A 72,089-nucleotide genomic window follows, 5' to 3' on the forward strand; every position below is an offset into this window, starting at 1 on the left:
ATTTTTTTACTTCTTTGGCCACATGTTGGTCGAAGGCCAAATTACTGTATACATAAGTTTCCAGATCCCTGACTATCAGGTCAACACTTTAGGGTGTCTTATCAATGGAGTATTTAGCTTGGGTAGCAGGTTCCCCAAAAAACACTATAATGCATTTCTTGCCATTGAGTTTTAGTCTCTGACTTTAGAAAGAACCACTCATCTGTCTTAGACCCTGTTGTAAGATGTTTGTGACATTGGGGGAATCTTTGTTCCCAATTTGCAGCCATCTGTGAACCTGGTCAAAAAAGGCCCGTGACAATAGCCTTTACCTCTGAGAAGTAGATGCCAGATAGGCATGATCTCAGCACAGAGACCTGAGGTACGCCACTGATAATTGGTTTCTTAGTGGAGGTGGCATCACCCAATCCTGACAATCTGGTTTCTGTTTGTGAGGCAACTGGCAATCCAACAAGTTATGTATGGGTGTATGCCCAGCTTGTCAACTATACCCAAGTAGGGTATTGTGAGGAATGCCTTAGGCAGGTCCATGAAGGAGGTATGCACTGTTCCTCCCTCATTCATTGACTTGGTGACCTTCTCAAAGACATCCACCAGGTTTAGTAGGCATGACCTTACCTTAACAAAACCAAACTGAGTTGGGTTTAGTGTTTGAGGTTTGCCTATGTTTTTGTTAATCACTTCCGTGATCAGTTCCATTGCTTTGCACATTAGACTAGTCACTTTAATAGGCCTATAGATTCTTAGGTCGGTTGATGTCCACCCTTGTGAAGTGAGTTAACCATTCCAGTCAGTTCTAAGATAATGTCAGGGCCCATTGAGGCTGTGTTCTTGTCCTTAGTGATCACCACCAGGACCTGCGACCTTATAACAGTTGGGGGAGTTATGCTAGAAGAGATTTCATGGGGGAAGGCATGGGGAGAATCAGGGGTGAAGTGTGAAGTGAATTTGTAATGCATGGGGAGAATCAGGGTTGAAGTGTCAGCTGAATTTGTAAGCTAGCAAATTCGCTATGTCACTCTGCTCAGTGAAGGTAGCACCATTAACCTCCAGTTTGGCACACTGATGTCTGCTGCCTTTCCGGTTTCGGACACAGCTGTAGAAGGCTGTAGATCAGTGTGTATATTGAACCAAGTCAGTCACTATAGCTAGATAGCACGTGCATATAAGTTACTGAGCACGTGCGAGATCACTACCATTTTGCATAGTCATTCAGTGTGAGTGGAAGCTTGAATGAAGATGCATGTGTGCATGTGTGTGTGTGTGTGTGTGTGCGTGCGCAAGTGTGTGTGTGTGTGTTTGTGTGTGTGTGTGTGTGTGTGTGTGTGTGTGTGTGTGTGTGTGTGTGTGTGTGTGTGTGTGTGTGTGTGTGTGTGTGTGTGCGTGTGTGTGTGTGTGTGTGTGTTAGAAGTAACAAGGCAGTCAGTATGCTTATGAAGTTTGAAGTATATGTTCCAGTTACAGCTCCTGATGTGTTTATGTACAATAAACAACTTGAATGCATTCCGTGCCTCAGTGTCTCATTTGAATACACGAGACATGTGACGTGGTGTCAGAATGGGATCCGAAGTTGAAGCAACTTGCAAACCATGAGGCAAGCAGTTAGAAGTGGTGTGATATACTGGAGTGAACTCGCAAACAGGTCAGCAGTTATTTGAAGTTACTTAAATTTGTTTCTAATGATTTTCAGTCGCCATATATGTGACATAACATTCAAAGCATTCAAAATAATTTCCAAGGTATTCAAAATGTCTGAAATAGAGACAAAATGATTAACTGCATTACTAGCTGAGTTAAGTACAGACTTGCAGTGTTAAAGATTGTACTGCATTTTATTTTTCTGTCTATTTAATTGTGTCATTGAATATTGTGGTCTGTGTCTCTCTCTGCAGTTATTTATTTTTTCTATTTATTTGTTTCATAGAATACTATGGTCTCTGTCTCTCTTTCTCTCTCTCTCTCTCTCTGCAGTTAGTTTCCCACCCTCCTTCCTTGTTTTTGTTGTGGTATTAATCTTGCTGGCATTGGAAGTGCCCGCCCCTTCTGTAAATTTGTGTTTGAACACTCCTCCTGGGTCTATCTCATTTGCTCACTCAACCGAGTACAGTGAGATCATAGTTTGACTTCAGACACTCCTACCAGTCCCATCTGTTCAGCTTTATCCCAGCTCTATCCTAGTCTAGTGTCACTAGCTCATTCTACCTAACACAGAGAGAACATTTGAGAAGGGCAAGCCACATAGGTCCTTAATCTTGATTTATCTTCTGTTTCTCCTTTCTCCCTTTCCACTACGTAAAAAAAAAAAAAAAAAAAAAAAAAAAAAAAATCTAAGTAAGCTTGTTTCCTGCCTTTCCTGTAACTAGTCTAGTCCAGATACAGATTTGCTGTATCCAGGACTGTTTGTAAGTTTCTGAGACCCCCGAAGCTTTCTGTGTTGGAGGGAAGTCTTCTAGCTTATCAGTGGGAGTGGTAAGCACTAGATAGTCCATCTACCACAAGAGTGGTTTCTGGCCCAGAAATTGTAGTTTATTGGCCGTTTGGGCAGTTTTTCCATCTCTTTCAACTTCTGGTTTAAAAGCCTGCATTTGCACTTGTTTCCCACCTTTCCTGTAACTAGTCTAGCCCAGATATAGATTTGCTGTATCCAGGACTGTTTGTAAGTGTCTGAGCCCCCCACCCCCACCCCTGTCTGTGTTGGAAGAAAGCCTTCTAGCTTATCAGTGGAAGAAGTAAGCACTAGTTAGCCTATTTACCACAAGAGTGGTTTCTGGCCAGAAATTGTAGTTTATTGGTTATTTGGGCAATTTTTTCCATCTCTTTCTACTTTCTTGTTTAAAAGCCCACATTTGCGCTTGTTTCTTGCCTTTCCTGTAACTAGTCTAGTTCAGACACAGATTTGCATTTGTAAGCTTCTGAGTCCCCAAGTTTTTCTGTGTTGGAGGGAAGTCTTCTTGCTTATCAGTGGGAGTGGTAAGAACTAGGTAGCCTATCTACCACAAGAGGAGTGGTTTCTGGCCCAGAAATTGTAGTTCATTTGGCTGTTTGGGCATTTTTTTCCGTATATTTCAACTTTCTGATTTAAAATCCCACATTTGTGCTTGTTTTCCACATTTCCTATAACTAGTCTAGTCCAGATACAGATTTGCTGTATCTAGGACTGTTTGTAAGCTTCTGAGCCCCCCCAAGCTTTTCTGGGTCAGCGGGAAGGCTTATAGCATGTCAGTGGGAGTGGTGAGCACAAGGCAGACTATCTACCACAAGAGGAGTGGTTTCTGGCCCAGAAATTGTAGTTTATTGGCTGTTTGGGCAGTCTTTCCATCTCTTTCATTTTTCTGGTTTAAAAGCCCGTGTTTGTGCTTGCTTCCCACGTTTCATGTAACTAGTCTAGTCCAGATACAGATTTGCTGTATCCAGGACTGTTTGTAAGCTTCTGAGTAGCGCCAAATTCTGCTCTTCAACTTTTCCATTAGATCTGTTAGGTCACTCCTCTACTGCACTTTTACTAGCTTATTAGTCTAGCACTTTACCAGACTTCTTGTAGCAATTGTTGTAGCACACAAACGTGCTACCAGCACTAAACATTCTACAAGGAAACAGCTCCAGTACTTATTAATGCCCATCCCTCCGGGCATGTCTAAAGGTCAGTACCCTGTGCTTTCTCCTATTAACCTAGTGTACTTGCGCATCCTGAGGCAATGTAGCAACTGCCTCATGTACACAGACAACCCTCTCCTCTTACCTCCCAACACTCAGACTTGCAAGTGATGCACTTATATGTCCAAATTGGAAGACACACACTCTCCAGCTGAGACAGGAATAGCTGGTCAAGAGGAGAAGGTCAATACTTGCACCACACCACATGGAACACATAGCCCTCCAGAACACACATCAATACTGCCTTTGCATAAAAACACAAACCACACACCCACCTTCATGGTGGCTCTCAATAAAAATCTATCCAAACAGCAGAGACCTCCAAGACAGAAATGCACTCGACCACCACAACACAACACTAATCACAAGACACTTAACTTTCGTAAACAGTCTGCCACTCAACCAAAGCCCCTATGACAAAACAGCATGCCCAACACGCTAGTCATAGGTGACTCGATAGTGACGCACACTGATGTCCCACTCACAAGGTTGAATAAGGAGAAAGTAACAGTCAGCTGCCTGTCAGGTGTCAGGATCCATCACATACCACATGCACTCAGGTCCCTCAACATGTACAAATATGACTCTGTCATTGTACATGTGGGTGTGAATAACCTGAGATGTACCTCCCTGGACTACATGAAAAGAGACATGTAGGAGGTTTCTGATTATGTAGCACAGGCAGGTATGACCCTAGCCCTGAGCAGCATCCTACCATCACCCAGAATGATACCACAGTACAAGCAGAAAATGATTGATTTAAACAACTGGTTAAGTTTCTGATGTCATTCTAAGGAGATCTAGTATCTGTCTGCCTGGGATGACATGATTGACAGACCTCAAAGCTTTGTCAGAAATGGCCTGCTTCTGTCATCCCTGGGCTTCCAGATACTGGCTAGGCTCTTGCCACCCCTATAGTGCCTTTTTAGGTGGTGTTCAAAATAACAAATTGCTACCGTAACAGCTACAAACAAATGCAATCTGAAGGTCAAGCTGCTCAGCGCTAGAAGTCTAAATTTCAAAATGCACTCCCTCAAAGCACTCCTTAAAATGGAGAACATCGACATTTGTGCTGTAACAGAGACCAAGTTCAAAGCAACAGAAAGTACCCCTGCACTATCAGGCTATAACTCATTCCACACCTTTCAGCCTCAGAAGTTACACCGAAGCTCCAAAGGCAGTGGTGTTTTCATATTCATAAAGGATGCACACACCCCCAGAGTGGTAGCCCAACATAACATATCAGAGATACTTCAGGTGCAGCTAACATTGGGTAAGACAGCGATTCAGTTTGTAGCCTGCTATAAGTCCCCAACCATGTCCCAAGAATCACACTCCATGTCCCTAAGCACCCTGGAGAATATTAGGGTCCAACCTAAAAATTTCATACTGGGTGACTTCAACTACCCCTCCATTAACTGGGAAAACTACTTGTGTACCAATACACTTGCCCAGCGTTTCCTGGAATTCATTAATTCCAATGCCTAGACCAGCTCAGTCTTACCCCCACTAGAGGTAGCAACATCCTTGACCTGGTCATTACTAACATGGGCGACTGTTGCTCTACACCAATAGTCAACTCCTCCCTGGTTAGATCCAACCACAAACTAATCACCTTATAAATCCACATCCGAACCCCCCCCCCCCCCCGCAAAGGTAACCACCATGATAAACTTCTCCAAAGCTAACTTTGGGCTCCTAAAAACAGAGGTGGCTAACTTCATGGCACCCATGCAAATGAAGAATAGTTGCATGACTGCTGAATCATACACCAATGCACTGTACAAACACGTACACAAATGCATGGATATCACCATACCCAATAGAACCAAGATGCTCTCATCCAAAAATAGGAAGCCAATCTGGTGGTTCCCTGCCATAAACAGACTCTACAACAGAAGGAGGAATCTGAAGCAAAATAAGGTGAAGTCCCAAGACTGGAAAAACTCCCTTATCAGCCTCAAAAAAAAAGTTTAGAGCCCTCATCAAATCCTCTAAAGCTAGCTATGAAAACAGAATTGTGGCAGATAGTACAGACAACCACAAGGCCTTCTATAGTTATTTAAAGAATTTCCATGGCAATACCCAGATTTGCTCTTAGCTACTGCATAATAGTACCTCCAACAAATATTGCCAATATACTTGCCGACAGATTCGGTGCCAAACTTTACACCTCTCTCCCCTCCCAAAGGATCTATCACATTAACAGTAGATTGCCAGGCACCCAGTATTAATGCTGCACAAGCCAAAAATACAGCTTCTATGGGACCTGACAATATCCCTGGCTGTGTTCTACATGAACTAGAGAGTGAACTGGCACCTCACCTGTTCAATCACAAGCTCACCTCAGGCTTTGTCCCTACTGAATGGTACACTGCTACAGTCATCCCTCTCCACAAAGGAGGAGTGACTACAGACCCTGGGAACTATCGCCCCATTAGCCTAATGAGTCTGATATGCAAAGCTATGGAATGCATCATCACTGACCTAATAAACAAGGATACAGGGAATCTCCAAACTCTGGATCCTACAGTGTTTGGTTTTGTGAAGGGTTGATTATGCCTGCTCAACTTGGTCAACTTCTTTAAGTCAGTCACCAGAGCTGTGAATGAAGGCAAGGTAGTTCACACAGCCTACCTTGATCTGGTCAAGGCCTTTGATACCATTCCCCACTCAGGAATCAAAGAAAAACTCTGTAAGCTAGGCATCAACTCCTATATCACTAGGTGGGTTGCAAACTAGCTCACAGATAGAACCCACAGTGTGAAAGTAGCTGACTCCAAGTCAGATTGCCGTCCAGTCACAAGTTCAGTCCTGGGTCTTCTCCTGTTTTTTATCTACTTCTCTGAAGTCCAGGACAACACAAAGGGACTCTGGCTGACAAAGTTCACAGAGGATTGCAAGTTGGGAGCTATTATTAACTCCCTAAGTGATGTTGACCTTCTACTGAAAGGCTTCACTGAGACCAATGACTGGTGTCAGAACCATGGCCTTAAGCTCAATGCCAAAAAATGTGTCATCATCCCCTTTGGGAAAAACCCAATTCCCATGAAATACCAAATTGATGGTAGTCCACTGAACACAGAAGGCGTTATAAGAGATCTGGGAACACAGGGTTGACAGCGACCTCTCTTTCAAACACCACATTGCCACTGTGGTCAGAGAGTCCTTCTATGTGGCACATCTCATTACTAAGGGGTTTTGCATCCAGGAAGAAGGAGGTTATTGTCTCCCTCTACTCTTCCCTCATTAGGCCAATTATCGAGTACAATGCCCCATTGGGCATGTACCTTACTAGACACCTGCGACAACTGGAGAGGCTGCAAAATTACCTCACAAAGAGGATTCTAGGCCTTAAACACTTGTCCTATATGGACAGACTCAAAAAACTCCAACTATTCTCTGTCTCATATCGCTTACTTAGAGGCTATCTCTGCTTGACTTACAAAGCCATTTCTGACCCAGCTCTGTTAGAACTGCTACATCTAAAGAAATCCCAATCCCTCTGCACCACACGCTCCAGAGACCTCAAACTCATTACCACAATCAACAGAACGTGCTGGAGGGACAGGTTCATAACCCAGAGACTGCCCATGCTATGGAATAGACTTACCATACATGTCAAGCAAAGCACCTCACTGGCCCTTTTCAACAGAAATCTTGATGAGTGGATGGGAAATAGAAAATTCACCCTGGGGATCACTCCAGTGGCTCTACTTGACAGAGGCACTGGGAGCTAAGGTCGGGTGGCATGATGCAAGGGGAATCCTATGGGCTAGGCTTGTAAAGGCTCCAGGGCCATTAGTCTAGTACACACCTATGAACTTATAAAGTGCTTGAAATAATCTCCAAAGTGTTTAAAATGTTCAAAAAGGCTAAAATGTCCAGGTATTTTCACAATGTCCAACTTTTTTGCAGTAATTAAGACTACTCAAAGTATCCAAAGTGTCTAAAGTGTTTGAGGTATTTGCAGTGTTAGAATAAAGCATTTTCAGAGAGATTAATATTCACTTGAGCAAAATTACAAGTACCAGGTCTATACTTATGTTTAAAAGAGTTTTGTTGCTATGGCAGAGAGATTTTGTAGGTTGATGATAATATTGCAGAGAATTGGTGAGTGTTTAAGCAATAATATGATATTTTCTGGTCTATATTAAGTGATCAAATGCTTAGGTGAGCAAACACCTGAACATCGACTACATAATATTGAACCCGACAACAGCGAACATCGCCAGTAAATGGAACTGTCGGCCAGCAAAAAAAAAAAAAAAGAAAGTTTAAAGCCATAGTAAGTGGGTGGCTTTGCCCCCCGAACTAAATATATCAACTCCGAGAGCAGTCTACAGTGGAGAAAACAGCAAAACACAGTGATCAGCCAAGAAAAATCTTTCCCTGCATTAATATGGCTGTTCGCTGTTTTTTCCCTTCGATATTATGTGGTCGATGTTTAGGTGTTCGCTCACCTAAGCATTTGACCACATAATATAGACCCATGTTTTCAATGGTCTGCATTTTCTGATAAAGATGCATGTACAAGAACATTTATACTTCTCAATTTTGCTGGCTCAGATGCCATTGAGGAGAATGTTCATTTGTTTATTCTCCTGCTGTGTATGTAGGGGAGGAGGGAATTGCCATATTGTAATACAAGCTGAAATGTGGGAAGACCCTGATTGCTTAATACATACATTTAGATAAATGTGTAACCTTCAAATGAATATTGCAAAAGAAAGGCACAAATTTTACACAAGCAATCAAAAGCCTGGTGAAACTACTGCAGCATATATTACCGACTTAAGAAATAAAGCTAAACATGTAGATTTGGTGATCTAAGAGACGAGTTGATAAAATACAGTCTTGTATGCGGTGTTAATAATGACGCAGTTTGAAAGATTTTGCTTTGAGATAGAGAATTAACATTGAACAAAGCCATTGAGATTTGTCAAATACATGATATTACATAGCTTACAAATGAGAAAAGCATGTTTGTAATATCTGCTAGTGTGAATGTTGATAGTGTACACCAGAAAGTTAGGATGAAAAAGAAATACAAACTGAAGGGAGTGGTACCCAGCCTCATTGCATACGGTTGCATTTGTGGAGGCAGTCATGAACCTACATGGAAAAAGTGTTTAGCTTTTGCTCAGCAATGCCACAAATTTAAAAAGTGGAATCATTTCAAAAATGTTTGCAAGTCTAACGTGTTGCATACTTATGTTAAAAGAGAGTATTCAAAGAAGCATGTAGATTAGATAGAGATTGCAGCAACCTCTGAGAGCTGTGATGAAACTTTCTATGTTTATGGTATCTCTGTGATCGATGAAACAGTTAACATAGACTCAGTTGTCAGGAAAGAGTGAAATATTTTGTGCTGTGCAAATTAATGGGAAACCTTTAGAGATTAAAATAGACACTGGATTAAGTGCAATGTTATATCAGCACAAATGTTTGCTAAAGTAAAAGGTGGTGAGAAAGTCGATTCAGCAAAGTGTACAAAACTAGTTGCTTATGGTGGTGAAGATATTCAAACTAATGACTCAGTAGTTCTTTCATTCTATTCTGCTGGAAACAACTATGACTTGTAGATTTACATAGTCAAAAGACATGTGCAGCCACTGTTAGGCCTCAAAGACAGTTTGAGAGTGGGACTGATTTCATATAATAAAGAAGTTCACCGTGTAAGTATGAATAACAACGACAGCTTTACACAGAATATTTTAGTGAATATGCTTATATTTTCAAAGACAAGCTTGGTAAATTTCCACTCACAAATTCCCTGAAGTTAAACCATGAAGTAAGTCCAATTATTAGACCAGCACAGACGATTCCAGTAGAACCATGAAGTAAGTCCAGTTATTAGACCAGCACAGAAGATTCCAGTAGAATGCAGAGTAAAATAAAAGCAGAAGTAGGAAAAATGGTGAATTTAGGTGTGCTTACTCCAGTAGAAGAACTGACTGAACGGGTATCCTCCATGGTCGTAGCTCCTAAGAAAGGCTCAGATGATACTCAACTATGTATTGATCCAACAGACTTAAACAAAGCACTTACGTGTCCTTGTCATCCAATGTGTACATTAGAAAAGGTATCTGCTGTCATGCCAAATGCCACTATTTTTTCAGTCTTAGATGCAAAAAGCTCTTTTTAGCAAATTTCACTGGATTACAAATCTTCATTGCTAATCACATTCAGACCACCATTTGGTAGACAGATTTTTAAGAATCTCATTTGGAATCAATTCAGCTAGTGAAGTCTTTCAACGTGCCATGGAACAAATATTTGTTGGTTATCCATGTGCTATTATGGCAGGCGACATTACTGTTGGAGGCAATGGCGAAGACAAACATAATAGAAATCTCAGGAAAATTCTAGACCATACATGTGAAGTAAATCTTAAACCAAATCCTCAGAAATGTAAATTCAAACTGAAAGAAGTTACTCATGTGGGACATTTGTTTACTAGGTCTGGCTTGCAACCAGATCCATCTAAGCAAACAGCAATTCTTGAAACGCCAGCTCCAGAGATTGTTACAACTTTACATCATTTTCTAGGTACTGTCAACTATTTATGAAAGTTCATCCCAGACTTGAGTGAGCTTTCTACACCATTATGTGAGTTGACACGCAAAAATGTAAACTGGTCATGGTTGGAACAACACAAAAGAGCATTTGATATTCTGCTAGTCCACTCACACTGAGATATTATGATGTTCACAAACCTGTAACTCTTTCTTATCAGTTGCTTATGCATCAAGAACTTTAATTCAGAGATGCATTATGCATTAATAGAGAAAGAACTTTTGGCAGTAGTGTTTGCATGCTTGAAGTTCAGTAATTATATTTATGGCAGAACTATCCAAACAGAGACTGACCACCAACCACTGTTGACAATTTTGAAAAAGCCAATGCATACAGCTCCAGCATGATTGCAATGCAAGATGTTAAAACTGCAAAACTACAATTTCAATATTATTTACAAAAAGGGCAAACACTCGTACCTTGCTGAAGCTTTGTCACGCACACCCAAACAAATGACAGAGCAGCACGAAAATTAAACAGCAAACTTTGAAGTCATGGAAGTCAGAAAATTTTCATCATCACACCTTAACGAACTAAGAATTCACACAGCTTCAGACCCAATTCTCCAGAAGCTGAAAAACATTATCAGTCAAGGATGGCCAACATGACAAACCAGTTTACCACTTAACATCCACCAGAACTTTCCTTACAGAAACAAACTCATGATGGAAGATGGAATCATCATTAAAGTTCCAAAAGTGGTTATTCCTAAAGCATTACAAGAGGAATATATCAAAATTTTGCATTGTGGTCAGCTAAGTGCTGATTCAACCAAGAGAAGGGCAAGAGACATTGTATTTTGCCCTTTTATATCCACAGGTATAGAGAAGGAAACTCTAGAATTTTAAATTTGCAACAGCGTCAAACCACATCTAAAAAAAGAATGACTTCAGCTACACCAGATTCCTAAATTACTATGGTCGATAGTTGCTACCGATATTTTTGAATGGAAGGCCAAAATACAATGTCTCTTGCCCTTCTTTTTGTTGAATCAGCACGTAGGTGACCACAATGCAAACATTTGATATATTCCTCTAGTAATGCTTCTCAGAAGTCCAGGCCAATATGAAGGGACTCTGGCTGACAAAGTTTGCAGACGATTGCAAGTTGGGAGCCATTATTAACACCCCAAGTGATGATGACATCCTACAGAAAGGCCTCACTGAGACCAATGACTGGTGTCAGAACCATGGCCTTAAGCTCAATGCCAAAACATGTGTCGTCATCCCCTTTTGGAAAAACCCAGTTCCCATGAAATACCATATTGATGGTAGTCCACTGAATGCAGAAGGCATTATAAGAGATCTGGGAACACAGGTTGACACCAACTTCTCTTTTGACCACTGAACGCAGAAGGCATTATAAGAGATCTGGGAACACAAGTTGACACCAACCTCTCTTTTGACCACCACACTGCCTCTGTGGTCAGAAAGTCCTTCTATGTGGCACATCTCATTACTAAGGGTTTTGCATCCAGGAAGAGAGAGGTCATTGTCTCCCTCTACTCTTCCTTTATTAGGCCAATCATTGAGTACAATGCCCCATTTGGCATGTACCTCACTAGACACCTGCAACAACTGGAGAGGCAGCAAAGGTACTTCACAACGAGGATCCTAGGCCTTAAACACTTGTCCTATATGGTCAGACTCAAAAAACTCCCACTATTCTCCTCTGTCTCACATCGCCTACTTAGAGGTGATCTCTGCTTGACTTACAAAGCCACGTCTGACTCAGCTCTGTTAGAAATGCTACATCTAAAGAAATCCAAATCCCTCCACATCACACACTCCAGAGACCTCAGCCTCATTACCACAATCAACAGAACGTGCTGGATGGACAGATTTATAACCCAGAGACTGCCCATGCTATGGAATAGACTTCCCATACATGTCAAACAGAGCACCTCACTGGCCCTCTTCAAGAGAAGTCTTGAGTGGATGGGAAATAGAAACTTCACCCTGGGGATCACTGCAGTGGCTCTACTCGACAGAGTCACTGGAAACTAAAGTTGGGTGGCACGATGCCAGGGTAATCATATCAGCTAGGCTTGTAAAGGCTTCAGGGCCATTAGCCTAGTACACACCTATGAACCTATGAATGGTTAATATTACTTAGTGTTAGTAGGCTTTTACTCAAACTGGTTTGAAATTGACCTACTTCCTAACTTTATGCGCAGCACAGTCATTACAAAATTAAAGAGATATCTTTCTTTCTATGGTAGTTCGCACAAAGTCATGTCATCATGTCAGACAAGTCAGCATTTCAAAAAATTTGCTGAGTCTTTGGAATTTTTCCATATTACCAGGTACTCCTGAGTGTCTGCAGTCCAATGGTTTAGCTGAATCTGCAGTTCAAAGTGCAAAACACTTGTTGGAAAAATCAAAGTGAGATGGTATCTATGTTTTTCTTAACTTACTTAATCTCAGAAACATTCCTCAAGAAAACTTGATTGGTTCATCTGCTCGGAGGTTACTGTCCAGACAGACTAGAACAACTCTTCCAATCAGTAAACAATTGTTTTTTTTTTTTCTCAAACACCTTAATTGAATTATCACTTGTGACATAGGCACATTTACATTCATATAAATGTAATCACACTATAATTAACATAACAAACATTTTACTTCATATATATCAATCGATCAGTAAACAATTGTTAGCACCAAATGCAAAGAACAACAGAGTGATCAAGGCTCAACTTTTGAGAAATGTCAGTCATAAAAGTTGCACTATGATACGACCAGTAAATCCCTTACACCATTACTACGAGGAGAAGTTGTGAGAATGCAAACATCTAAAGGATATGTCTTTGTGGGAATCGTGAAGAACATTTGTGAAGAACTGAGATCTTACATCATACAATCAGAAGGAATGGATTTCAGAAGGAATCGAAGACATGTGTTACCTGTCTTTGAACCAGTGACACAGCAGATTGCCTGTGCCGATGACTCTAATTCCCAGAGTGAGTTGTCAACTGTTCAAATTCAAAAGGAAAATATGCTTCCTTCAAACTATTTTGATGTAAACCCTGATGTTCCAGTTTTGAAAAAGTCCCCAGATATTGTCACTATTTCTAAACCCAGTCAAAATTTCTATAACAGATTTGGTAGACTTTCCAGTCTGAATCCTAAATACACAGCGACTTGGACTTGAACTCTGTTATGTTTGTTGAAATGTTGATATAATGTCTAACTCGTAAAAAATGTCTTTGTTCTCATATTTGCAATGTCAAACAAAATTAAAGAGGGAGGATGTAGATCAGTGTGTATATTGAACCTAGTCAGCCACTGTAGCTAAAGAGCACGTGCGAGGTCAGTGCCATTTTGTAAAGTCACTCAGTGTGAGTGCAAGCTTGAATGGAGATGCATTTGTGAGCATGTTAGAAGTAACATATCAGTCAGTAAGCATATGATGTTTGAAGTATATGTTCTAGTTAGAGCTCCTGATTTGTTTATGTACAATAAACAGCTTGAAGAAATAACATGCCTCAGTGTATCATTTGAATACATGAGAATTACTACAAAGGCCTTGTGGTTGTCTATAGCCTGTGACACTATACTGATCTCTTAATCAGCCTTGTTGGACTTAATTAGTCCTTTTAGTTTCATATTTAGTTTAATTAAAGAGCTGTTATTATTATGGCAGTTATTCTTCCTGACTTTAGCCATGCCTTTTTTTCCTTTTGCTATATACCATGTTAAGGTTAGGCTTCCACAGTGTGGTTTGTTTTTAGAATTTTGAAAAAAAAAAACACTCAGTTCCCTCCAAACAGTGATATAGAAACAAAAAACAAAGCATCAAATCCACTGTGCTGGAAAAAAGGGCCACCACACGGACTTTCAAATGGTTTATCAACATTAAGTCACACAGTTAAGTTCGACCAATAACAAGGTCTTTGTCAGAACAACTGCTACAAAAAACAGTACCAGTATATAGTAAAATATTCCATACAGTTATCCAATAAAAAAATTCAATTTAGATGATCACCATTTTGAAAAAACCAACAATTAAAGTTACGTACACATATAGAACACACTGGACAGTTGTAAAAATCCATATAAAACATTCACATAAAACATAAAAATGTTTATTCATTTACATTTATCTTGTTGAAACCTCCTATTTAATACTACTTTATAATTCACATTGTTGTTAAACTCAGGGGTGTTGTAGACGTTAAACAATATCTGCCACTTAAATTCTTTATAATTCAACTCACGCTCCCTGTCCCCATTGAAATCACTTGGTACAAAATCAATAACTGTGAAATAAAACTTCTTATAATTTTACATATATAAACATGTTTCACTAAAGCATTGTCAATGTTCAAAATGGTGATCATCTAAATTGACTTATCAAGGTATCAGGGACCTTTAGAATGATATGACAAAATCAACAAATAAAGCAAAAATAAAGTAGTAGCACTTTAACCAGCTAAACAAAGTAAAAACAATAAAATAAATATGTTATCTGCCAAGGAAGGAGCAATATTAACTCAGGACCCCATCAGAGTGGAGTGAGAGTGCCAAGCAGATAAGAGGTCTGGAAAATGAGCAGGAACAATTTGTAGTAAGGGAGGTTTACTCAAGAGCAATACTGGTTCACTGCGTGAGCACTAAGTATTATGGATGTATGGAAAAAATGTTTAGTAAATTAAGTACAAAAGTTACACTACAGATAATAGCAATGAAAGAGGGGAAGAAGGGAGATCTACATTTATAGCTTCAGCATTTTCAATGTGCTGCAAATTGCATTGGAGAAATGAAGTATTAAATAGGTGAATTGAGCTACCATAGTGTCAATGTGTTAATAAAGTTTAAATCTAGAGGGTGATTTATTTTTTTACCTTTTTATATTACTTTCAGATGTGCATTTGTAGATTAGATTCCACTTAGGAGAATAAAACTGTTATTTTACTTACTTGTTCTTGGGACTGGGCTGTGAATTTTAAAGAATGTGTTGTTTGGTAAAGGTTACCCAAAATATAAACAGAGAGAAAACAATGCTTTAACTTTTAACCCAGGCTGTGCCTGCAAATGGGTTTATTGGAATTAGTTTACCATCCAAGTAAGCAAACTAAATGAAATGAATAAACAAAAATGAAACAGTAGTTTCATCCAGATTTGAAATAGAAAATGTACTGCATATGCCAGACACATCTGTCAGGCCTATACTTGGATACTGTGTACAACTGGACATTTTTCCTTGTGTGTTTTGTGTGTGTGTGTGTGTGTGTGTGTGTGTGTGTGTGTGTGTGTGTGTGTGTGTGTGTGTGTGTGTGTGTGTGTGTGTGTGTGTATGTATCTGCATTCTGTACTTATTCTGTGTATTTGTACTCTGGCTCAGACAAATATAATTCTCCTAGCTACCAAACATCTACTAGGGAAACATTAATTATATCTAATTCTATGGCTCAGTGAAAAGCTCTGTGCTGGAACCTCTCCTCTTTGACATCTACTTTTCTGAAGTAAAAGCCAATGCCAAAGGGATCTGGTTGACTATGTTTGTAGATGACTGAAAGCTAGGAGCAGTCACTGAATCCCCAAATGACATAGCCGTCCTGCAGAAAGATTTGTCCCAAATAAATAACTCTTACCAAAATCATGAACTGCAACTAAATGTCAGTTGTTTGTCTTTTCGGCTTTTCCTGGTTAGAGGTCACCACAGCGGAACTCCGGTCCACTAATGATTGGCAGTAGATTTTTATGGTGCCGAGTTGCCAGCCCGATGCCCAACCTTCAGTGAAGGCACGTCCATTCACACATGTCTTTCGGAGGCCACTCGACTGCAGGGAGGACATGCAGACTCCACACAGAAGGCACTCCAGCCGAGAATTGAATAAGAGAACCTCTTGCTGTGAGGCAACAATGCTACCGCTGTACCACCGTGGCTTCGCAACTAAATGCCAGTAAAATGCATTATTGTATCCTTTGGGATGTCATCTACCCCAGGGAACTACCACACTGACAATACGTTTGTAAGATTTGACCCAGTTCAGGATATGTGAACTATGTGAACAGTGACCTAACTTTTGACCAACATTGTGTCCACTGTTAAAATAAAGTAAAAAATAGCTCAGGCTCACAGCAAACAACAAAATCAGGTTTATTCAACGTGAAGCACTTTTTGTCTCATACACTATCACAGAGACTTCCTCAGACAAGTAAAACATAACTCAAACAATTCAACTCATTTTAAAAAGTACTTTGTAAAAAGAGAACCAATCAGTTGACTTCTCTGATACTGCAGAAGGTTCACTAAACTACCTAAAAGCAACATGCTTAAAGAGGCAAGCAATCCATAAAAAAACCTTTTGCTTGGTATATCAAGTTTCACTAACATTTCAAAGCATTACAGTTTCCTAATAAAACACTAGGCTACTGATTTACATTATACAAAATAACTTATAATGACTAAAAATACAAAATTGCGTAAAAGTACATATATTGAACGTACAAAAAACTTGTAAAATAAAAAATCAAAATTAAAAAAATAAATTATAACATATCCACTAACAAAAAATGTAAATAAATAAAAGGTGAAACTAGCAACTTCTAGCAGTTGGAAAAACTCATAGAACCAAAAAAACAGTGAGGACTATCTCAACAAGCTCCTTGATTTTAAAATGTATGCCATTAACCTAGGGGCATTATAGGAGTTCAATCTAAGTTGCCAAACTAATTCCCTTTTCTCTAAAAAAATAGTTGAAAGGGACCACCCCTATGGTCAGCTGTTACCTGGTTAATCACTCTAAATGAAAAACTGTGATCGGGGTTCTCGTTGCAGTGTCTAGTTAATGCGTTATTCCCACTCCTTTTTCTAATGTTGTAAATATTTTGGGGCAGTGTGTTTGTGTTTGTGTGTGTGCGTGTGTGCGTGTGTGCGTGTGTGTGTGTGTGTGTGTGTGTGTGTGTGTGTGTGTGTGTGCATACATTTGTATTTCTGGGTGTTTGTATGACTGAAAAATGTTTAAATGTATTAGTGTGGGCATATATTTTTTTTTTACTTCATCACAATTTGACGTCATAAATGTATTAATTCCTGAGACAGTTATGATAGGGCAGTTAAAACACAGGGTAGATTAATAAAGTTCAGCTGAGATCAGAGGAATTTCAGAACACTTTTTCTTGACATTTTCAAGTCTTCTCAATGATACAGCTATATCTTTGCAAGGGCCAGAGTATATAACCATTGACTGTCGTTTTCTTCTCATTCTTTTTACAACAAGCACATAATTACGATATGTATTCTGGATGATGACTACAAAAATATTGATGTTTTGCTAGCTTACACAAGATAATAATGAATAAAAACAAAACAAGTTTGACAAGTATATGGTGGCTCTTAGGTGCTGATATCACCATCCTGTTATTGTTGTTAGCACATGCACCACATTATGTAAGGTTAACTATCCAAGATTAAATTCCTGAAAATTCTTAAAAAAATCCAAAATCAATGGAGAAATAATCATGGTTGTTGTTGTTTTTCTTTCAGCTTTTCCTGGTTAGGGGTCGCCACAGTGGAACGCCAGTCCACTAATGATTGGCAGTCGATTTTTATGGTGCCAAAGTGCCAGCCCGACACCCAACCTTCAACAAAAAGGATTAATTTAAAGTCAGAAATTCCATTAGAAATTGACAGACAGGAAAATTCCCAAAAAAACTGAGCTAAAGTGGGAGGGTATTTTGAATGAAATATCACATACCATTATATGAGATAATCTAGTAAACTGCAGGGAGGTTAAAATTCACAGAGAAATATAGCATGGCACAGTTACTAGAGAAATGGTGTGGAATGTCTCCTATGCAGATATATGCAAAATAATACTTAAATGAGAGTCAGTGTGCTAATGATAGCCATCACAAATGCAAATGATGAAATCAAACATGGCAGAGAGAAGGTAAAACAAAACAGGAAAATGAGTGCGGTCATCGTCTACTCTGAATGCCAGGATCTTCTGGTCTGATGGGGCTTCATTTGTGTTATCATGCTAGGAATATTGTTGGCATTAGAGTAGCAGCACATGACTGTGGGCACATTAGAATCCAGAGTCTACATTGTTGCAATTTATCAACCTCAACATGATTAACAGGTCGACCAATTGATAATGTGCCTTAAGCTCTGTGCCCATGATACCGTCTACTGTTAGGATGCTGACAGAGTCACCACTTCTACAATTATGTCACCATTGCATTAACTCAAGCAGAATGTATGGAATGTCTATGCTAGTTTGGCTATGAGCACCTCTCAGGATTTGGCAGCAAATACATTAGAAGTTTCACAGATGTTAGACTGCCAAAGACTATGCCAGTTTCTTGACATGATGCTGCAGTGTGTGCAGAAGAAAAATTGGTTTTCATGAACATCAGATGAGAGAATCATCACCGTGCACACATGCATTCTATTTCATTATCTGTTTCCATGAAATTCAAGAGTGCACTGACTAAAACCCCATTGTCATGAAGGTCGATCTGCTCCACATGGTATCTGATACAGAATTGTAAGTGCTTCCATTCTGACACCTGCTGGGTGGTGTGTAGTGCAGTGCACAGGCTATTATATACAATATGCTAGCTCACCATGCATGTAATTCCCATAATGTCAACATCTGATACATGACAACTTTACTATTGTTTTGTGTTTGGTGACTTTCCACACAATCATTTAGTTAAGAGGTTCACATGTTGACACCCACAGACAGCACTCCATTCATAACTGTGCTCACTGCTTTGCACTCAAGTCATGCGAGGTATGTGCTGGAACCATGAATGAATGATGACCCCTATCCATAGCCCCAAGACCATGGCAGAGATGGTGAATTAAGATTTCATTCTCACAGGCATGGAACATCACTGAATGAGTGCTCATAGTTCTGACTGGATATATCAGTCAGTGCATTGCAGTACACTCTAGAGACTTACAGCAAGACATTTACAGCCTGCATCATACTGCAAAATGTAGTGCTACAGCAGTAGCTAGAATGTGGGGACACCAAAGAACTGCCAAACATACCTCTGGCAACAGCAAAAGAGTTGGGTGAGGAGATACTGTAGAACTGTTTGAAACAGTACTCCATATGAGGCAAAGGTGGGTGCAGTAAATTGTGGCAGTGGACAAGAGTTAAGAGTCTATTTCACAACTTTGAGTGGTGACAAGGACAGTACAGAATAAAAATGATGCACGCAGGGACATACCCAAGCTGTGCAATTCAGTGCACTGAGTGGTCACACTGTGCATCAAACATTACTATGCACACACAAGCTAGAGGGGTGGGGAGGGCACAGGCATCTTAATTTGCACTGGTGGGGGTGGGTGTGGAGGGGCCAATGATAGGGAATGACAATGCTAATGTTGGAATGGTTATAGGTGACCGATGCAGATACCACACACAGCTGATAGGTCAGGGGAATCAGGGATCACTTGCTCAAGTGGGCAGGAGGAGCTTTTCGAAGCTGAGCATTACCTGGGTGTACCATGGGGCTCTGCAATATTTAGAGTAGAAGCTACCGGTCCAATGGATGATGCACTATTTTGGAAGCACATCTAGAAACACTACTCTGACACCTAATGTTGAGTGGCAGGAGAATCCGTGTCCCACTGAACATTTACAAATGGGTGCTGAACTCAGAATGGCTACATTAAACTGTGAGATCCTGAGTGGCTTGCTGGATGAAGTGCCCCTATGGTGCCCCTATGGTGCAGAAGGAAGACCATCAGCCATGACCATGGGAGTGTCCTTATCCATCAGCCTAGGCAGCCATGCAGAGTCTGGACAAAGATTCTATCTCAGGAGTCAGGTGTTCCATCTTCATAATCCTGGCATGTTGCCATGTATCATGCATCCTAACACTAGCATGCCCTACAGTCCCTGAAATATTTGTGTTTTGTTATGCAGTCAGCAAAGTACCCACTATAGTGCTGACATGATGTGAGCAGTGGCCATCTGTGCCTGGACCATTCACCTGCACATTTTCTGATTTTGGTCAAGGTTGATATCCAGTTCATGGAATGTTTTAAAGGCATGCTTGTACTGACCACCTCAACCTTTCTCCGCTCTACTGGGTAGAAACACCTCAGAGGCAGTGTGGCCTTCTTATTCTTGGTGGGATAACATGCAAGGAATGTCCAGCATTAAACATGGGGCATGGCAGAGTTCATCTCGCCACACCACCAGCGTCTCAATTATTGGTAATGTAAATGTGCCTTCCAATGTTAAGTGCTGTTGATAGTCCTATTGTGACATCAGACTCTTCCATGTGATTGGTGCTATTATGGTCACCCACCAGTGACCTGTGACATCATTCATGCTCTGACCTGCTGGCATGGAGCCTCCAACAGTGAAACCTATGACTACATTCAGAGAACATACGCGTGACATTTATATATCATAGTTGTGTCTTTCATCACCAGTCGGCATATATGCTGTCACATGACACCCTTCAGAATTGACATCCTGCTCCAGATTCTGCCATAACTGGTCACAGAAGGCTTTGTATGCTTTATCGTTCTCAAGAATATGCATACTATTTTTGTGTATGACCTAATAGTAGCTTCTCTGCTCTAGTTTAATGCAGTGAAATTTTTCAGCTTCAGCTCTTCCTTGGATCCCATGACCAGATGTGTACAGCTGGGGAAGGGTGTGTGGGGGTGGTTACACATGGATCGCCATGTGCATGTATGACTGCCCATGACAGTTGATAATTGTTTTAATACTGTCCCCTACCTCATTCAGTGATCATAGCCTGGTGTGCTATTATACTGTTGCAGTTCTATTATGGTGCCACAGTGTAGCAACAAAGGACATGTTACCAAGTATCCATCAGAACTGTGCTGCCAGGACAGTCAATAACCAATGTGACAGAGACCTTATATCTGCTATAACAAGATTTGTTATCCATGTGCAAATGTCATGCTGTTCCAGACCCTAAACTGCAGAAAGGTAACCATACATGACCCAGGCATGACCTTATTCCCAGCTCCATGTTAGGTTTACCCCACCCCTACAAGAACTACAACCTGTACTGCCTTTTTCCATTTTCCTTGTCAGGCTGAGCTATTTTCCACAATGTTTTCTTTTCTCTGTCAGGTTGAACACCTTAGCATGATAGCAGTCTGTTCTACCATGTTTCCTGTTCCCCATCAGGTTGAAATCTCCCCACAAGGACTTCGACCTCCTGTACCCTGTTCCCTCTCATATTGAGTTGTTCCAGTCCCAGCAAAAATGAAGTCTGACCTGCCTTGTTCCATGTTCCCTTTCAGATTGAGTTGTCCCAGCATGTTTGCTCTCTGTCATGCTTTGAACTATCTAACTCCACTGAATACTCAGAATAGTAACTATCTCTGTTATCTCTATGCACTAGTGTGTGCTGACTGCAGTCCTGATGTTTATTACTAGTTTTGTTTGTTGTCAGTTTGTCCATATGGTAGTACACTCTATTATCCAATACATTGTGATTTTTAAGTACCTCTTCACAACATAGTCTTCCACAATATGTCAAAGTCATTTCCATCATGCTGAAATGGGATTAATAGTGAAATGATCCTGCTTCTAATGTGATTTAGTGAACTTGTCTCTGAATCCCAGCTCTAACGTGATGTTCTATCAGATACAGTCAATACTATCTTGCTGTTTCATGCTTATTACCAGGCTGGCTAGTCATGTGCAATGTGGACATCTGCGGGGCCTCTTTGAAGCCTAGATTGCCACGGGGCTGGTATTTCTTTGATTGCACCACCATGTTGCCCAACAACGATTTTGCATGCGGTATCCATTCGGTGCAGCCATGTCCACCAAGATACCATTTTAATTCTCATTATGACTTTTGGTATCAATAGGGGCTGTATAGGCACTTAATTCTGTAGGGATTCCTGCTACAGCCTGGAAACCAAGATCTCCCCCCACCAACTTTACATGGAACATAGGAACAGCTGCTGAGGAAGTGTGAGAACCCTTCTATATGACTGATATCTGGCAACAGACTGCCAATGTGCTTAATGCTGCCACTATCATCAACTGCTTTGAGAAAAACTGAAGCCACAGGTTAGGGAGACAGAAAAGCAATCTTTTTATAATAAGCATTCTATACTGGGTTTGGCATTGTACATTCAGCCTGTCACCCGTAGCTGTAATTGCCTAATGTTGTCAGGGTTATGCTGTACTGGTTACAGTTTATTTTTTATGTTAAAGTAGCTAGTGAGATTTAAGTCTAAGGGATGATCCTGTCTAGTTGTAAGTTAGAAGGCTTGACAGGATCACTAGGAGAATAAGCTTAGTTTATTGCTATACTAGTTTGATATCAGTATTCCACATATGTACTTATGTCTTGCATTTGCTTCTTTGTTTATTTTTTTCTACAGTGGCAGTTGTGATTCAGACTTTGGCAAGGTGATGGCCACCAAGCTCCAAACTAGAAACCATGTTTGTATGGTGATGAAGGTCATTCTGCATAAAATAATCCATAGGGCTTGCTGACAGCCAATATGGCCACTTCTAATGAGGTGTGGAGAAGGGTCCTCATCAGAAACTGGTCCTAACGTGTTTTTCTGGTTCAGCAAGAAGGAAGAGCTGCAGCTGGTGAGGACTGAGTAAGATCCATAGCTAGATGCCAGCTTTGGCAACCTAGAGTATCCCATTGTGAGGCTGATTGAATTGCAACACTGGTCGGCCATGTCCCTTGGACCATGAAAGGTGGCACTTGCCTATAATGTCAGATATGTAGATGATTGACATCTGGGAAGATTCCTTCTGAGCTGGTCAGCCTCTGCCCCCCCCCCCCTTACTGCATTATTATGTTTAGTTTCTTTAGGCATCCCTCCCAATCCCCTATTTATAGCCCAGTCCTTCTCATCACCCCCTGTCTGCCCTCTGTTATTCTGCAGCTCTCCACTGCTGCCCCCATGTGCTAATACCTCCCCTATCACTCTCAGACTGCATTGTAATTTTGGTTGTCTGCCCGTTTCCTTCAGTATGCTATCTTTTCCACACACTTCCTCTTTGCTACCTTCTCCTTCAACCCTTTTAAAACATGAAAAATGGGCAATCCCCTCAGATTATCTATGGTATGATCCCAGTTACTGTTATTAGGGTAATATATAATTATTGACCATGGGATAAGTAAGACTAATTTGTAATCAAATTTAGAGCACAAAAAGAGAAATTGGTTAGGATTAAACTGGCCTGCAAGTTCAGCTAGCCTAATACTCACCTTATGAACCCATGAATGTATGTTGTCATTCTGTGTTCCTGATCTTTACCATTACCACCCCCCTTCCTCCAATTTGTTATGATGAAATGACATGGCATTTCAATATGGTGCCCTTAAATGTGCTGTCATCAGTGCCAGTCTCAAGGATATGGGATGCTTTGCTATACATTAACTGGGAAAACTATTCATGTACCAACTCCTTAGCTCAATGCTTTCTGGAATTGATAAACTCCAATGCCCTGGATCAACTTATCCACACCCCCACCAGGGGCAGCAATATCCTAGACCTAGTCATTACCAACATGAGTGACCGGTGTTCCACACCTGAAGTCAACTCCTCAATGGTCTGATCCGACCATAAGCTAATCACCCTTGATATCCACATCCCGCCCCCACCCCCACCCCCCATTAAGAAACCACAGTAAAACAATTCTCCAAAGCCACCTTCATGTTTCTTAAGACAGAAGTGTTGAACGTCATGACACCCATGCAGATGGACAATGCAGTTACAACTGCTGAATCCTACACAAATGCACTCTATAAGCATGTACACGAGTGCATGGATCGTGCTATCCCAAACAGAACCAAGATCCTCCAAAAAAAGGAAGGCGATCTGGTGGTCCCCTGCCATAAACAAACTGTACAACAGAAGGAAGAAACTGTTGCAAAAGAGAGTAAAATCCCATGAGTGATCAAGCTCCCTGGTCAGCCTCAGTAAGAAGCTGAGATCCCTTATAAGATCCTCCAAAGCAGCTACAAAAACAAAATCGCCACTAATTCTAAGGACAACCACAAAGCATTCTATAGCTATGTCAAGAACCTCGATGGCAACACCCAGATTTGCTCTGAGTTATAGCACAAAAGCACAAAAATTACAGAACCAACTGATATTGCCAATATCCTGGCAGTTAGGTTCAGTGCTAACTTTACCCTCCCTCACCCCCTAAAGGGCCCATATCTATACAGGAAGAATGCACAGTCCCTGTAATTACAACTACACAGGTAAAAGCTGCACTCTCTAAAGCCAACAACATCCCAGGCTGTGTTTTACATGAATTTCAGAATGAACTGGCTCCTCACCTAAGCATCATGTTCAATAACAGCCTCACATCAGGCTTTGTGCCCACTAAATGGCACACAGCAACAGTTATCCCACTCCACAAAGGGGGAGCCACCACTGATCCCAGGAACTATCGACCTATTAGCCTGATGAGCCTGGTCTGCAAGGCCATGGAACATATCATCATGGAACTCATAAACAAAGATATTGGTAACCTCCAAACTCTGGATCCCACCCAGCTTGGGTTTGTGAAAGGCAGATCGTGTCTCCTGAAGCTGATCAACTTCCTTGAGGCAGTCACCAAAGCCGTAAATGAGGGTAAGGTGGTTCACACAGCCTATCTTGACCTCGCCAAGGCTTTCGACACCTTCCCCCATTCTGGAATTATAGCTAAACTCACTAAACTAGGTATAAATTCCTATGTCACAAGATGGGCTGCCAACTAGCTCACTGACAGAACCCACACTGTAAAAGTTGCAGACTCTAAATCTGACCTCAAAGCAGTGACAAGTGGAGTACCACAGCATTCTGTTCTGAGACCTCTCCTGTTTGGTATCTACTTCTCTGAAGTACAGGCTAACAAAGAAGGCCTCCGGCTAACGAAGTTCACAGATGACTGCAAACTAGGAACCATAGTCAAGTCCCCAAATGATGTGGACATCCTACAGAAGGGCCTCGCTGAGACAGATGCCTGGTGTTAGAGCCATGGCCTCAAGCTCAATGCCAAAAAGTGCACTGTCATCCCCTTTGGTATAAACTCTGTACCCATGAACTACCACATAGGCAGCAAACTACTTAACACTGAATGTGTGATAACAGACCTTGGGACCCAGGTGGACAGTAGTCTCTCCTTTGATAGTCACATCGCCACAGTAGTCAGGAAGTCCTTCTACATGGCACACCTTATCATAAAAGGGTTCTCATCCAGGAAAAAATAAGTCATTGTTCCCCGCTACTCGACACTCATTCGACCCATTATAGAGTACAATGCCCCTTTTGGAATGTACATCACAAGACATCTGCAGCAGCTGGAAAGGCCACAGAAGTACCTCACAAAGAGGATTACTGGCCTCAAACAAATGCCCTACACTGACCGCCTCAAAAAACTCCAGCTTTACTCCGTAGCATATCCCCTACTCCGAGGTGATCTCTGCTAACATATAAAGCTATGTCAAACCCAGAGCTGTTGGACATGCTACACCTAAAGAAATCCCAATCCCTCCAAGCTAGACGCTCTAGGGACCTAAACCTTGTCACCACAATAAACAGGACATGCTGGAGGGATAGATTCCTATCCCAGAGAGTTCCCATACTCTGGAACAGGCTACCCATCTATGTCAAGCAAAGTTCTTCATTAGCACTCCAAGAAAAATCTTGATGAGTGGATGGGAAATAGGAAATACACACCGGGGATCACTTATGTGTCTCTGCTCACCAGTGGCACAGGAAAATAACTTTCTTGGGTGGCATAAGCCAGAGAACCTTGCTGGCTAGGCTTACGTAGGCCCTTGGGCCGATAGCCTAGTACCTACCTATGAACATATGGACATGTGAATGTACATATCATAGGACACACCACTGCCTACTGCTTCCCTTGGTAACATATCTGAACTTAGGGTGGCCATTTTAGCAACACAGTTACTACCATTATCATGGCTGTGATACTTCATTATGCAGCCCTGTTCCTGGCATGATGGCACTTTGCCAGCACTCATGCATCAGTAACCAGTGTTAGGCTGAATTACAATAAATTATCTACACTATTTACTGCTCTTGAATGTTTTTATGCTTCTTTGTGAATACCTTAAAATCTATCATCATAACGCATTGTTGTTAGAATGATAACCCTACCTAAACTGCTATGTATTTCTCTGAAAATTAGATTTTTCTCTTTTATAATCACTGTGTCTTAAAAAAATACCATGAAAATAGATTGTTTTTTCATTCAAGTAGGTTTCTTTGTTTCATTCATTTTCATTAGCTGAAGATGCAACTGGTCATTTGCTCATGAAGTAACGGTAAAAATCGCTGACCATTTTATATTTAAGACTCCCAAAATAATTTACTGAAAGCATCTTGATGACATATCATACCATTTTTGGAGATGGAAAAAGAAACAGGGCCAAAACATCATCACGTAGATATATATTTTCTGAAAATGACCGGCGTTTAAAGGGTTAATGGATATTAGTTTTATCATTCAACAACTCTTTAAATAAAATACATGCTCTCGAAGGAGGCATAGCCATAAATCTTAATTTTTTTCTTAGTATTTAATTTGGTCCACTCAAATGTATTTTATCATATTTTGAGCTAGGCCTTTCATCCCAAAGACCTGCAGAGCAACATAATTAATTTTACTTGTCAGTCATTTCGCTAGTCAAACTTAACAGTGCAGCAGTTTGCCTCCAAATCTATTTGATAGTTCTGCGATACAAGTGGAAAGGCATACAACTGTGTCCTGCAATCCTTGAATTTTATTAGAATGTGTTAAAATTTTGATATTAGGGCAAGGAGATGAAATTCTGAGAATTAAATATACCTGCAAAACAAAGTAGCAATTAAGCCTTTTTATTGCATTTTCTAGATAAGTCACAGCAGAGATGGATTGTGTGTGTGTGTGTGTGTGTGTGTGTGTGTGTGTGTGTGTGTGTGTGTGTGTGTGTGTGTGTGTGTGTGTTTCCATCTATACATTTGAGTCCACTACTATACATGTATATATTAGATATAGTTATATCTATATCTATCATCTATATATATATATATATATATATATATATATATATATATATGTGTGTGTGTATATATATATATATATATATATATATATATATATATATATATATATATGTGTATATATATATATATATCTATATATATATATATATATATATATATATATATATATATATATATATGTGCACACACACACACACACACACACACACACACAGACATGCACACATACACTCGTACATATATAATTTATATACACATACAGACACAACAGATTCAGGAAGGCTTACACGGAGTTCAAGAGTAGTGTAAGCCTCCGTGTAAGCCTCCTGATTCAGGAACAGCCCAAATCTCCGTGTAAGTGACAGCTAACACGTCTCTTACACGGACTGGGCGTGGAAATGCTCAATACCTCATTTGCAGCTCAAAGATATGCAAATGAGGTATTTGAGCGATCCACAAGAAACCAGTCCGTGTAACGGACGTGAAGTTGCAGAAATGTACTCAGCTGACAACTGAGTACATTTCTGCAAAATTAAAAACGGAGCTATGTCAGCTCCAAATAAAGGGTGCATATGTTTCATTAAGCATGCCAATGGCCAAATATGTGGCCATTGGCATGAAAAAGTGTTGCAAAAATAAGTTATATAACTTTTTTTTTTTTCACGTGATTTTTGTGTTTAACTGCAGCGCACACCCGCGCAAACGGGGTGCGCTACCTAAAACTGAAAACCGAAGCTTATAAGCCCACAATTGTGGGATTTATGTATTACATTGAATGTCAATGGAGGGACTTGCAGACCAAAAACAATATGGTTGTCAAGGGGGGGAAGCTCCGTGTAAGACATGTAACTAAGTATTACTAGGCAATCCTATGTAAATGAGGGTTACAATACTGAATCACACTGCCACATAGGTAATGAGCACTTTCTGAGTAGTGTAAGAGTTAGAGAAGGGGGAGGAACAGAGTAAGAGGTAGGTGACATCACGGGGGGGAAGGATAGTAATAAATGTACCAGATTGGAGGGCAATGTAAGGTAACAGATGACAGACAGACATCAGGGAGGGAGGTGTGTCCCAACAGAATACTAGGAAAGTCAAGAAATTGAGGGTATACGCTATCCCTACACTCAAAGTTTCTTGATATACGTGCATGCGTGCATGGCGTGTGTAAGGCAGGTTCAACATGTGGGGCGTGTTGCAAACCGCTTACAACGGTTTCTTGGGCGCACGTGTGTAAGGCAGTGTGCGCGCGTTTTAGCATGAATCAGCTTAGCTAACACCGTGTAAGGATGTGTGCGCGCGTGTAACACTGTGTAAGGATGTGTACGCATGTATAAGTGACTGTAAGCGTGTTTAAGCTGGTGTGCACATTGCTCCGCCTCAGGAAACAGAGAGGAAACAGGAAACAACTAAAATACATGGAAACTGACAGAAGCTACTACTAGAGTTAATTGGTGGAAACAATTAGAAGCAGGCAATTACACAGGCAGACTAGAAGCCCAACCCAGCACTTAAAACACAACAAAGAGCAGTGCAGGCTGTTTCTCACATGAGATACTGCCAGAAACTAAGCTATCAGAATTGAAAACTGAAAAAAGCTGAACTCAGAGCAGAAATGCTAGGGGCTGCCATGGCTATTATAATCAGGCATAGGCGAATTGCTGAGGGTGGTGACAATGCAGACGCTGACAGACAACCCAGAATGAGGAGAAGGAGAAGAGTATACAGGCCCAGGGTCACCTACCATGGGTTACATGAGCTGGAGATAGTAGAGCGCTACAGAGTGGACAGAGACCTTCTGCAGCTGATTGTTGAGCTGTGCAGGCCACATCTCACACACAGAACCAACGGAGGGGAACCCATCCCAGTAGAAACCAAGGTATGTGTTGGCCTAAGAATACTAGCAACAGGTACCTTCCAGAGACCAACTGGTGATATGATGGGGATATCACAGGCATCAGCCTCCAGAGTACTGCACCAGTTCCTGGATGCCATGTCACCACATGTCAGTGATCATATATATGTCCCTAATGACCGTGAGGTTGTGGCCAGCAATATGCGTCTCTTTCAGCAAATAGCGGGATACCCTGAGGTGTTGGGTGCAATAGACTGCACGCACATACGCATCAAAGCACCAGCCGGTGAGCGGGGTAGAGCCTACATTAACCGCAAGGGATACCCCTCCATCAACTGCCAGGTCATGTGTGATGCCCAGGGCATAATAATGAATGTGTGTGCTGGCTGCCCTGGGAGCTACCACGATTCCCACATCTGGCATCTGACGAGCTGTACCAATCATTTGCCAATGGGGACTTCCCACACGGACACCTAGTGGGGGATGCAGGTTATGCACTTGAGCCGTGGCTGATGACACCCATCAGAAATGCACACACACCTGAACAGGAACGCCATAATGAGGCACACGCACAAACACGTAATATCATAGAGCATGTGTTTGGGCTGCTCAAGTCATGGTTCCGGTGTCTGGACATGTCTGGTGGAGCTTTGCAGTACACACCAACTACATGTACCCAAATGATCATGATATGTGCTATGCTACATAATATGATCCTGCGGAAACAGCTGCAGCAGGACCAGCACAGGGCTGGGCCAAACATCCCCCCACCATTGCCAAGGCCACTACAGGCAGGGGGTGACTCGGAGGAGGAACAACCTGACCTTGTCCCAGTAGGCAGAAGGAGGCGTGCCCAGTATGCCCTGGCCTTGGCAAAGAGGCAACGCATAGCACATACGCTTGGTCAGTAGGAACACTGGGACTGATACCCGCTCTGACTCACTCATACAGTAACAGAGATGCCTAACAAGACACAATCTGCTTCCAAACGTACAGGGAGTGTAGTATGTGTATCCGACAGAGGTGGCCCTGCAGCACCACCTGAGGCATGAATGCCATGTGTTAAGTAATGTAATATCATGTACAATATGCACACCTGAGGACCCCAACTAACATCCATATCCACGCATATGACCCTGTGGAAACAGCTGCACGTCATACAGTGATGTACATGTGCAAAAACATGGAACAAGATACAAAATGAGGGTGACTAGCAATAAATAGCATGGATAACCACACACCCATGTTTGTACCACAACAAGAAGCAACATGGAATAGCCATGGTCAAAAACCAATGGCTAAAACCGACTACTACTATATAGCTTGCTGCAGACCACTGTCCTAATAGCAGGAACTGCCCCAGGCCTATGTCCATAGGTTCATAGGTTCATACTAGGCTATCTGCCCTAGGGCATTAATAAGCCTAGCCCAGAGTGTTGTGGCTTCTGCCACCCCTGAAAGTTGATGGATAATATGCCCATTATTTTGCTGTGCCTCTGTCAAGCAGTGATACTGAGGTTATCCCTGGGGTATACCTGCAATCTCCCATCCATTGGTCAAGATCTCACTTGAACAAAGCCAGAGAGGTGCTCAGCCTCACATGTACCAGGATGTTCTTCCACAGCATATGGACTCTCTGGGTGATGAATCTGTCCCTCCAGCACATCCTATTAATATCTGTGTTGAGGTTTAGGTCTCCTGCCCTTGTAGTTCTGATGGATGTAGAGGTCTTGAGGTGAAGCATGTTCATTAATTCTGGGTTGGACATAGCCTTGTATGTCAGGCACAGGTCACCTCTGAGCAGACAGTGACTGAATACAGCTGGAATTCCTTCAGTCGGGAGCATAAGAAATATGTTTGAGACCCTTTCACCTCCTGTCGAGGAATTTGTGGGCCCATCCAATCTGAATGGGGCATTGTATGCAATCATTGGTCTGATGAGTGATGAGTACAGGGGAACAATGACCTCCCTTGATCTAGATGTGAATCACTGCATGATGAGGTGGCCAATGTAGAAGGCCTTCCAAACTACCCTGGCAATGTGAGTGTCAAACAAAAGGTCACTGTCAACCTGGGTGCCCAGGTCCCTGATAACCTATGTTGTGCTTAGAGGATTGCCACCTAGATGGGAAGTAGTGGTAACCTTGTTCTTCCTGAAGGGTATGGCTATGCATTGTTTAGTGTTTAATGTAAGGCCATGGCTGTGGCACCAGTTATCCGTGTCTATGAGACCCTTCTGAAGGATGTCTGTGTCAGATGGGTTTCCAACTATGCTTCCCAGTTTGCAGTCATCTTCAAACTTTGTCAGCCATAATCCTCCTGTGTTTGCTCGTACTTCTGAAAAGTAGATACTGAACAAATGTGGGCCCAGGACTGAGACCTGTGGGACACCACTTGTGACAGCTCTGCAGTGTGAACTGGCACCAGCAACTTTGACCCTCTGTGTTCCATCACTTAGCCAGTTTGCAACCCATGCTGTGATGTATGGGTTCACAATTAAGCTGGTGATGTTTTCAATGATACCTGAGTGGGGTATTGTGTCGAAAGCCTTTGCCAGGTCAAGGTAGGCTGTGTGGACTGCCTTGCCCACGTCAATGGCCTGGGTGAGTGTTTTGAAAAAGTCAACCAAGTTTAAAAGGCATGATCTGCCCTTGACAAAGCCAAACTGGATTGGATCCAATGTCTGCAAGTCCCCTATGTCTTCATTTAGAATTCCCATTATGATCCTCTCCATAGCTTAGCAGAACAGGCTTGTCAAGCTGATGGGATGGTAGTTTCTGGGGTTGGTGGAGGCACCTCCTTTGTGAAGTGGGTCCACCATTGCTGTATGCCACTCCTTGGGAACATATCCTGAGATGAGGCTAAGATTAAACAGCTGCCCTAACTGTGGGTGTAATTACTCATTGAGTTCATGGAGCACACAACTGGGGATACCATCTGGTCCCATGGATAAAGTGTTTTCTGCCTTGGATTGAGCAGTTCCCACCCCAGCAGTGGAGATGTTTGGGGCGGCTATAATCCTCTGGTGTACATACCCCTCCAGTTGGGGGGGGGAGAAATCTGCACTGAACCTGTCAGCCAGTATGTTGCCAATGTCTGTAGGTGCAGTGATATCAACATCATTCTGAACTAAGTCTGAGCATATCTGGGAGTTCCCTCCCAGGTTTCAAACATAGGTAAAAAAGGCCTCATGATTGTCCCTAGAGTCCTGAGTGGGTTTACTCTCAAAACATGCCTCGGATGATTGTATGGGGGAACCCAGTGTCTTACTCACAATGAGCAGGGGTGTCTTCCCCCCTACGGATTACGCTCTATCTCGTAGTAGCTCCTTCCTTGTGTTGTACAGCTTGTTTATGGCTAGGGTCCACGAGACTGGATGCTTGCCTGTGGTACAAAGAGTCTTTTTTGGGATTGCCTGATCCATGCAGTCCTGGAGGTGCTGGTAGAAGGCATTTCTAAGTGATACAGTGGCTTGGGTAATGGTGTCCGCTGGCCTGTGGGCCTTGAAAGAGACCACACCAGTCCTCAGAAATGGGAAGTCGCCGTTTGAGAAGGTCTTCACTGTTTTTTCCCATCTGGGGTGTGGGTGGGATGTGGACTCCCACTGAGAGTAGTCCATGATCTGATCTCACCAATGATGGGTATATCGCCTGGTGTTGAACAGTGTGACCCCATGTTCATGATGATGTGTTCTAGTATGTTGCCTCCACTTGAGGGGATTGGGACCAGTTGTTCCATGGCATTTCAGTGTATGAACTCTTGGAACCTTTGTGTTAGAGTGTTGTGACATGATTAGTGATCCCAGTCTATATGTGGATAGTTGGAATCACCCAGTAGAATGGTGTTTGGAGATACATTTATCCCCTTCAGTGTTTGCAGGATAGCTGTGTGAGGTACCTGAGTTTGAGCGGGTGGCATGTAACATGCTACAAACTGCAGAGCAGTCTTGCCTACGGTCACTGGCACCTGGATGGTCTCCGATGCATCGTGTGTCGCCACCAACCATGAGGTGAGGGTGTCCTTGATGAATATGGATACCCACCATCCTTCTTGGTGTTGTCGGGATGCTAGTGCCGGAATGCATGATATGAGGTAACACCCGATAGTGCCGGGGTGCTGTCAGAAGCTGTGAACCAGGTTTCAGGCACAGCACAGACATCAATGTGCTACATACTGAGAAGGGCATAGAGTGTGTGCAGCTTGAGGTTGAGACCTTGGGCATTGAGCAGCATTACCCTTAGTGCCTTTCCTTTACTGTGTTCTTTTGGGGTTAAGTAAAAAAAGGGGGGGTAGAAAAAACCCCTGAATCCCCCCTTTCAAAAAAAAAGGCAAAAAATTTGGGGTGGCCAAGGAAGGTTTTGGATACAGTGGCTTGGGTAATGGTGTCCGCTGGCCTGGGGGGGCCCCCTTGAAAGGGGGGAAAACCCCCCCACCCCCAGGGTTCCTTAAAAAAGAAATTGGGGGAAATTTCCCCGGGGGCATTTTGAGGGGAAAAGGTTTTTTTTTTTTTTTTTTTTTTTTTTTTATTTTTTTTTTTTTTTTTTTTTTTTTTTTTTTTTTTTTTTTTTTTTTTTTTTTTTTTTTTTTTTTTTTTTTTTTTTTTTTTTTTTTTTTTTTTTTTTTTTTTTTTTTTTTTTTTTTTTTTTTTTTTTTTTTTTTTTTTTTTTTTTTTTTTTTTTTTTTTTTTTTTTTTTTTTTTTTTTTTTTTTTTTTTTTTTTTTTTTTTTTTTTTTTTTTTTTTTTTTTTTTTTTTTTTTTTTTTTTTTTTTTTTTTTTTTTTTTTTTTTTTTTTTTTTTTTTTTTTTTTTTTTTTTTTTTTTTTTTTTTTTTTTTTTTTTTTTTTTTTTTTTTTTTTTTTTTTTTTTTTTTTTTTTTTTTTTTTTTTTTTTTTTTTTTTTTTTTTTTTTTTTTTTTTTTTTTTTTTTTTTTTTTTTTTTTCCCCCCCCCCCCCCCCCCCCCCCCCCCCCCCCCCCCCCCCCCCCCCCCCCCCCCCCCCCCCCCCCCCCCCCCCCCCCCCCCCCCCCCCCCCCCCCCCCCCCCCCCCCCCCCCCCCCCCCCCCCCCCCCCCCCCCCCCCCCCCCCCCCCCCCCCCCCCCCCCCCCCCCCCCCCCCCCCCCCCCCCCCCCCCCCCCCCCCCCCCCCCCCCCCCCCCCCCCCCCCCCCCCCCCCCCCCCCCCCCCCCCCCCCCCCCCCCCCCCCCCCCCCCCCCCCCCCCCCCCCCCCCCCCCCCCCCCCCCCCCCCCCCCCCCCCCCCCCCCCCCCTTTAATATTTTTTTTCCATGGTCTGTGGAGGCATCTCCTTTGTGGAGTGGGACCACTGTTGCCATATGCCAGTGTTCAGGTACATATCCTGTAGCAAGACTAAGGTTAAATAGCAGTTGTATATAAGGGTCCAGCCCCTTCTGGAGTTCACATAGCATGCAACTGGAGATACCAGCAGGTCCCATGGATGCTGTGTACTTGTCTTTGCTGAGTGTAGCTCTCACATGGACATCCAAGATGACAGTGAGGTTACATACAGCAGTGATAACTATCTTGTTTTGGGGGTGAGGGAGGGGGTAAATCGCACTGAAGCTGTCCGCCGGAATGTTGCCAATATATATCAGGTCACTGGAATATATGTTGTTGTGTACCAACTCTGAGCATATCCGAGGGTTCACAACCAGGTGTCTTGACATAACTGAAGAAAGAAGTGTGGTTACCTTCATTGTCTTTGGTGATTTATGTCCCCAAGTTGACCTTGCATGTCTTTATGAGATAATGTAGCTTTCTACTAGTGCTGATCACAGCTGTCTTCCCTTTTGGAGATGTAGCTCTGTCTTGCATTAGTAACCCTCATCTGTCATACAGTTTGTTTATGGCTGGGGTCCACCAGACAGGACACTTTCCCTTTGTGGAGAGGGTCCTGTTTTCAGTTGTGATTGTATGGTCCATGCTGTCTGACATCTAGCTAAGGGGTGGTCATTCTGGTTCTGCAGTTATCTTTCATCAGCATTAGAAATGACCACAACAGCCCCTGTGGGTGTACCTCATGCACACACATCCAGCACCTGTAAAGTCCACAACAGTACCTCACCAGGAGTATGACAGAGCTGGAACACATGTAATGTGTAGTCTGATTAAACAGAGTGCAGCTCCACACACTGCCATGCTGTCCACCCAGATGCAAGCTGTGCCTGATGTAGAAAGCCATGTCCAAGCTGGAATCAATGCACATGCTGCACCTTGTACAATCTGAATGGCATAATGAGGGACCTGAATCCCAGCACTGACATATATAGGACAGGCTGTACTGCATTATCAAAACACAGAAGCCACCCACAGATGAGTAAACTACCAGTACAGGTTGTCCATAGAGACACTGGTTGAGTCCCCTCAACAGGAATCCTAATGAGTGGATGGGAGATGGGAGGTTTACCCTGGGTATCAATGTTATGTCACAGGTAGACAGAGGCACAGTATACTAAACAAGACATATGACATGGCAAACTAAACTTACAATGTGTTGATGGACAAACACATTCTCCGACTAGCATTAGGTCAAGATACCTCTTGAACACAGCCAGCAAGGTGCTCTGCCTCAAATGGACCAGGATTGTATTCCACAGCATAGTGAGTCTCAGTGATAACTCCATCCCTCCAACATGTCCAACATACATCCCTGCTAAGGTGTAAGTCACCTGCACTAGTGGTTCAGGTGGATCTTCTGAGTCTGAGGTGGAGCATGTCCATTAATCTCTGTTTGGACATGGCCTCGCATGTCAGGCACATGTCACCTCTAAGCAGGCGGTATGTGCGTGAATAGAGTGTGAGTGTCTTCAATCTGGCAGCATATGACAGCTGTTGGGGTTCCTTGATCCTTTAGGTGGGGACAGTCAGGGTGTCTCCAATTGCTGCAGATGTTGGGTGAGATACAGCCAGAATAGGGCATTCGACTCGATCACCGGTCTGATAAGTGAAGAGTACAGGGGAACAATGACCCACTAGATCTGGATGTGAATCCCATCCTGATCAGGTGGGCAATGTAGAAGGTCTTCCTAGCCACTTTAGCAATGTGAGTCTCAGAAGAACGGCGACTGTCAACCTGGGTCCCCAGGTCCATGATAACCTCCTCTGTGCTTAGAGGATTGCCACCTATATGGTAGCTTGGGGTCACCTTGCTTTTCCTGAAGGGTATGTCTACACATGTTGTGAACTTTGACTTCAGGCCATGGCCCTGGCACCAGCTATCAGTTACTGTGAGTCCTTCTGAAGGATATCTGTGTGTGATGCACTGTCCACTATGGTGCCCAGTGTGCAGTCATCTGCTAACATTGTCATCCAAAGTCCTCCCATGTTGGCCTGTACTTCTGGGAAGTACATGACAAACAATGGGGGCCAAGGACTGAGCCCTGTGTGACACCACCTGTGACCAGCCTGGAGTCTAACATAGTGCCAGCAACTCTAACCCTGTGGGTCCCGTCCTTAAGCCAGTTTGCAACCCATCTTGTGACATATGGGTTTTACATTTCAGTTGTTAGGGTTTTCCACAATACCTGAGTGGGGTATTGTGTTGAAAGTGTTGCAAGGCCAAGGTAGGCTGTATGGACTGCCTTTCCCAACAATGGCCTAAGTGACCAATTTGAAGATGTCAACCCAGTACAAAGGCATGATCTGCCCCTGACCAAGCCAAAATGGGATGGGTACAATGTCTGCATGTCCCCTATATCTTTGTTTATGAGCTCAATTATGATCCTCTCCATAGATTTGCAGACTACACTTGTTAAGCTTATGGGGCAGCAATTAAAAGGGTCTGTAGAGGCACTGCCTTTGTGCAGATGTGCACAACTGGACCCTAACCAGGCTGTTGTGCACACTATGGAAATGTAAAGCAGTGATAGGACTAAAGCCCAGGATACTGACCACCACAGTGAAAGTACTGAAACACTACACTAGACAGTGCTACAGTGTTAGGTCAGTATGAACGGATGTTGACAATTGTGTGCAAAGTATCCCATGCAAAACCTGCAGGCACAGTATACTCCCTGTTTTGTTCACACAAAAAGCATTTGCACAGTAACTACACAGCATGGCACAGAACACACAACCATAAACTGGAGGTATTTGTTGAAGGTCACACTCATCCACAAATGTGATGGGCTGCAGAGTTCAACATATGTAAAGCCCACACTGGGCATGCTCACACACTTAGATAAATGAGACATCTTTCACACAACATGCCATGGGAAGGCTGAACTGGGCATGCTCACACACTTGGTCCAAATGTTACCCCTAGCAAATGTGAAAACACACCAGAGGATGCTCATCCCCCTTTCTAGACACTGATCATGTAAGCACCCTATAAGTATATTGGAGAAAAGGATTCTCTCAGTAATCCGAATAGCGCGCCATGCTAATGTGTCCGTCTGTAGTGTCATAACATAGTTAGGTAGGGGTTTGAATCCAGCAGGTGGCAAGTGTGTGTGAAGGGGGGGTAAGTGTGTGTGTAAGTGTGTATGAAAGAAACATCCCTTTTGGCAACTGGGAAAATACACCACAGGATGATCATTCCACTTTCTAAACTCTGATGATGTCAGCACCCTATAAGTATATCAGGGGAAAGAAAATCCCCCAGTAATGCAAATAGCTAATGCAATCGTCCATCTCTAGTGTCATAACATAGTTAGGTAGGGGTTTGAATCCAGCAGGTGGCAAGTGTGTGTGAAGGGGAGTAAGTGTGTGTGTATGAAAGAAACATCCCTTTTGGCAACTGGGAAAACACACCACGGGATGATCATTCCACTTTCTAAACTCTGATGATGTCAGCACCCTATAAGTATATCAGGGGAAAGGAAATCCCCCAGTAATGCGAATAGCGCGCTGTGCTAATGCATCCGTCTCTAGTGTCTTAACATAGTTAGGTAGAGGTTTGAATCCAGCAGGTGGCAAGTGTGTGTGAAGGGGGGTAAGTGTGTGTTTAAGTGTGTATGAAAGAAACATCCCTTTTGGCAACTGGGAAAACACACCACAGGATGATCATTCCACTTTCTAAACTCTGATGATGTCAGCACCCTATAAGTATATCAGGGGAAAAAAAAATCCCCCAGTAATGCGAATAGTGCGCTGTGCTAATGCGTCTGTCTCTAGTGTCTTAACATAGTTAGGTAGGGGTTTGAATCCAGCAGGTGGCAAGTGTGTGTGAAGGGGGGTAAGTGTGTATGATTGATATATCCCTTTTGGCAACTGGGAAAACACACTACAGGATGCACATACCCATTTCTAAATGATATCACAATTATGTATGGCTTTTGATTACAGACATGCCATGTGTGTTGTGCACACACAGAATGCCCATGTGTGTGGGTTGTCCCTCACAATAATGCATGACATTGATTACACCGGTTATGGCAATGAACACATGATGTATGTGTGTGCCAAATACACATATGAACCTGTGACTTTCAATAGTTACCATGTGTGATGCCTGCCACATGTGAATACATGGTATTTGCACAGGGTAACATTATGACCGTGGTCTTCTGTGCAGGTGCTGCATGTGGGATGTGTATATACAGTGTGAGATGTAGATGCTATCAGCCTAGTAGTGAGGGATGCACACCTGGTCTGGGGCATAAAGTCTATATGTTGTTGATGTACAGGAGCTGCATGTTCTCACCTGTTGTGGGAGTGGTAAGACAGTATTCCATAGCAATGCAGTGACTGCATGCTAAGAACCATTCAGCTAGGGTGTTGTAGCTACACTTATTCATTAGCATTCAGTAATTTGTCAGAATCCCTGGTGAGGGTCTGATGCCAACCAAGGTCAGGGGTCTACCAGCCTGTGTCACTTGCTCAGTGATCCCTTCCATGTTCCCTATCATGTATCCCAGTGAGCGACATCCCACATCAGCTGTGGTGGCATGGACAATGACTGAGTCATATGTGTCCATGCATCTGACTGACTTGTATGTTGTTGTTACAGTTTGGCCATGTGTTTCCATCTCATACATGTGATGTACATCAATGGGTAGGGGATAGGGTTGACTGTGTACATGTGGCAGCTGTGACATTACTACATGACACACATATTCCACAACTGTACCATAGAGGTGACTGACAACTGACCTTTGCACATGCTAGAGTATTGAGATTACATTGGTGATTGACAGCACATAGGGCCAATGGTGAAAAGAGACATAGGTCCATAGGTTCGTACAGGGATTTCTGCCCAGGGCATGTATCCACCTAGCCAGAATGTGTGTGCCTTTCAACATGCATTGTGAATCTGTCTTGCTATGCCCTTTTCCAAGGTTAGTATACTGTGCCTCTTTCTCACAGTGACACATAAGTGATACCCAGGGTAACCCTACAATGTCACATCCAGTCATTAATATCGCTCTTGAGGATAGTCACTGAGTCAGTCTGCCTAACCTCTATTGGGATAATAATCAGGAATGAAGGGAGCCTCTGAGTTGTGAATGTGCCCCTCCACCATGTCCTATGTATATCACTCCTGAGGTTCAAGTATTTCCAGCATGTATCCTGGTGGGATCTGGATATTCTGAGATGCAGCATGGCCATTAAGTGAGGATATGACCTGGCCTTCTATGTCAGGCACAGATTGCCTATGAAGAGGCAGTATGTCACTGAGTAGAGCTGCTGCTACTTTAACCAGTCAGTATGTGGCATCTGTTTGAGCACTTTGATCCCCTTGTCGAGGTACATATGTGGTAGCTCCAGTTGCTGCAGGTGTCTGGTAAGGTGCATGCCGACAGGCTCATCATAGTCAATTATGGGCATGATGAGGGATGAGTAAAGGGGCACAATGTCCTCCCCTGGCCTACATGTGGATCCCATGATGATGTGGCCCATATAACATGCTTACCTAACCACTTTGTCCATGTTGTTGTCAAATGGTAGAATGCTATCAACCTGTACCCCAAGGTCCATAATTCCTTGGTCTGCACTTACTGGATTAACACATATGTGGTACGTTGTGGTCACTTAGTGTTTGACAAAGGGATGACTATACTCTTTCTGTCATTCACGTTGAGGCCATGGCTGTGGCACAAGTCGTGTGTTTGCAAGAGTCCCTTTTGGAGGATGCGTGTGTTAGCTGGTGAGTTGATTATGGTGTTCGGTCTGCAGTCACCTGCGACTTGCTGAGCCACAGTACTTCCATGTTGGCCTGTACCTATTACAAATATATAATGAACATGACAGCTCCTAGGGCTGTGCCTTGTGGGACACCACTTGTACCAGGTTGGAGGCTGACATGGCTCCAGCAATTCTACCATGTGTGTTCTGCCCTTGGGCCACTGTGCAATACCCATAGTGACATAGGGGTTAATATGTACACTGGTGAGCTTCCCTAGAATGCACAAGTGGGGTATTGTATCCAAGGCTTATGCAAGGTCCAGGTAGGCTGTGTGGACCTCCTACCCCTTGACAGTGGCCTTGGTGACTGTTTCAAAGAAATCAAACAGGTTTGATAGGCAGGATTTGCCATTGACAAAGCCAAACTGTGTATGGTGACATGTCTGTAGGTCCACAATATCTAGATATGTGAGGTTCATGATGATCCTTGCCATAGCTTTGCAGACAAAGCTAGTCAGACATATGGGGTGAGTAGTGTCCAGGATCCGTGACGGCACCACCTGAATGTTGAGGGACCACTGTTGCTGTATGCCACTCTCTGGCCACATATCGTGTATTAAGGCTGGGATTGAACAGTGGTGTTATATCTGGGTGTAGCTCTTCTTGTGGTTCATGTAGGACACAGCCTGGGACACTGTCTGGTCCCATTGATGCAGTGTTTATTGCTTTGGGAAGGGCATCTCTTACCTGAGCATCTGTGATGTCAGGGGGGGAAGCACTGTGCTGCGAGACATATTTGCCCTTTTGGTGTGGTGGGGAGAGAAGGCAGCATTGAACCTGTCCACTAGGATGATGGCAATGTCTGTGTGTTTTATATTTTGTGTGACATATTGGATTACCTCTGAGCATATCTGGGTAGTACCACCCAGGTTACTAACATAACTACAGGCAGCCTTGTGATTATCCTCAGTGGCTTGTGGAATCCTCTCTCAAAGATGGCCTTAGACAATCATATGGGTGCCTGTAGTTGTCTTCCAATACTCATCAGTGGTGCCTTCACATTTTGGGAGGTTGTTGTATCATGTAGTGGCGTCATCCTTCTATTGTATAGTGTGTTTATGGCTGGTGTCCGCGCCCAGGACATCTGCCTTTGGAGAATTGGGTCATGCTTTCATATGTGGCTTCATGATCCATGCATTCCTGAATGTGTCCACAGAATGCCTCTATACAGGTATCTGCAGTCTGGTCCATATTTTCAACAGGCCTTGGGCCTTTGAAGGTTTCCACATCATTTATGAGGGGTGTGCACTTGCTTGACATGAGCTGTTGACAGGCGTGCAGCCTCCAGACAGAGCAAGGTGAGGGTCACAGTCAGCTACCTGTTGGGTGATAGAATGTGCCACATAACACAGGCACACAGGTCACTCCACAGCAAGTACAGCTATGAGGCAGACATTGTCCATGCTGGTGCAAACAACCTGAGACGTACCTCCCTGGACCACATGGAAAGAGACACAGAGGAGCTCTTACAGCACCCTCTCAAACTCAGGACTCCCACACAGCCTTCATGCTGACACAGGAGAGTTTAGATTACTCTGCAAACACCATCATACTGGGTCATGCCAGCTACCCAAACATAGACTGTGAACATTACACAAGCCACAATACCCAAGCTCTAAGGTTCCCATTGATCAGACATTCTTTGGCTATGGAACAGGTAACCAACCTTCCCACAAGAGGGGCAGATATACTAGAGCTGATCTTTACAAACATGAGTACAAACTGCTCACCACTGGGAGTATATCCCTCATTGTTGCAATCAAACCATATACTAATCACACTGGAGTTCTGGATCCCCCACATATGCAAACCTCCAACACATCGATGTGTGTGTGTGGGAAATGTCCCTATTAGCAACTGTGACAGTATCGTACAGGATGCAGATCACCCTTTTGAAACACTGATGATGTCAGGACTGTATAACTATATCCCCTGTAGTAAAGTCCTCCAGTAATTTGCATAGCGCGCTCCGCTAATGCGTCTTTCTTCAGTGTCATAACGTAGTTAGGTAGGGGTTTGAATCCTGCAAAGGGAATGAATGTGTGGTTTATGTGTGTGCACTATGCTGGGAGGGTTAACTGCCTTTTGCCAACTGGGAGAACACACTACAGGGTGCACATCCCTCCTCCTACACACAGATGATGTCAGCACCCTCTAAGTACAGCATTAGTAAAGATTTCTCCAACTACTGCAAATAGCACACTCTGCTAATGTGTCTGTTTCTACTGTCATTGCACAGTTAGGTATGGGTTTGAATCTTGCAAATGGAAAGTATGTGTTTTACTGTTGGTGGGGTTAGTGTGTGTGCACAATGATGGGGTGGGATGTGGCTTTTGCCACATGGGGCTATACACTGCAGGGTGGTCATTACCCTTAACAAGCAGTGATGTTGATAGCACCCTATACAAACAAAACTACAAAACAGAAGGTGGTGGTACTGATAACACATGTAAGGTAACACTTCTTCAAGTAATGTCCTGTCCACAAAACGGAGTAGGATAATCAAACAATTCTTTTATTCTATACAGACAACATGACAACAGACAACTAACTGCCAGTACTCAGTATAGTGTTACATGCTACTGTAACACGCACATGTACCAGAATATACCTAGATAGTGTTCTGAAGCCTGAATGTGGCAAGTGTGTGGATGTGGGATGTGTCTGTGTGTGCATTTCCATATGGGAAACATGTTTGATGTGGCAATCAGGGTACTACAGTACCTGATGCACATTACATCTTTCAACTGATGAGGTTGCCTGCACCCTGTGAGTACAGGTAGAGAAGGGGATGCCAGTAGTAAACAACATAGTGCACTTCTCAAATGTGTACCTGTCATGTATCAACAGCTACTCATGTAGGGTGATAAATAATGGGAATGGCAGGTGAGCGTGTGCATGTGTGTGGGTAGCAGGGTGTGTATGAATGCATGTGTGACAGAACAGATACATGTAGCTGAATCTACATAATAACACAAGATGCGCATTGCCATAGTCAATGTTAGCATGTGATGGTGTGCAGCTGGTACACTTTGTTAAGTAGTATGGGTGCAGATAACAATTGATGACATTCATACAGTTACTGCAGCAGGACTGCTGGGATATACACACAATTATACTGCAACAGTCAACAGTTACCAACATGTTACTACTTATACACATCTATGTAGTCACCCTGTGCATCAGCAACGTGTTTACCTTTACCTGCACCGATGTTGTAGTATGCAGGAGGTGGCACAGTGTCATCATATGCACAGGGTGTGGGTTAGGTATGCCCAAGCCGGCCACTGGTAACACCAATTGACATGTGTGTGTATGTGTGTTTGTGAGGGGCAGCAGCACAGGGTGGACCGTTGTTGGTGCAGTGTGTGTGTGTATGTGTTTGCCCTAGGTGTTAGGTTTCTGCATGTGTGTAAGCACGCACACAGTCCCACATAATGGCTGCCATGTACAGGGTTTTGTGGACAGCCACAGACTGCACCTGTCAGGTCATCCAGATCAGTGTCTGTGGGCACGGACACGGTACCTGTGCCTGGCAGGGGTGCTACGGGCAGTATCCGGTACTAACCCAGACTGGGTACTGTCATCGGAAGCAGGGGTGTGTTGACTGGACACAGTTCCCTGTTGGGACTGTCCAGAGCCACGTGCACGTGGTCTGCTGGGGCGTCTGGATGACAGCACAGACCCAGCATTGCTGGGGCTGGTGCTGACACTTGAGGTGCACGAGTGGGCCTGTTGTCGTCCGCGGCCACTGCCAGCTGGTGCTCTTGCTGGCATACGGCCACGTCGACGTCGCAAACGCACACCATCGCCCTGGCCCATGGACATCTGGTTGTGGAGCAGCTGTTCTATGCCCCCACAACGTCTGTCAACGACATCTGTGAAGTTACGGATAGCATTCGCAACATCACGCATGCCGTCTGTCATGGCTGTGCGACATGCTCTCAGCTCCCTCAGACCCTGTCTGGTGTACCTTTCCATACGTGCCTGTGCCTGCATGACAGTTCTAAACATAGTGGAGGTTGACATACCTCCTTGGGCACGCCGGCCAGAGGCAGTACGCCACGGATGCCCCACGAGAACCCATGGGCGACTGCCGGCGTGGGACCATGGGACGGTCCTGCTCATGGCTGCCTTGTGGGGATGCATGTACCACAGGTACCACATTACCCTGATCTATGCCCACTGCTGACTGTCCATCACCTAGGGACAATGGTGACAAAGGATGTAACGGCAGGATGACTGTGCACATTGACGGGGTTGAAAGCTGTGTACTGTCAATTGGCTGACCAATGGCAGACCCAGACACACCTTCCTGCACCATTACAGACATTTCATCATCATCAGTACCTGGGGCACAAGATTCAGGTTCCCTGCTGCAGGTCACCAGAGCAGCACCAGAACCTACGGGAGGAAAACATGGAACACAGATTACAGTCTCAATACATATTTGACAGAGATGCACTTCAATACTAATGCACACATTCAGAAATGGACACATGCACTCATGGACACTAACACACATGCACACTTGGGCGCAGGCACACTTGCACACATGCACACCCCACAGTAAACACACACATCAGTACCGTGTTACACTACTCAATTTACTACCTCTCAATTACAGTTATTGTGAACACAGTCGCCAGCATGTCTACTACAGAGTTACACTACTCTTCCTAGTTTTATAAATTGTTTTACGGATAATGTTAAAAAGACTCACCAGCATGTATGGCCTGCCTCATTGCTAGATGGGAGGGACCTGGAAGTGTGAAGAGAGTAATGTCAGTGGGCACATGTGTGCCATTCGTTTTGCACATGATACAGTACAGTAGTACACTAGTTCCCTTATACACATCAGCTGCACATCATGTCTGTATATATATCATGATGACAGATACATACCACATGCACACCTTATGCGTGCATGAAATAACAGCGTACAGAACAGTCATATGTACATACCAGGAGTTTACTCTAATCTCACCCTTACCTCTCTTCAAACGTCAACTCAAACTGTACTTCCAAAACCACTGGCTTTGTTCTTCTTGGAGTCCAGGCTAACGTCCCTCTCCTTACCCTCTCTTCACCTTTAACCCCTCATTGTGCATAGAAACTAGCTTCTACCCTGTTTCTTTCACCTTGATGTCCTTCTATGCTCTGACCTACTTCTCCCATCCCTCCCACCTCCTCTTGACTGTCTTCCTTCTTTTCCTCACTTCCCTTCTTGACTCCTGCCTCTTCCATATCATTGTATCTGTCATACTCCTTCTACTTCTCTACCCTTCTGAGCCCTAACTATTATGTATATGGCTTTTGCCTTATTGCATAACCATTATGCTTTAGGTAGGATTGCTTTGAAACCAACGGTACATTGTGTATGACTCTAAACTGTTTGACTTCCTTACATGCATGTTGATTTAATTAACAGGCTGGTGTACAATTCTATTATGTTGGCTGTCTGTATTAACAACTTGTCTGTCTGCCTTTACTACGTTATGTGTGGAGCTTTTCTCCACAGGCCTCTACTGAAAATGAACTTATATCCAGCTAGACTATCTGGGTCAACAAATGTAAAAGTAATAACAATAAATGAATATGGCATCTTACCTGCACGCTCGCTGTCTTGCTGCTGTGTGGATCCAACCTCCATCAGGATGCATGATTGTTGCTGTTGTTCTGGGGCTGGATCCACAACACTTAGCAGTAGCCCCTCCTGTCTGGTGAGGGGATGTGGCCACCCCCCCACCTGTGGCAACCTGTTGCCTGCGGATATCTGCAGCACGCTGGCGGACATGTCTTATCAAATCACTGCAGTGATGTCTCACCTGCTCATATGTCCTATCATGCATGCCAACATCATTTATCCTGCTAACGAGGTTTTGCCACAGTGCAGACCTCTCCTGCTGATTCTGGGTGGTGCGTGAGAACAGGATGGCATAGTCACGCACCAGGCTCTGGTGGATCACGTCATCCTCTGCAGCAGAGTAGGCAGGATTCCTTTTGGTGCCATGTCTATCTGGAAAGGTACACAAACAGGTTATCAGCATAGTATCTCAACAATACATGGTACACATTCTATACAGGGAGTGTTAACTTCTACTTATTACTGCTTGGTTAAAACTTGATTACAGTGTAGCTATCATTCTATGTCATTTGTACTAAGTACTTGGCCTTCAGACCGGTTGTTTTACATTAGGGAGGTTGGTGGCAAGCACTGTGGTGGCAGGACACATATCTTTCATCCATTGAAGTTGGGAACTGCTGATTGTGGGCCCAGTGTACAAGTGTATTACTTCTGGTATGGGCAGTTGGCCTTCAGGCCAGTTATTTAACATTAACGAGGTTTGTGGTCTGCACTCGTGTGTGACAATAGGCTGTACTCTGCCATTCATAGCTGGGGACATCTGGTTTCAGGTTTATAGTGCCTGCATATCTGAGCTGTATCTTACTGACATTGCTACACCTTGTTTGTTGTAGCAAACACTACATCCAGGCCTCCTGGATCTACCTTTGTTTATATGCTTGTTATCTGTTAGCTTGTTATTTCACTGGTATGCTACTTCCACATAGTACACATCTTCTCAACACATCTGTGACTCACTACTGATATCTGCATTGCTTACTGTACGTACTTCCATGTTACACATGACAGCAAGTGACAGCTTGTCATTGTTGCATTTACTTAATTGTGACACATTGCACTTAGGTTACCTGGCATTTGCTCACTGACACTTTTATATCAGTCAGCAGTTGTAGGTAATGTCAGTACACCCTCACTCCCCACTGGACCTTGTTTTCAATCATTAGTGATTACAGAGTTCACAATAGTATTCTAGCATGTCCAGAGGTCAGTTGTCAGTTCCCTCCCCAGTCCAGCTGGTGAGTGTGGTACTCAAGAGACAATGTTAGAACAGATGCATGTACACAGACAACCCCTCCTCCTAACAACAAATTCAAACTCATGTGAGTGATGCAACCATATACCAGACTGGAGGCTAGGCTCTGTCTACTCAATACCGCCATAACCAGTCAGGTGGCAAAGGGGATCACTCACTACACTTCCAGTCTCACGTAGACCTACCACAACAGCGGACCTAACACATGATCACACATGATCATACTTGTAGGCTCAGACCACAGCTCTGCCTATGCAGCAGAGACCTCCTAAGCAGACATCCAGGCAACCACTACCACATAAACGAACATGTGCAACACATATCACACAAAGCCAATGTGCTGAACACTCACAGCCATTAACAGTTAACAACACACCTCATACACCTGTACTAGGTGCCTCTATCATCAGGCACACTCACATCACGTTCACCAGGCTTAACGAGGTGAGGGTCACAGTGTGCAGCCTGTCAGGCACTATGACCTGCCACATCACACAAACACTCAGGTAACCCCAAGGCAGGTACAGGTATGACTCAGTCAATGTCCATGCTGCTGTGAATGGCCTGACACATTCCTCCCTGGACTACATGACATGAGACATTACAGAGCTCTCTGAGCACGTGGCCGAGACAGTTTGACCCTGACCTTGAGTAGCATCCTACCCTCACCTAGAACGATGCCACAATATCAAGGCACGATGATCCCTTCCAACAATTGACTGACATACTGGTGTCATTCACAGGTGTGCCAATGCCTGCCATCTTGGGGTGGTATGCTTTGCTAGGGACAGCTTGCACCTGTCACCACAGTCCTATTGACATTTGGCAGAGCCTCCTGCTACACCCATAGTGCCTGTATTAGGCAAGGCTCATAAGGCAAACCCACATCCATTTGTATCACAAAGGATGAGGAAGTAAGAGTGATGCTACTCAACACTGGACGTCTAGACCCAAGGATGCACGCACTCAAAACCCTACCTAGCATTCTGGACATCGATATCTGTGCAGTAACATGAACCTGTTTCAGGTTTCACAGGAGCACACCAGTACTACCACGTTATAGCTGTTACCATTCTTGTCGGCCCCAACACTTGAACAAGGGAGGGGGAGTATCAGTATTCAATGCAGATTCCCATGCCTCCACATTGGTGGCACAGTACAACATAGGTGTTAGGCCATTGAGTACAGAAGACGTAGTTGGGGACCTGGGGAAGAAACATGGTAGCGGTCTGTCATTTGTCTGCCACATGGCCAATGTGGATTGACAGACATGTTATATAGCCCAGCTAATCATGAGTGATTCACATGTATGGCAGGGGAGGTCATTGTGCCTCTTTACTCATCCATCATCAGGCCTATAATTGCGTACAATGCACCTTTTGGGATGTACCTAACCAGACACCTACAGCAACTGGTACAGGACAACAGTACATCATCAAGGGGATGCAATGGCTCACACAGATGTCATATGCTGCCCAGGTAAAGTGAATCCAGCTGGACTCAGTGGCATACTGCCTGTTCAGAGGCAATCTGTGCGTGCCATATACAGCCATGTCCTACCTAGCAGTAATGAACGTGATGCACCTCAGGCAATCAGAGTCCCATACAGCCACATGCTCAGGAGAGCTGGACCTCAGCACTGACATACATGGACATGCTGGAGGGGCATATTCCTAACCGAGAGGCTCCCTTCACTCTGTAATGAGCTCACACTACTGGTTAGGCAGAGTCCCTCATTGACTCTCCTCCATAGGAATCTGGATGAGTGGATGGAGATCATAGTTGTACCCCAGGTATCACTTCTATGTCACTGTTAGACAGAGGCACAGTATACTAAAGTCGGACAAGGGCATAGCAGCATAACTTGTAATTGTGTGGCAAAAGACAAACACATTCTACTAGGCTTACCAATGCCCTAGGGCAAATAGCCTAGTATGAACCTATGAACTGTTCATTCTCAACTGTTCGAGCTCATTACAGAGTGAAGGGAGCCTCTCGGTTAGGAATATGCCCCTCCAGCATGTCCATGTATGTTCTATTCAGTCACTTACCGCTTGCTCAGAGGTGACCTTTGCCTAACATACAAGGCCATGTCAAACCCAGATTTGATGAATATGCTTCACCTCAAAAAATCTAGATCCATCAGAGCCACAAGGGCGGGAGACTTAAACCTCGACACGGCTATTAATAGGACGTGCTGGAGGGATAGATTCATCACCCAAAGACTCCCTATGCTGTGGAACAAAATCCCAGTATATGTGGGGCAGAGCACCTCGCAGGCCTTGTTCAAGAGAAATCTTGACCAATGGATGGGAGATCGCAGATATACCCCAGGGATTACCTCAGTGTCACTGCTCAACAGAGGCACAGCAAAATAATGGGTATAGTTCCCCATACTAAAGGGGTGGCGTAAGCCACAAAACGATGGGCTAGGCTTGTAAATGCCCTCGGGCAGATAGCCTAGTATGAACCTATGAACATGTGTGTACTGCTATAGTACTTCTGCCATATGTTGCATGTGTGTGTGTTGTGGGGGATGAACAGGTAATGGCCAGATACTTCTGCACAGGTGACACGTCTGACACATTCTGGGTGTTCATCCATACATACTGGATGTGTGCTGCCATCCAACCCTGTGATGTGGACACACATTACTCAGCCTGGATATACATATCCGAACAACACCACAAGCACAGTACACTACCTTGCTATGTATGCATGTAATTACACAGTTATTCAGTAGTTATGACAGTGATGCTATCCATGCAGCCCACTGGGCCAGTGGAAGCCACAACACACACCGCCAGCACCTTTGCATATGCTTACCACAGACATCCCACATACTGCATGTACTGTGCACACACATATCTAACCCAGAACAACTGCACACCACTTATTAATCCTGTCCAGTGGACTACAGATACAGGCATATTGTATAACAATAGTAGGAGGCTACTGCAGCACAGGGCAGATTCACATGACGGGAAGGCATCTGTTGTCTGCAGTGTTAAGATGCTTCACATTCACCAAATGCACAGATATTGGCAACATTGTTGCAGACAGTTTAGGTGCAGGTACCCCCCCCCATTGTCCTACACATGTGTTATTAGTTATCCCAGATGACTGTAACCTTCCTCTCACATGTCCAGGTGAGAGCCACCCTCATCATTGCAGAACACATATCATCACTGTTACGAAATGGTATCCCTGGATGTGTGCTACATTCACCCCTGGAGGACATAGCACCACATGACAGACTGATATTAATCCCTGGCCATACTACAGGATATGTACCTGAACAGTGCCATACATACACAGTGGTCCCACACCAATGAGGAGGAACCTCTACTGACCCTGGGAACTACTGCATCATATGCACAACTGGCCTTGTGTTCTAAGCTATGGAAGTGTTAGTTATGGCCCACATGTACAACAATATTACATATGTTTATATTTCATGACTATGTACACACAACCTATCTCATGGACATACCTATAGATAGTGAACTATGATACATTTGGAGGTGTCACAGTATACACAGGATTAACCTGCTACTTTGCATTACCTGTGTTTGTGGCAGCTGTTGCTGTGCCAGTGGTGCTGCTTGCTGCTTGCTCCTTGCTGCTTGCTGCTTGCTGCTTTTGCTGCTGGCAGTCCTAATATTTGTTTGGTTGTTTTCTCTGTCTCTCTCTCTCTCTCTCTCTCTCTTTCTCCGTAGTGTTTGTGCAATGAATGTATTGCGTGAGTGTAGTGTGGGTACTCAATGCTTTTGTAGGTATCTGCATAGGTCCATGTGATGGCCTCTGCACCAATTGTAAGGCAGCATTTGCTAATTGCATGCAGCTGGGTGTGTACTGATTGCATGTCTCACTGTGATTTCAGGACACTGCTATAAAAGGGTATGTGAGATAGGCGTTGCCCTTTCAGATTGTAGGGCGTGGACCATGCTGGTATGCTGTTGACAGTGTTCTGTGAGTGTGAAGGTTAGTACATCTCCCATGCTTCATGCTGTGTTGTAGATTCAGGTTGCTGCATTTATCTTGCCTGTTCCCTGTAGTGAGTGTGTATGCATACTGACACCAACTATATGTCATATGTATTGCTATATAAATATATATATATCTGTGTACATATACATACTTTCATATATGTACATTAGCTGACATTATTGGGTACAAGCTAACAATTAGCAGGGCTGTTTCTGTTAACACTACACTAGTATGGGAATCCAGTAATTGGGACTATAAAAGTCTGCATGACATGCTTTGGGTAGTAGACATACTATATTGCCTTTATCTTCATTCCTACTATTACATGTTCCACTTATTTAGCACTATATTCCTGTATGAGAGTCATGGCTTAGTGGTAGGTCATACAGACTAGTGTTACAATGGTCTTGTGGTAGGGCCTACTAGTATGCTCATATTCTGCTTTTGAGTTGAGTATAGGGCCTATCAATCAAAGTGCTGGAGGCACCTTTAAGCAGTTAAAGAGGTTAGTAGGTCTCACAGGAGCCAGGCTGTGTTGCAGATTCTGGTTGCTGCATATATCTTCACTGTTTCCTTAGTGAGTGTGTATGGCTACTGAGACCTACAACTATATTTCATATGTATTAATATATATTTATATATATGTATGTGTAGATATACATACCTTCACATATGTACATTACCTTACGTTACTATGTACAAGCTAACAGGTAGCAGGGCTGTTTCTGTTCACACTGAACTAGTATGGGAATCCAGTAATTTGGCCATTAAAACTCTACCTGACATGCTTTGGATAGTACATCTCCTATATTGCCTTTATACTGATTCCTACTATTACATGTTATATTTATTTTAGCACTGTGTTCTTGTAAAGCAGGCATGGCTTAGTGGTAGGTCATACAGACTAATGTTACCAAGGTCCTGGGTTCGAGACTGACAGTGGGATTTTTTTTTCTTTGCAAACTTTCAAACTGAGTACAGGACCTGTCAATCAAAGTGCTGAGGCCACCTTTAAGCAGTTAGAAGGGTAAGTAGGTCACACAGGGGTCAGGCTGTGTTGCAGATTCAGGTTGCTGCAATTATGTTCACTGTTTCCTGTAGTGAGTGTGTATGGCTACTGAGACCTACAACTATATTTCATATGTATTAATATATATTTATATATATGTATGTGTAGATATACATACCTTCACATATGTACATTACCTTACATTACTATGTACAAGCTAACAGGTAGCAGGGCTGTTTCTGTTCACACTGAACTAGTATGGGAATCCAGTAATTTGGCCATTAAAACTCTACCTGACATGCTTTGGATAGTACATCTCCTATATTGCCTTTATACTGATTCCTACTATTACATGTTATATATATTTTAGCACTGTGTTCTTGTAAAGCAGGCATGGCTTAGTGGTAGGTGATACAGACTAATGTTACCAAGGTCCTGGGTTCGAGACTAACAGTGGGTATTTATTTTTCTTTCCAGACTTTCAAAATGACTACAGGACCTGTCAATCAAAGTGCCATAAAGGCACTTTTAAGCACTTAAAACCAGGTCTACGCTCGTTTGCGTGGAGGTAATGCATGCGCACTGGCAGTTAGCTTGTGGGAGCGGCGCGCAAATGGTGTGCGCTGGGATAAACCTTAATTGGCTAGTGACACACATGTTCAGCTAAGCACAGCTAGTTGCAAATGGTTTCAGCCTATTAAACCGCTGCTTAGCAACGGGCATGCAGTTTGCAGCTTTTTAAACACTACTCAGCTACGGGCACTCCGTCTCACAGCAGCTTAGCTATCAGTACATTTCTGACTATTTTTATTATTGTGTTACTTCAGAATATATGCTCCATTTCATTCCATTTTACAAAAGGGAATACATTTACATTTGTACAATACTGTCAGGGGGCTTTTTCGTGCTTATTTACAAAAAAAAAAAAGGTTGTTGTGGGGGCTCAAACCCTGCCTGCCTATTCTTAGGCCGGCAACTCTACCGCTAAGCTATTACTTCTTGGCTTACTTTGCATATTTAGTTCTTATATCCTTTTCCACTAACTGCTAACTGTGATTGCGCTAGTAGCACACCCGCGCACACGGGCGCACACAGTAGCAAACATTTACGGGGTTTAAAAAAAAAAGGTTTTAATTTAATTTTATAACATCTCTTCACTTTATACACTGATGGTCTATCGGGGCATGTGTTGTGTAGTGTGTTTATTCACATTTCCATGGCCTCTCTCGTGGCTGTTTACTTTCAGCCATTCTAGTCTTCCGGGGGCGTGTCCGCTTGCAGGGCTTAGCCTACAGACACGCCCCCTACTCTCTTACATGGACCGTGTAAGAGTTACTAGTGTGATTCAGCATGCCTCATGCACCTCATGCATATGCATGACATGCTGACATCACACAGTTTAACTGCAGCCTCCGTGTAAGAGTTATAACTCTTACACGGAGGCTTCCTGAATCTGGCCCATATGTTTTATATCCACGAACTGTAAAAAACTGATAAACCATGACAAGGCTCCTCAGTAGTTCACTCGAGTAGAATTTATTCAGAATGCACCAAAAAACACGAACAAAAGTAACAGTAATAAGTACTTAGCGCTTTCACCCTGTAAAACCTTTAGGGCATCTTCAGAGTACTAAATCAATTATCCACAATATGTTTTATATCTGTGATACATTTGGAACATGAATGCACTGAATGTTGACTCCCAAAAGATCTACCCAAAAAGGTCAAAACTCGCAATCACAAAAAGTGAAAAAATAATTCAAACAAGTTCTATGCAGCGGCCAAGCCCCCTGCACCCCCACACCCCCTGCTCTATATATATATATATATATATATATATATATATATATATATATATATGTATATATCAAACTCAAGATCCCACTACAGTGGAAAAAGGGCAAGAAGACAGTCTCTGCTGTACCATGATCTTATACAACAAGCTAATGGCATTTTTCAAGCTTCAAAAAAAGCTGGTAGCACAAGGGTTTGCACTCATGATTTTTCATCTGTTGAGGTCAATCTTTTGTAAGTCATCATTCAGTGCATTCAATGTAGTGAATGTCTATGTTTCTCTCTCTCTCTCTCTCTAGATATATATATATATATATATATATATATATATATATATATATATATATATAGCGCACACGCGTGTGTGTGTGTGTGTGTGTGTGTGTGTGTGTGTGTGTGTGTGTGTGTGTGTGTGTGTGTTTGTGTATTATATATAATATATAAACACATAAGAATTTCAAGGAAAACAGATACGATAAGAGGACTAATTACCTTCTCAAATGGTATTAATAGAGATCTCAGTTGCACTCTAAACAACTACAAAGCATTGTATACTTCCTCACAGACATTTCTGAAACTGAAATTTCACAGTGCAGGTGGCTTACATACTATTTACCTCTGCAGTAGGTTGCTTACAAACAATGTAAGTTACTGCATCTCACAGTAAAGTATGAATCACTTGTTCCTTATTTCTCTTGATTGCAGTGTACCAGACAACATAATTTACAAGAGGTTCACCAGACAGGGGCATGAAGAAGCTCAGGTAATGGTAATTAGCAATAGAGTAGATGTTTGCATTTAAGGTCTCATGTCCACAGGTTTCTGATGGATAATGGACCATTAAAATGTTTTGAAACCTAGCCACTGCCATCCCATTGATGCACCCACCTAGTTACTCCCCCTCTTAATAAACTATAGGAGTTACGCCTCAAGTAAATTCATGCTTTTCCTTCCATTTATACAAATTACATTTAAAGATGATGGACATGCTTTGCTTTACATAACCCAGCAACTTGTTCTAGGGGAATTTTTTGATGAAGATATGTTTTTGCTGGCAAGTCTTTTTAGTGTAGCAGTACAGATGTAATTCCCATGATCTTGTGTTTGTGTTTCTACTATTTTTTGGATTTTGTAGTAGACTGAGCAGCTTTTTGTCAGTTCCACCTTTGTAACTCAGACATATACCATCCTGTGGGAGGAGTCTTCCACCTTTGTAAGTAAGGCATATGCCATCCTGTGGGAGGAGTCTTCCACCTTTGTAACTCAGGCATATACCATCCTGCGGGATGAGTCTTTATGAGATCTAGAAGACAGACTGGCCATTTTACATGCTCTGGTAAACACAGGAAGCTCATATCCAAGATTTTCTTTGTGAGGTGCCATTGTTTTTTTTTCCCCCTAAGTCGGGTTAGGTGTTTGGAAACATGCATACAAAATGGGGCACTATATTCTAGTGTGAGCTTCATAAGGGATGGACAGAGAGGATAGATGACCCCTTTAGACCATGAGGAGAATCTGGCTGAGATAGAAGCTTTTCTAAATGACAGTGCCTAGTGGTAATAAACATAGTTTATTATTCATGTAGATACCTAGTCTAACACCACTGTTTACTTTGTGGAATTTCATTTATGTGGCAAGTGTGTAAGTAAGAGTTTTTATTTTCCAAATTATATTTTGCTAGATATTTTGGCATTCTGCTTTACATGTTGCAAGTTTGTTTATGCTAGTTTCTCTCAAACAATCCAAATGTCTTCAGGGAAGTTGATGATATATCCAAACTTGCAACTGTCTGCAAACCTGGACAGCAAGAGTAGTAGAACCTGCCTTACATGATTAGTGACATGTGTCTTGGAAGATTATATACCGATAGCTCTAACAGACGTCCATCAGTGCACCAGATGATGATGGTGGTGATGATATAATGGGTTATACAGAGATATTGAGTTTAACCAGTTTACCAATGATGTCAGTGTGGGATACAATGTTAATAGATGTAGCAAAACTGAGGTAAGCTGTTTGCAGGAAGTTACCTTCATTCAGTACTTTTTTTGCTCAGTACTCACCAGACCTATGATTAGATGAGGTGATACATATCAAATATCTTGTTTGCCTCTGCTCTCTCAAAGTCTATATGACCTTCACTGCCAGCATGAAGATGTTTCCTTTTCCACAGATTTGGAAAATGGACTGTAATCTATTCTATCTTCATATAAATTGTATTTATAAATAAGTTAATTTCCAGAATCTACAAAAGCAAGCTCCTTAATAACTAAACAGAGCAAGACTTGAATCTTAAAGCAGTAATCACTATGTTACTATCTATGATAACTCCATCCCTAAGATTCATTAAAACCCGCACTAAGTGAATCGTACGTCTACACCAGTCTGAGGTGATCACTACTTTACTATCTATGATACCTCCACCCCTAAGATTCATTAAAACCCGCACTAAGTGAATCGTATGTCTACACCAGTCAGAGGTGATCACTACGTTACTATTTATGATAACTCCATCCCTAAGAATCATTAAATCCCGCACTTAGTGAATCCTATGTCTACACCAGTCTGAAGTGATCACTACTTTACTATCTATGATAACTCCATCCCTAAGATTCATTAAATCCCACACTGAATGAATCCTACGTGTACACCAGTTTAAAACCTGCACTAAGTGAATCCTACGTGTACACCAGTCTGAGTCAACAGACAACACAAGCATAACTCACACCCTCTTCCTCCTAACTTTAGGTTTCCTGCGGATTTTCTTGCAGCCTTAAATATTGAGGGGAATTCATAGAGGTTACCACAAAAGTGTAGACTACATAAACACGTAGTGTGATATTTCTGAGTGACTAGATAGGACAAAAATGTGGTAGGGATGTTCTTGAATACAGACTGTATACACTTGGTAGAGGCAATAATGAATCTGTGTGTCCTTCTTGCTCTTTGGCATGCCCCCTCCCCCCCTCCGTCCTGCATTGGTTTTAGGTAGTCCAAATTGATTTACTCAATAGAGAAGAAGATTATATTAAGAATGCCTGATAGCTGTCGCTACATAGATATGAACTAGGTACCCCCTTGCAAAATGGCCTGTATATAAACTGCTCTGATAATGCCCACACAACTTTTACAGAGCTATTCCAGAGAACACAAAGTAAATCTTTATACATTTTCAAAAACAAATTCCCTGTTTCCTCAGACTTCCTTTGCCTTGTACTGTTTTAAAGTTGGCGAATGTATTTCTTTCTGGTGACTAGTAAGAGCTAAAAATGCCTTGGTAGGGATATCTGCTTGGTGAACTATTCTTGTTTCTAGCTGTGGTCCGTGTCACAGAGTTTATTTTGTGAAGTATAGCTATTCTTGTTTCTAGCTGTGGTCCATGTGACAGAGTTTATTTTGTGAAGTATAGCTATTCTTGTCTCTAGCTGTGGTCCATGTGACAGAGTTTATTTTGTGAAGTATAGCTATTCTTGTCTCTAGCTGTGGTCCATGTGACAGAGTTTATTTTGTGAAGTATAGCTATTCTTGTCTCTAACTGTGGTCCATGTGACATAGTTTATTTTGTGAAGTATAGCTATGGTCCGTGTCAAAGAGTTTATTTTGTGAAGTATAGCTATTCTTGTTTCTAGCTCTTGTCCATGTCACAGAGTTTATTTTGTGAAGTATAGCTATTCTTGCTTCTAGCTCTTGTCCATGTCACAGAGTTTATTTTGTGAAGTATAGCTATTCTTGCTTCTAGCTGTGGTCCATGTCACAGAGTTTATTTTGTGAAGTATAGCTATTCTTGTTTCTAGCTGTGGTCCATGTCACAGAGTTTATTTTGTGAAGTATAACTATTCTTGCTTCTAGCTGTGGTCCATGTCACAGAGTTTATTATGTGAAGTATAGCTATTCTTGTGTCCAGCTGTGGTCCATGTGACAGAGCTTATTTTGTGAGGTATAGCTATTCTTGTTTCTAGCTCTTGTCCATGTCACAGAGTTTATTTTGTGAAGTATAACTATTCTTGCTTCTAGCTGTGGTCCATGTGACAGAGCTTATTTTGTGAAGTATAGCTATTCTTGCTTCTAGTTGTGGTCCATGTCACAGAGTTTGTTTTGTGAAGTATAACTATTCTTGTTTCTTGCTGTGGTCCATGTCACAGAGTTTATTTTATGAAGTATAGCAAAGAAACAGTAGAAACCGCACTGCCTGATTATCTGCCCCTGACTTAGTTGGGTATTTGAACTCTCCCTTATGTAATGGAAAAATTGTGTTCTGGCAAATGAAGAGACAATTCTGAAGAAGAAAATACCTTAGTTAAGGAACACAAAGCATAAATCTTGAACAGAATTAGGTCATTAGTGTTGTGTACTACCTGGTAAGCCATGCAAACTTTTTTTCTTGCCAATTTAGATGATAAATTGAATTTGCTGAATAAGCAATATGCAAAAGATTATATGGCGAAGCATTTGTTGAAAGAAATGTAATAATTAGAAGAAAATGCATAAGCATTCGTGACTGTCATGCAGATATGTTCCCCTTTACCCAATAAGGGAATTTCATAATATGTGAATTAATGTTATCTATTTTAATACAGACTGCATAATTTAACTGGACATCCTTTGTGACTTTGTTGCATAATTTCCAAAAGTTACAGAAAATGAAGTATCATATAAAACTATCAGTCATTGCATAAAGTGGGGGATGCTAAGCACTGAAACTGATTTGCGTATGCTCAGATTACTCTTTAATTGACCTTTTGTATCTGCACTGAGCCCACCTTAGTTTTACTTTTTGGAGGTAAATTTCTTTCTTGAAATCAAACAATTCTTAAGTATGAAAACATATGGAAACGTAGTTCTGACTAAGAAAGCTACACCTTTTCTGGATAATAATTTTGAGTAAAATATTTTTATTTAAGAAGTACACTCATGCTGCCCAAAATACAGACAAGTAAAATTGCTCATTGCATAAATGAGTGTGTAGAAAGAAATTGCAAGGTGTGGATGATTCAGTCATACAGTGATGTTCACACAAGTTTTAAAATGATAAATATAGACTACATTATAATGGCCGCAAAATATGATGGAAATGAGACACCTATTATATGCAAATGAACGCACTGAAAATAACAGAATAACTCATATGCCTGTAAAATTGGTCCATTGCAATGTGCAAGATATACATTTTATACACAAAGAATCAAGGTGTACACGTCTGAAGCAATGCTTGGATTAGGTACGGCTATAACTCATCAGCATGTATTAATAGCCACCATCTCAGCCATGGTCCTAGTTGTTACATCAAAAGTACGGTCCATCGAACCGTACTTTCGCAGATCCACTTTAGTTAAAGTGCATTTTATCGAAAATGCACTTTCGTTGAAAAACAAAAAAAATGCAGTTCGCATTTAACGTTAGTTGTATATAAATGTGTAGTGTTGAAGTACAACTAAGCAAACTCTTGTTGAGATTGTGGTACAGTGGGAATAAGGGAATATTCCCTTTTCCCCACTGTAGTGTGATATCGGAATGAGAATCTTAAAGTGTGGGGTGTGGGGGTGTTTACTGTGTTTTTTTTATTTAGTTTTTATTTTTATTTTTCCACAAAAGTGCATTTTCGATATAATGCACTTTCACAGAAGTCAGTTATCAGAAGCACAGTTCGATGAACCGTATTTTCGATAATACAATGTAGACCCCTCAACCATGTCTGCAGTGTTGTATGTTGCAGCCAGTTGCACCAATGCAGGAGTATAGCCAGCACCTGCTAAGCCATCATCTCAGGGACAAGCAGTACACTAAGGTCAGTCCACACAGGTATCATACAAGAAAGAAGTAGGCACAGGTTGTATAGTTACTAACTTATAATTTATTTCTGTACGTTCGACAGTAGTTCAAATGATCTATGCAAAGTCTCATTTCAGTAAACTGCCTTGGAGAAAAGCTCCTCAATTTCAGTAGGAAAACACAGGGTTACTCAGTAAAGAAATATTTAGTTAGTTAGTTAGTTAGTTAGTTAGTTAGTTAGTTAGTTAGTTAGTTAGTTAGTTAGTTAGTTAGTTAGTTAGCTGCTTTGTTTACTGGGGTGATACATTTTTTCAACAAAGATATGGAAATTTATGAAGAATATTAATAATAAATATAATACAGATACGGCAACAGTAAGATCTGATGTACACAGGAGCAAACCTGATGTATTGAGTTTGGAATCAGGAGATTCAGAAGTGAAAACAATTTGCATTTGTTATCAATGATAAATTTGACATTAATAGCTAAATGCAGAACCTGCAACAACAAAAAAAAAAAATTAAAATAGATATACACAAAAATAAATTTAAAAATAATGGGAATATAATTGTTAAAATAGTTTTATTTATCAGTATCACAGAAAGATAGAGCCATGACTTGGGCCTAAGTTCAGTTATTGGCTCATATCCCTTATAACATAAGCAAAAGAAGAAAGGCTTGCCTATTCTAGGGAACAAGGAGGTGGAAGTGTCCGGAATTGTGTGAGTGATAGCTGGATTTCCTTATTAGAGACCAGAAAAAACATCATGTAGTGCCTTCTGTAGTGTTTGCAGGGCTGCAGGGGGCCTGCTGATGTCAACCCCTTGCAGAATTTTCCATCTACTCAAAGTTGAAGCCTTGTGCACATCCCACTCAATAGAATGTTGCTGGGCACGTGCAGACAGGTAGACCTTAAAGGCACAAAACCAAAATTACACTATTGGCTTTTATTAATGGCTCAACCCTCATCCTGTTAATGAGGAACAAACCGTTGAAATGACTGTGAGGGGGCAGAAGGCTGAAGACTGTCACGTAGCAGGGCCAAAAGGTTATAAAGTTATATGTGTATTTGTGTGTGTGTGTGTGTGTGTGTGTGTGTGTGTGTGTGTGTGTGTATGTATATATATATATATATATATATATATATATATATATATATATATATATTTATATTTATACATGTGCATATATTTCATTTTTCTTCAGCACTAGGCAGAATGGTGTACATTTTTAGGGAAGGACATGGTTAAGAGTCCAGAAACAGTGTTTAACAGAAGGCTATTCTACTTCTTTAGCCAGGTTACTGGTGTCATTATATCATCCTTATTTCTATCTATACAAACGTAGCTGTATTTGGCACTTTATCTCATCAAGCACTACAGATGACAGTGCATGCAAGGGCTGTCTTCTGCCTTGATTATTAACAAACATATGTTGGGTAGAGTAGCAATGATCTTTGCCATGAGATGTTGTGGTTACAAATCTAAATGAAGATTTATACAGACAATGTTACAGCAGATAAAAATATTTGGCTTCTGGGATGTGGTAATTGTCATGTGCCACCTTTGATGAGGGATTTATGATGCAGTATCTCTAATTTAGCATCTGTGATGTGGTATCTAAGATGTGGCACGTGAGATGTGTTATCTTAAATGTGGTACCTGAGATGTGGTACCTGAAATGTGATATCTGAGATGTGATAAATGCAATGCACCATCTATGATGAGGTATCTTTGATGTAGCATCAATTAACTGGTATCTATAAGGTTGGACATTTAACATGGTATCCATGCAGTGGCATCTGTGATTTGGTATCTTAGATGTGGTACCTGAGATGTGATAACTGCAATGCACCATCTATGATGAGGGTTTCTTTGATGTAGCATCAATTAACTGGTATCTATAAGGTTGAATGTTTAAGATGGTATCCATGCTGTGGCATCTCTGATTTGATATCTTGGATGTGGTACCTGAGATGTGATAACTGTGATGCACCAATTTTGATGAGGTATCTTTGATGTAACATTAATTAACTGGTATCTATAAGGCTGAAATTTTAACAAGGTATATATTATGTGCTATCTATGATGAGGTGTCTGTCTTACAGCATCTGTAGCTATACTACCTATATGTGTACTCTTCTGAAAGATCTGTTTTATCAGTGACATTTTACTGAGAAAATCTTAAACATTCTGGGCCTGTCATTTACAATGCACTTAGTGACCATTACTTTCTGGCAATAGCATGCTCTTCACTAGCATGTGATGCTCAGAGATTTCTATGACATGACTGCAGGATGCAGTAAGCAAAGATTCCTCCTCAAGTTTCACTTTCCCATGGATTTATTTCCTTGGAATGTGCAGAAATTTACTTTCTCACTCATTTTTTTCGGGTCTCTTTGAAGAACCATCTGTTCTGATATGCCTTAGGTCAGGAATCTCGATATCTGGTAATTAACCAGTAAATTAATCAAATATCAGTTTTTATACGAAACAGAGGATTGAAAAAGATAATTTGGTTTTACAGCTAGTAGTATGTTGTGTCTTTCAGCTTTTCCCAGTTAGGGGTCGCCACAGCGGAACTCCGGTCCGCTAATGATTGGCAGCAGATTTTTACGTGCCGAGTTGCCAGCTCTGACGCACAACCTTCAACAAAGGTACGCCCATTCACGCGTCTCCACACAGAAGAAGCTCTAGCTGAGAATCGAACAGGACGTCATACTGTAACATATTTCAAAAGTCCCTAATTCGTATGGTAATTATCCCAGTTACAAGTAGAACAAACAATGCTTAATTTAGCTGCAGCCTTACTTAAGATTTTATGTAAAGTTTAGAGGGGATCAAATACAGCACAGTGCTGGACAAGTGTCCAATTTATGTATAACCACAGGAGATAATCAGATGACCAGATTTATCTCATCTTCATGGATAGTGAAGTAAAATTTAGAATAATTAACAGTGCAGATCAGGATAATGTTTCAGCAGGAAAACTATGTCAGACTTTTAGTAATATTTTTTCACTACTGGTATAAAGAAATAGATTGTGGACTAGTTTTTTAAACACAATACCTGTTGACTTATATTAAAACCACTCATTGCATACTAGTGAGTTATTTTAGTAGAACAGCTACACACATTTAGCTTATGGCTATGCGGTGTATGTTTTAATTGCATATCTAAACGTCAAGTCTGCATTTTGTTCACAAATTTAATGCTTACTGTCAGTTCTCCGAATCTGAGAATATTTACAATTTATTTCAATGTCTAATTCTTTGTTCGTTGGTATGCCTGTTAAAAAAAAAAAAAACTCATAAATGAATGAAGTAAACATCATGGAGCATAGTCACTTGAAGAGTAGACAACCATTTATAAAGTTAACATTTTCAATTAAGTTTAATTTTTACTACTTGCATATCCCATTACCCACTGAGAGAGTCTACTGAAGCAGATCTGCTGGTAATAGTTTGTGAACTGCTGACAGTTGCAGATATTGTCTTGGATACTTGCCTCTCAGCATCCAAAATTTGTTATAATGCACTGAGGTCACTTTATATTATTTCCTGTTAAAATACATGTTCATTAACTGCTCAGTTGCATTACATTTGGAGTATGCTGTGGATATTTTTGAAATATTGCAATCCATGGAAGAACTTAAAAGCTGTTCATTTGTCTATTTGAACTCCTGAAAAAATCTTTCTTCTTGCATATCTCATCTACGCTGACTCTTTATGCTACAGCGAATATAGTCTTTGTCACTTGTTGTAGTTTCCATAACAGAGAAACTTCAGTTACAGTAACATTGCATAAATCCATTATTTTCCATTTCTATAAATAAAGTAAAACAAGCAATATACAAAATTAGTTATATAATATCAATTATATAATCAATCTCTCCATATGCACACATCTACCTATTTTCTCTCTGCCTCTGTCTATACACACACACACACACACACACACACACACACACACACACACATATATATATATATATATATATATATATATATATATATATATATATATATATATATATATATATAAACACACACACACACACATATATATCTATTCTCTCTGTCTCTGTCTATATATATATATATATATATATATATATATATAAACACACACACATAGGGTCTATATTAGATCACCGAACGCTTAGGTAAGTGAACGGTGATTAATCGACCCCATGTAAGCAAAAGCTTACAAAACCGAACTGTCAGAACAGCGATTTTTTTTTCAAGGGAAAAAAATCGCTGTTCCAACAAAAAAAAAAAAGAAAACACTTTAAAATATGACATTAGGTGGGGGGTTGTGCCCCCACCCCCCTACTTAAATATACCAACTCCGAGACCGCACTACAGAGCCAAAAATGGAAAACTACCGAAGCGGCCAAGCAAATTCTTCAATATTTTGCAGTTTCAGTGTTTTCAGTTCATCCAAAACGCATTCGGAAATATGCGTCTTCGGTCTGCTGATAGGAACCCTATATATATATATATATATATATATATATATATATATATATATATATATATATATATAGATATATATATATATACACACACACACACGTGCATACGCACACAGACACACATCTATCTGGCTCATTGTGAAAGTATATGTTAGTCTATGTTGAAGTATCTATTTACAGAAGCACAGAAACAATTGTGCTTGCTATGTCAGCATCTCTAAAACATGCTTACCAAAAAAAAAAAAAAAGCAATCATAGTAAAATAAAAAGAAATTACTTTCTTTTGTGTCAACGAAACTCACACAAAAGTTCCTGAAGTCCACAACACAACTCACAACTTGTAAGCCCAACACAGCTCAACGAGTCAGGAACCACGATAGTACTGCAGTTAGTTTCTTTTATTAAAAAACCATGCACCAACGATGACACTATTAGTTGAGCGCTTTCATCTAGTGAATCTAGATTTCTTCAGAACATCAGACAAACTCTTTGAATACACTTTAAATACCTTAATTTCCCGCCTTTTTCTAAAAACAATTACCCAATTACATACATTTAACCCTATGCATCACTTATGCAGTAGAATACCCATCTCAAACTTGATTAACCATCTTATCCTTTAACTCTATTGCAAACTTACTGCATAATGTGCTGTTGTTAAAATATAACTTGGAAACACATCAGTATTCACAATTGAATCATATTATTACTATATGTGCAAATACTGCTGTTATGGATTAAAAAATATATAAATAAAATATATATGTTATACTAAAAAAATACAAAATTTGATAAATAATTTGATAAAATGCAGTACAAAAGAATCAACCAACACAATAACTGTTGTTACATACATAGTGATAGCTTATCTTGTATAATATCTAACATTTTTATTTGCCTCAATATTTCCACAAAATCAAGATTATACCCTCACTAAGGGTTTAGTAGGAATTACTTCATTTAGGCCAGGTGGTGTGGCAGCCTCGAGCCGCAGCTGCCACTTCATTTCTTTTTCTCCCACAATGGCCTTTGTATTACCTCCTCTAGGATTTATACTGACCACATCCAAAATACCAAATTTGAAACCCGTGCATGTCTCGCTATTGAGTATATGTCGGGACAATGTGTTATTGGTATCGTTTCTCTTAATGCAATAGGTGTAGTCATAAATTCTATTTTGTGTCAGTTAATCAAAACTCCACCACTAACGTCATACACACTCTGTCTGAATAGTGGTAGGTTATAGAAACTTTTTTGTAAAATAAGGCTGAGTGCTTGGATTAGGAGCAGGGTTAGAGTTTGCTGGCCTCAACAACCTTACTAATGTGTGCTTACTCTCATCCTGCCCAACCGTCTAACTCCAGCCCTACAACTTAGCATGCAAAAAATGCTTTCCATAATACCACTACCACTACACAAGACACTTATATATACATATATATATATACACACACACATATATACATCACGTAAATCTGTAGCTCTCAATATTCTCTGTATTTCATTGAATGAACTTAGTGGATGAGTGCAAAGAATTGCGCTTTATATCAAACATACTGATAGCTGAATAGCTAAAATGTTGAGAGGATGTTTCGCTGATTATAATTTGTATGGGTGACACTGTTTGTGCATGTGTTTGAGAGTTAGGCTTAGCTTTGGGGATAGGTGAAGGAATACATATTGTATGTTTGTGTGGTAGTGTGTGTATTTAAGATTAGGGTCAGGGGGTTAGGTAAAGTGATAGATGCAATGTTGTTAGTCTATGTTTATACACGTTTGTGCATCCAAGTGTGTTTTGTGTATTGGAAGTATTATGGAAAGGTGTAACGTTACATTTGAGGGAAGAGGCAGCATTCAGGTTAATGCCCATTACTAAGGTGGAGCAATTTAACCAAAGGGACATAGCATTTCATGAGAAATGAAGTTGCTGGCTGAGCCTCTTTAAAATCAGGAAAAAAAAAACATGAACTGTAGCCAACCTCGTATGAGACTTTAACATAATCAAGCACTTCTAGCTTCTTTAGAAATCAATACTGCTTTATTGAAAAATAAAAATATTAAATACATCTGCACTTGTGCCCTTTACAGAGCTTCATCAGATCTAACTCCACTTTACATAACATGCAATATTTATATACTTTACCATACAGTTCATTATCAGTTCACTCAAGCTGGGGGTCATAAATGTATTCCATGAGCTGTTTGGCCAAGCTAAAGTAAGATAAGTCTCAACTTTCCTTTCTGTTCTCCATATTTCTTTCTGTTCATAGCAATAGGTTATAGCTTATGTACTGTGTTCCCATCCCATGTAGGTAATGGTTAATTAATACAAACATTTCATATAACTATGGACACTGGCTATTCACATCCATTAGTGCATCAACTGATCTCAGCTGCAATAAGCAGATGTCCTTTGCTATTTTAAAGTGGACAACAGGTACTTAAAGACACATGACAACCAGTAAAGTTATAAACCTTGAGTATTATACTATTGTAATCATAATAGTAGCTAGTCAGGACCATGTTGTGAATTGTCTAGCTGTCACAGTGATATGATGCACCTACCTTGTATCCTTTGTGTCAGGTGATGTGCCACCCTTTCCATGAAAGAATTGCTATATCTATCTAATAGGTTCATAGGTTCATAGGTAAGTAAAAGGGTATCTGCCCAAGGGCATTTATAAGCCTAGCCAAAATGTGTTGGCTTTCGCCACTCCCTTAGATTAGTTCCCTGTGCCCCTGTCCAGCAGAGCCATTAGTTCCCTGCGCCACTGTCCAGCAGAGTCACTGCAGTGATCCCCGGGGTAAATTTTCTGTTTCCTATCCACCTGTCAAGGTTTCTCTTGAAGAGTGTTAGTGAGGGGCTCTGCCTGATATATATTGGAATCCTGTTCCAAAGCATAGGGAGTCTCTGGGACAGGAATCTATCCCTCCAGCATGTCTTATTTATTGGTGTGGTGAGGTTTATATCTCTAGAGCATGTGGCTCTCTGGGATTTCCATCAATTCTGGGTTGGACATGGCCTTGTATGTCAGGCAGAGATCACCTCAGACTAAGTGGTATGCAACCGAGTACAGCTAGAGTTTCTTGAGTCGGGCTGCATAGGGCATCTGTTTGAGGCCAGTAATCCTCTTGGTGAGGTACTTTTGTGGTCTTTCCAGCTGTTGCAGGTGTCTTGTAAGGTACATCCCAAATGGGGCATTGTATTCTATGATGGGTCTAATGCATGATGAGTAGAGAGGCACAATAACATATTTTGTTCTAGATGCGACCCCTTTTGTGATTAGGTGGGCCACATAGAAGGATTTGCTAACCACCTTGGCAATATGATTATCAATGGAGAGATTATTATCTACTTGGGTCCCCAGATCCCTTATTACATTTTCTGTATTTAGGGGACTACCACCTATGTGGTAGTTTGTGGGTACTTTGTTTTTTCAAAAGGGGATTACTATGCACTTTTTGGCATTTAGTTTGCGGCCATGATTTTGACACCAGGTATTCGACTCAGTGAGACCCTTCTGGAGGGTGTCTGTATCAGCCGGGGAATCAATTATGGCCCCTAGTTTGCAGTTATCTGCGAACTTGGTCAGCCATAGTCCTCCTATGCTTGCCTGTACCTCTGAGAAGTATATACCAAACAGGAGGGGTCCTAGGACTGAGCCCTGGTGGACGCCACTTGTAACCGGTTTAGAGTCAGACATAGAGCCTGCAACTCTCACCATGTGGGTTCTATCCATGAGCCAGTTGGCAACCCATCTCGTGACGGAGGGTTTTATGTTCAAGCTGGTGAGCTTGTCTTTAATACTAGAATGGGGAATGGTGTCGAAAGCCTCTGTGAGGTCTAGGTAGGCTGTGTGGACCTCCTTTCCCTCGTCTAATGCCTTGGTAACTGTCTCAAAGAAGTCCACCAGGTTTAGGCATGATCTGTCCTTAACAAAGCCAAACTGGGTAGGGTCCAAGGTTTGGAAGTTCCCAATGTCTCTGTTAATGAGTTCCATAATGATGTGCTCCATAGCCTTGCAGACCAGGCTAGTCAGGCTTATAGGGCGATAGTTCCTGGGGTCCGTTGTGGCTCCACCTTTGTGGAGCGGGATAACTGTTGCTGTGTGCCATTCTGTGGGTATGTAGCCTGTAGAGGGGCTGAGTTTGAACAGTGTGTTTAGGTGAGGGGTTAGTTCATTTTGGAGCTCTTGTAAGACACAGTCTGGGACACCGACCGGTCCCATTGAAGCTGTATTTTTGGCTTTGGATAGGGCTGTTTTAACCTGTGTGTCAGTGATTGACGGGGCCCTACATTCTTTTGGTATAGTTATCGGCACTTTAGGGGGTGAGAGGGGGGTGAAGTTTGCACTAAACCTGTCTGCCAGAATGTTGGCAATATCAGTCAGTTCAGTGTATTTTGTGCCATTCTGCACTAACTCAGAGCAGATCTGAGATTTTCCACTTAGGTTCTTGACATAGCTAAAGAATGCTTTGTGGTTATCTTTGGAGTCATTGGCAATTTTTCTTTCGAAACTAGCCTTGGATGATTTAATGACGGATTGTAGTTTTTTGCTGATACTGATCAGGGATGTCTTTCCTTCTTGGGATTTTACTCTTTTCTGTACTAGTTCCCTCCTTCTGTTGTATAGCTTGTTTATGGCAGGGGTCTACCAGACTGGTTTCCTTTTCTTGGAGGAGAGATTCTTGGTTTTACTTGGGATAGCACAAGCCATGGATTCCTGCAGATGCTCATAGAGTGCCTTTGTAAAGGTTTCAGCAGCTTGGACAGCATTGTCCTTTAGCATGGGGGTTGTGAACCTTTCCATCTCAATCTTAAGTAACGTGAAGTTTGTTTTTGAAAAGTTTTTCACTGTGGTTTCCCTGATTGGGGGTGGGGGTGGAATGTGGATATCCAGAGTGATTAGTCTATGGTCTGATCTAACCAGCGAGGGGTTGACCTCTGGTGTGGAACACCGGTCGCCCATGTTGTTGATGACCAGGTCCAATATGTTGTTCCCTCTGTTGGGGGTGTTGACTAGTTGATCTAGGGCATTCGAGTTTATAAATTCTAGGAAGCATTGGGCATTAGTACTTGAGTAGTTCTCCCAGTTTATGTTTGGGTAATTGAAATCACCCAGTATTAGGGTGTTTGCTAGGACCTTCATATTTCCCAATGTCTCCAGAAATGCGGAATGGGGGTCCTGGGTCATGGTGGGTGATCTGTAGCAAGCTACAATTTGGATTGCAGTTTTGCCCATTGTTAGTTGCACATGGTTGATCTCTATGCATTGTGATGCACCACTAACCTGGAGGTGTGGGTATACTTGATGAATATGGATACACCCCCGCCTTTTGTGTTTTGGTCCTGGTTCTGTGGCCAAAAGGTATGGTATGAGTTATAGCCTAGTAGTGCTAGGGTGCTCTCAGGAGCCTTAAACCAGGTTTCTTTTACTGCACAGATGTCGATATTCTCCATAATGAGGAGTGCCTCAAGTGTGTGCATTTTGAGGTTTAGACGTCTGGTGTTGAGTAGCAGTACCCTTAGTTTTTGGTTACTTGTGCTATTTATGGTGGTGGGTTTGTCTTTTGAGCCTTGCCTAAAAAAGGCACTATGGGGGCGGCAAGAGCATTGGCCAGTATTCGAAATCCTAAGGGTGACAGGTGCAAGCCATCTCTTGCAAAGCAACGTGGCTTGTCGAGCATGTCATCCCAGGCGGACAGATACTGGATCCCCTTTGAATGACACCAGAAACTTAGCCAATTGTTGAAATTTATCATTTTTTTTCTTTATACTGTTGAATCACTTACAAGTAGTGTGGCAAAATCCATGCAGTGACTCTGCATGTACTAGGTCTAAGATTTCTTACAACCTTCTATGACACTGAACTGTAAAGAGTTAATTATGACTGAATCTGTTCCAAATAATAACAAGAGAAGTAATCTGCCTATAACTGAGGCATGTCATAGACTGTTATTATAGTCGTCTTCTTCTCCTTTTGGCTTTTCCTGGTTAGGGGTCGCCACAGCGGAACAACGGTCCACAGAACGATTAGCAGTGGAGTTTTACAGTGTCGAGTTATTATAGTATTACAAAGAATTAGGTTTCATATGAAGGTGAATCCCCTGCCGATATTTATATATACTGAAAAAGTGCAGATGTTGCAGGTCGTAAAACATATACAAACTCATCCTGGGGTAAGATAGTAAACACATATGAGCGAATCTTTGTTGAAAGAAGACTTAATCTCAGTATGTGAAGCTAGTGCTAATTTGCAGGAAGTGGTGAATCTATTTACATATTCAATTACACACAAATTAGGTAATTACATTACTTCAGGGCCTATAACCTGAGCCTGGTAGGCTCATTACAACAACTCAGAAATAAGAGTCTGGTAGGGTGACTATGCTGACATGAAGGATAAGGTATAATTTGGACTTAAAAATACATCAGTTTATAGCTGTTGATGCAAGTAAGTAAAATAAAAAACTCAGGAGCCTAAGCATCTTTCGGCTATCTACCAATAAGTAGGTGTGGTTTTATTAGATCATTAAAAACAGTACAATGACATAAAGTGCATTCATTTGGTTACATAATAAATTTGTGTACATAACAAACTTGATGTTGACAACAGATGAAAGTAAAGCAACAGATTAAGGAACACTTTTTTTATTTTATTTTATTTTATTTTTCTTCTATTTTGCTTTGTTTACTGGGTTTGTCTAAGTGGGTTTGGTCAAAAAACTCTTCAGCAGGGGCTCAGGTAGAAAATCTACAATACATTATAAACATTTTTAAACAGACATTCAGTAATATACATAAACAGATGCTGAATAATATGGATTAGCAATTACACATACATTAGCAAATTAGATACATTTGCATGAAAGTAGAGGCAACAATTATACTATAAAAGATGCTTATGCATTCGTAGATTTTGAACATTGAGCATTTAAAGAGGTGTGTTAATGGGTTTATCAGACAGATAATAGACTGTGTGATTAGTGCTCAGAAATTCAGAGAAATGGAGGTGAGGGAAGGAACTTGTAGAGCAGAAAATATTAATATTGTAGTTAAGAGGCAGAGTATAAATTAGGTTCCGAGACAATTATAAAGAAGGCTATCATAAGATTTATATTCAAAGTATAGAGGTGGGGGAGAACAGTGTCATAAAATAAAATGTATAGCTGAGAGATTATAGAAACACTGTTGAGGTAATGGTGAAGCATGGTTGTGGGATATAGGATTCTGAACGAAGAGATATGGTTTGGCACATACTTCTCAGCTAACCGTGATTTTGACTCTCTTAATCCATCCTAAAACTGGTGAGGGTTGGGAGGTTGGCATAATGGTTAAGGTGTTTACCTTGCAAACACAAGGTGCAGGGTTTGATTCTCACATGGGGCAATTGGCTAGGCTTAAAATGGCCCACAAGGGCAGTTAGCCTAGTACTAATCTCTGAATGTATGAACATTTGGAGAAAAGGTAGTGCATTATGCTTAATAAATAATGATAATAATAGAGTTATAGACTTTGTTTACTTCAGAAAATGTCTATTAATTCACATTTTCTTATTCTGTCAGTGACTCACATTAGTGGTACTAATATTTTATTTCGAAGTGTCCCTCATTGTCTCTGATTATTTCTTGTTTGTCCTTCATTCTGTTGAGATTTGTCTTTGATTCTTTGAGAGCTATGGTGACAATAGGGTGAGCTGAAGATAACAGACATTTATACTGGAGATGTACAAGAGCAAATCCATTGATGTGATAGGTAAAGATTTAATTGTGTTAAAAGTTTGCATTTGCATTAAACAATGAGTGTATGTAAACTATATCCCTGTGTAACTTAGTGGTGGGAAGTTTTAAAATGTATGCTTATGAGAAATACTAATACTGATACACACATTGGAAATTAGACTTACAAAATGCTATTTCAGAA

This window comes from Protopterus annectens, chromosome 5.part0 (genome assembly GCF_019279795.1).
Source record: "Protopterus annectens isolate FY-2018-M chromosome 5.part0, PAN1.0, whole genome shotgun sequence".
Taxonomy (NCBI): domain Eukaryota; kingdom Metazoa; phylum Chordata; order Ceratodontiformes; family Protopteridae; genus Protopterus; species Protopterus annectens.